Source organism: Gastrolobium bilobum, unplaced genomic scaffold (assembly GCF_033153095.1).
Source record: "Gastrolobium bilobum isolate Gb01-03AN ecotype WA unplaced genomic scaffold, APGP_CSIRO_Gbil_v1 utg7986, whole genome shotgun sequence".
NCBI lineage: Eukaryota > Viridiplantae > Streptophyta > Magnoliopsida > Fabales > Fabaceae > Gastrolobium > Gastrolobium bilobum.
In genome coordinates, this window is record NW_026899159.1 from 609,942 (window position 1) to 666,065 (window position 56,124).

Below are 56,124 nucleotides of genomic sequence, written 5' to 3' on the forward strand. Positions count from 1 at the left end.
ACATAAAATAATTACGTTAAAATTTTTTACGAAAAATATTTCCATCAAAATTTTTCACAAAAATTTTTGACGAAAATATTTTCATCAAATTTGTGACTAAAAATATTTCTGTAAACAAATTTGACGAAATTCTTTTTTTGTCAATATTTTTTACGGAATCTAAATTTCGTCTCAATATTTCACAAAAAAAAATATTAATCAAAAATTTCGACGAAACACATTTTTATAGAAATTATTTGACGGAAAAAAATTTCATCAAAATTCTTTACAGAATTCAAATTTCAGCGAAAGTTTTCGACGAAAACATTTTCGTTAAACATTTTGACAAAAAAAAAAAATTCGTCGAAATTTTTAGCGAAACACATTTCTATCGGAAATTTTCGACTAAATATTTTCGTTAAGTTTTTTGATAAAAAATATTTCAATCAAAATTTTCAACGGAACATATTTCTATCAAAAAATTTCGTAAAAATTTTTGACAAAAATTATTTTGATAAAAAGTTTTGACGGAAAAAATTTTCTGTCAAAAATTCTTTAGAGAATCTAAATTCTGTCGAAAGTTTTGAATAAAACATTTCCCTCAAAACAATTTTCGTCGAAATTTTCGTCAAAACACATTCCCATCAAAATTTTGAACGAAAAACATTTCGTCAAAATTTTTGACTGAATTCTTTTTTGGTTTAAAACATTTGATGGAGGAAATCATTTTCGTCAAAACTTTTGACGAAAACTAAATTTCAATAGAAAATTTATTTTTGTAAAAATTTTCATTAGAGAAAAAATTCTGTCGCTTTTCGTCAAAAAATATTCCGACGAAAAAATAATTTTGTGACGAATTTTTTGTCGTTTGCAACGTAAAAATTTTGACAAAATTTTGTGACAAAACCAAGTTAAAAACGGATCAAGTCAGATTTGACCCACTTCAGAAACCAAGTCAGGTCAGATCCGACCCGGTTCTGAACTAGTTCAAAAAAATCCAAACCAAATCAGACCTGACTTAGATCAAATTAAAGTTGGCCGAATCAAAATACCTGACCTACAAAAACCAAGTTGAGTTAAGTCGAAAACTTGATCCGATCTGGTCCATGCACGGCCTAGCTTTACCTACCAAGTATAAACAGAACGCTATTCCCTCTAATGAAATTTATGGATGGATAATCAAGCAACTAGAATAAAACTCATAAGCACTCAAAGAAAGGAAAAATCAAATTCTCTCTTTAAGCCCCACAGAAGTCAAATTCTCTCTTTAAGCCCCACAGAAGTCAAATTCTCTTTTTAAGTTCCACAGAAGTAATAGAAATATGACCCCACATATGCACAGTAGAAAAAGCAATAAAACATAATTTCTAGTTTCTTATTAAAAATTGTAGCATTTGCTTTTTAGATAGCCATAACAAAAATGGCTCAAGTAGAATGCAAAATTCCATAATCTGCCTTAGACCGAAGTCGCAACATGGATTTAATAGACCATGTGGTTGAAAGCATCAGTATCAGTAGACACCCCATTATTAGAAACGGATCAGTGATATTTTAAAGGGGAAAACACTTCTCCTGTTGCCGCAGAAGTCTTCTTCTTCCATCGGTGTCAGTTCGATTTTCGCAACAAAATTTGTTTCATTTTTTTTTAATGAGAAATATAACTCTCCTCTCACGTAAGATAATTTCTCTCATGTTCTCTCACTTCGATTTTCGTACTTCATTTTTTTTTTTTCTCTTTTAATGGTGGGACTCATCCATTTTATCTCTATAACATAAGATAATTATCTTATGTAAAAAGAGACTAATAAAACCATTTTTTAATTATTGATGGAGCCCACCATTTTTGTGTCATTGGCCGAAGAGGAACCCATGCTGTCACTGCAGAAGTTTAAAGCCCTATTTTAAAACATTTGAAAAGACAGTTGGAATTATAGTTCTTCCACTGTAGTTCATATGTCCTATTGCAAAATGGTATCTACAAAATTTTAACTACCCGAGTAATATAAAATAATATATTCAACATTGATTATAAATAAACTACATTAGCTGAAACACCACAAACCCAAAGAATAAACATCCAACACGAGCAAAGTTAACGGTGGTTTGAAATAATATATTCAACATTGATTATAAATAAACTACATTTGTTGTAACGATGGTTTGAAAGGTTTGCTGCAATGGTAATTTTTTAGTGTTAAGGACCAAATAGGGCCTCGATAAATTTGTCAGGGACCAAATAGGACATTCGGTTGTTCAAAACTCCTACAAGACATGAGGCATGTTCAAAACGGCATCGTATTACTTCCTCGCTAGCATACTTAACGGTGACTCAGCAAAGTAACGGTCCACGTGTACTCCGTTAGTTGGGCCGTCAGATGCCAACTAACGAAAGGACAAACGTGGCCCTTTTTTTCAAATATTTGAGACTAAAATGAGCCTTTTTTATTGTTAGGGACTAAAATGTGCCTCGTAAAAATTGCTAGAGACGAAAAAGAGTATTTACTCAAAAATTAATTCTCATATAAGAGTTTAAAAATAAATAGGAGGGAAGTAAGAGATCAGTTTCTACAATTTCTCCTTAGAGGCAAAATTTTTGCTTCTCCTATAATTAGGTTGAAATGGGAGAAAATCATAGGTTTAGAATACCGTTTTATTTTTTTATTAACCTTAAAATTTATTTCCTTCCCTTTCTAGCTCATCCTTTCTTTACATATCTTATTTTATTAATTAAATAAATCAAAATACAGTAAGGAAAAAAACAAATAAGGAAATGTATTACAAATTAATTAGTATCACATGTATCGTTCTATTGGTTGAATAAGGATAACAACGATAAACAAGTGATCTTATCAAGTATGGTAAGGTACAAATGTGTTAAAATCGAAAAAAATATACCAACTAACGCATTTACAAAAATTGAAAAACTAAATTAAAAAAATTCAAAAAAAATACTAAAAACAAGAATAAAAAGTTTTGAGAGTTGGGAGTTGAATACCTGAATAGATATGACAAAGGTAAAATTGAGGAGGAAAAGACAAATTTGAATACGTAATGAAATAATGAAGATTTGAAAGCATAATGGTTAGTGAAGGCGATCGAATGAGAATGAGAATGAGAATGTGTAAATCTTAAAAGACTCATTTGGGATAAATGTAAATAGAGATTGAAAAAGCGAGATCTGAATTAAAATATTTATAAAACGGAGAACGAATCTTCGTATATTTCGTAAATCATTTTCATTATTATTTGAACAATATCAAATAATAAGAAGAAGAAAACAAAGGAGTAATATTGGTGTAAAAAAATTAAGGGAAATGATTTACAAACTTCATTATGTCTGACCGGTTATACACTAATCAAGAATGTATGATCGGTCATATTTAGTGTAATTTGTAAAAAAAAAATTTGTAAACAGATCCTTCTTCAAAAATTAATATTGCATTTTATAATTTTTATCATGGTTTGATGTGTACATTCTTCTTATGATGACAGATTGACAGTTACGACTCTACACTTGGTTTAGTATTTATTTAATATTAATTGCATTTAATTTTTACTTGGACTATGCAGAGACCCAACACACAATATTTTACCAAGTTTGGTGGGATTTTCTCATTGTGGTTGGGCCTTTGTAAATATATATATATATATAGAGAAATATTTCTCAAACAGTTTGAGATATATTTATCTTCGTACACCAAAAAATTATGTCGTTTTGTTTATTTATTTTCTTATATTAATTGATTCACCTTTGAATGACTATGATTCTTTTTTTTCTCTCTTCCTTTATCACCATTGGTCCATCTTTGCACGGTTATGATTTAGTAGCCAGTTATCTCAAGCAACTTGATAAACGAGATATATATATATATATATATATATATATATATATATATATATATATATATATATAGGGTTTTTGTTTTATCCTTTAACATAACACAGCAAACTTTCCTACACTCACAACATTTTGTGGGGCCCACACTTTTTAAAACAAAAAAATAAATAAAAAATTAAGGCACGCAAAACGAATCTCTATAACATTACACAATCATTTTTCCTACAACATAACTCTTATAAAACCCATATATATATATATATATATATATATATATATATATAGGTTTAATTACTTCTCATGCAGTAGGACAAGTAATTAACTTTCCTGGTGAAACATACATGTGGGGGCCCACACAATAAAAATAAAAGAAAGCATGATTTGCGATATCTCTGCAGGAATATTTTTCCCCATTCCTGCAACATGAGAAGTCCATTTACGAGATATATATATATATATGTGTACGTACATACATATGATAATTTTAGTCATATGTTTACGTACATGTGATAATATTTGTAAGCCTAGTAGGTTATGTTTAATTAGTAAATGAAATAATATCATTCATGGGCATTATATGCATCAATATTAACCTTAAGAGACATTTAAGAGCCATCAAGATGCTCAACCTAAATTATTCTCCAAGTACTGACTATAATTGAAAAAAATTGGAAGACTTGATCTCACTTGATATCATTGGCAACACTCTTAGATAATACTTGACTTATCAAGTAATTGTCCTTCCACATAACTAAAACCATACAATAACTCATAACTTGTTGAACTACTTCAAGCTTTTTGTGTGCGATAGCTCCCAAAAGTTGAGAGTTTTCTTATGTATATAACTTCTTGCTAGTTTCCTCAAAGTTAATCTGCACTTCTAGATATAGTTGAGTTTTTTACTTTATTTTGTGTTCACTATAATGCCAACAAACCAATAAATAGTAATATATTTTTATTTTATATAAAAAAATTACCTAAATTTTAGCATTATATATTAAATAATAATGCACATCATGTTTTGGATTATTTTGTTCAAATCACAAAACCAATCATTGTATAGCACAAAAAACTTCATGTATCAAAATAATTATTATTTAAGATTTTGTAAAAAATATAAAAATTATTAAATATTCATAATTACAAAAAAAAAAATTGTTGACTGCAAACAATCACAATGGGTGTGTTTAGCTGCTCTCCTAATTCTCGTGTTACTTAATAGATGTGTTTATTGAAATTAAGGATTGGGTTTATAGGTTATTTTATTTTTTCACAATCTGTTTGTCCAAATGTTAACCAATTCTTAATGATTCTTTAATTACATATATTAAAAAAAAATTGTTTTGAATTTTAGTACAAATTCAATTATAGAAGATTTTAACAATATGAAATCACGTAGAGCAAGACTTAGGTGAATGACCTTGAATCTTGTAATAAAATTCTTTCAAGCTTTTTATATTAGGTTCATATTTTGTTGTATTTACTTTTGTTTATAATATAAAAAAAATTTACTTTTGCCTCCATCGAAAAAAAATCTGGATGTGCCACTGGGTATTCCATGCATCCATTTTACCGTGGCTTTCCCAATCAAGTTGGTTACATCTGTTAAGAACCTTGAGGTCACCACCCCAAAAGCTAGTTCAAGGGGTGGGAGTGCCCAAGGCCTTATAAAGGTCATATTAGTTGCTCATCCAATCAATGTGGGACTTATATATCTCAACACGCCCCCTCACGCAAGAGTCCTTTAGGCTAGAAGCGTGGAAATTGCACGGGCCCATTTTTGGTTTACCTTTTTGTGCTTTTTTTATTTTTATTTTAATTCCACTTTTTTAAAGCGGGGGACGGTGAGGCTCTGATACCATGTGAATGACCTTGAATCTTGTAATAAAATTCTTTCAAGCTTTTTATATTAGGTTCATATTTTGTTGTATTTACTTTTGTTTATAATATAAAAAAAATTTACTTTTGCCTCCATCGAAAAAAAATCTGGATGTGCCACTGGGTATTCCATGCATCCATTTTACCGTGGCTTTCCCAATCAAGTTGGTTACATCTGTTAAGAACCTTGAGGTCACCACCCCAAAAGCTAGTTCAAGGGGTGGGAGTGCCCAAGGCCTTATAAAGGTCATATTAGTTGATCATCCAATCAATGTGGGACTTATATATCTCAACACGCCCCCTCACGCAAGAGTCCTTTAGGCTAGAAGCGTGGAAATTGCACAGGCCCATTTTTGGTTTACCTTTTTGTGCTTTTTTTATTTTTATTTTAATTCCACTTTTTTAAAGCGGGGGACGGTGAGGCTCTGATACCATGTTAAGAACCTTGAGGTCACCACCTCAAAAGCTAGCTCAAGGGGTGGGAGTGCCCAAGGCCTTATAAAGACCATATTAGTTGCCCATCCAATCAATGTGGGACTTATATATCTCAACAACATCATGCAGGGGTGGATCCAAGAGGGCTAGGGTGCCCCCTCCCCCCAAACAAAATTTGAAAGAAAAAAAATTAGCTGTGTGAGTTTATGAGTTTAACGCAAAATCTGATCCTGTTTCTTTTCCCCTATTTACTCTCTCAATCTTAGTTAGGTATGGCATTTATGAGTTCAACACAAAGTTGTAAACTTCTTAAATTCACCACAATATGTGATTATTTTTAATCTGTATTTGTTTGTGTAAGATCAAATTGTATGAGACAAAATAAATAGTGATTCCAACAATCTTATGGGTTCAACCAGTTTGCACTGTGTCAATTAAGATCTATTAAAATGGCAAGATGGTTTTTCATGAACTTTTTGGAAAACATTTTACCTCAACAATGTGACTATTTGTTTTGCTTCTCAATATCCTTATTAAAATAGTTTATATCTGGATTTAACTGCCATGTTAATCTTGGCATGTGAAATATCAATTTCATAAAGCCATTTTTTGATGTTGTAATCTCTCTAGGTGATTCCTAAACAACCAGGATATGAGAAGAGGAGAGACTTTTACATGCTATATTACTATTTAAATCATTATAATCTCTTTAGTTCTGGATACCGATCATCTGTCATGTCTATATTAATTGATGATTATCTAGTATTTTTAAAAGCATAGAGTTGTATGCATTATTTACAAGCTTATAGGTTCTTTTCCTGTACGTTTCACTAATTACATTTTTCTGCTCAGCTCACTCAGTGAAATGAGATTTGATTTATACCAATGCAAAGCCAATTAGTGTTGTTTTCTAAAGCTAGAGTAAATTTACGTCGTTGCTTCACTCGATTTCCCTTACCTTCATTTTGATGATGAAAGAAACCATGAGAAGGGGGTTGAATCAAGTCACCACTAACAACTTCTTTTGCAAAATTCTGGGTAGATATGAATTATCTTATGTACACTTAAGCTCACTTATAGCAGATTCAAATTTAAACCAAAAAGTAAAAGACTGAACCGAAAAACATTTATACAGCTATTCAAGCAAAAATATATAGAACTGGGCATTTTATAGACAACAAAAAAATACCTTCCTTTGTCTTATTTTAAGACTTTATTTTAATCTAATTCTAGAGTCTATTATTTTTAGAAAGTGATGTGGAAATAGTAATTCATCTTCTAGTAACTAGTTCCATTGCTATGAATTTATTTGTTTACAATCCCTCTAAAAACATTTTAGTGTTTGTTACTTATTGCTTTACTCCTTTCTGTCATGTCAAATATCAGTAAAGTATATCAAATCATGAAAGAGATTATTCAACTTATTTTCAGAGCTCCTATCGTATCTATTGTTGGGTATTTTATATTGCCTGGTGTCATTGACACTATCTTGGTGTGCATCATATATGTTGACTATTGTTCACAATCTTCAAAAGACCACGGCATGCCAAGAGTTTCGTTCCCTGTGTATTGGGAGGCTTATCAACCAGGTTTACTATCCTTACCTTTTAAATTTAAGTGGTTATTTTAAGGGTATTAGTTTTGTCATGTTACGGGACAAAACTAATACTTCCTACATAAACTAATACTACAATAAATCAGGTGAGAGAAAAGAAAAAGAGGTGTGAGAAAAAATTATAATGGGACCCATCAAAAGTTGAAAAACTACTCATAATTCCTTTAAGGGTTATATATCTGTCACTGCAAATGGAAAAAAATGCAACAATATTTATTTTTATCAAGATACGCATCCAGATCCTGATATGTTTTTTTTTTTAGGCCAGGATCCGGACGCGTATCCTAGTGTTAATAATTTGCTGCAACTTTTCTCATCAGCAGCGAACGGAGAAACGACAAACCCTTCCTTTAATATAACAAATGAATTTCCCTTATTTTAATAATGAGAATGAAAGAAATATTAATTTTTCGCCCCAAAGAAAAATACTGGGTCCGTTCTATTCTCTTTTGGATTGTATATGTCGAAAAAATTACCAAGTTAACCAATATATGTTGGCTTGGCCTATATACTTGTATATTTTCGTCAAGTTCATAAATCCATTTGCATTTGACTAAAAGTGGCTGTGTTTAATAGTATGAACTAAACAGTTAGTTAAGTATAAACAAAACCAAAATTGGTGGACACATTTTAATATTTAAAACGGTTGAGATTTGATAGGAAAATAATACATCAGAGGGATATGATAAAGGATGACGTTTGCAACAACTATATTGCAGAAATTAAAAATAAATAAAAGGATAATAGGTTTCATAGTTCATTCTATCTTATTTTTCATTTGACTACGCATGAAATATTTTCAATCAGGTAAGGGTATGTTGGAACACGCATTCAAATGCATACATGAGTACGAGTTGTAAGTCAGTGATTATGGGCCTAATTTAAATTATCCCCAGTTACTGACATACCAAATTAGTGTGTATTAAAGAACCTGATTTATATTTTGTCTAAACAAACTAAATTACCAAATCAATGTTCTTGATGCGGATAACATGCCAATAAAGTGAAAAAGGAGATAAAAAAAAAAGGATAGCAATTATGTTTAGAAGAATCAATGCTCCTTCTTGTAGCCGAATGATTATTCCTTATTAGTTATTCGGGTTAATTTTTCTGATATCGCAAGAGATAAAATTTATCTTCTGCACATACATAAAAGTGTACGGAGTCTATATAGGTCCATATAAGGAGAAAAAAGAAAATAAAATAAAATGAATCCAACGTATTTTTATACGTGTATAGGAGATAAATTTATCTTCGAAAAACAATAAATCCTTATTTTATTTCCATAATTTTACAGTGTCACAATAACTGTCAAATCCTTTAATATTGTATAAACATTAGAGGTAGCAAATATTGATGCTTCAAAATTTAAAAATGAATGTCTAACGGAGATATATAATAGATAGAGAAACACCAAAGATAAGTTTTTCTCGTGTTATTGGAGAAACACTTTCCCCTTATGAAGTGTTAGGTTCAATATTTTATATTGACGGGAAAGTAACGGAAATTACAAAACTATCCTTTTTTAAAATTGCCCTTTATACCAACGATTGTCCAAACGGTAATATCCACACATCTTCGTCATTGTCTCCGTCTTTGGGTGTCGTCTCTGTCTCCTTCCTTGTCTCCTTCCTTCGTCATTGTCTCGTATCACTCTACGGTTCGAGTTCCCAGCAGCCCACATAAGCTAGGGTAAGTCCATGTTGTGTTGCAGACACTTCATCGCTACCTGATCCTGCGCTGCTGCATAACCGGTACCCATCGCTCACTCACATTAGGATAAGAAGAGGGGTAAATAAGTCACACTTTTCATCCCCAAAACGAGTTGTCTGGTATTCTCAACAATTCCACCATCCAAAAGGGCTTCTTCAACCGTGCAAATATCCAATTTTTACACACGGATGTCGATTGCTAGGGAAGCGACTTTGATGGACAAATTTCAGCTTCTCCCTCAACCAAACGTGGACATATGAGATACCCACGTGCACTTTGCTAAGAAAATCTCCAGATGTCCCGAACCAAACACTACCTTAGAGCTTAATTAAAATGAGAAATTCTCGCTTCTTTTCGACGTAAAGAATATCTTTCTAATACCGGGAAAATAACCACCCAGTGAGTCTCAAGCATGAGATACAAAAGGATCTGTAAAATCAAATGGTGGCAGGAAAAAATTTCATCACCCAAAAGTAATAACCTCTCTTATTGAACTCATGAGCTGTGCAAAATATAGGGGGTACATCTTACAACAAGACATGTACATAGAACCACAAAGTAAACATGATCATTCCAAAAGCAGAGAAGGAAGAGCGTTGAGCTTTATTGATGGGAATACCAATTTTCTTTATTAGCGTAAAAAGGATGCCAAGCGTGGATCTGTACGATGTGGAAGACCAGTTCGAGCTCCCAAAGCTCGACACTTGGCAGCTGCCTGAAGCAATCACCATGAAATTAATATCAAAAGGAAAAATACTTCATCATTCAATTTTCTTACTTCAGTTTGAAATCCACTCTGAAATATGAATAACATTCCTTTTTATCTTTGGGAAACTTACCACTTGAGCAGCAAATGGCAACATCTTCTCCGGTACCATGTTTGCACAGATAGCTATAAAGAAAGTCAGAGAGAATAATCAATTATCCTAAAACCTTTAACATCCAATTTACCAAAGAAAAAAACTTAAAACAAATGTAAAAACACAGATGGCAATCGTGTCATTTCTGGTAACTTTTTGAGTTCTGGGTTCTGTATAGCTGCTAATCCAAGCTTACTCAGATTAGATATTAGGAGAGTATATCTTTTAAACCATGTCAAGCGCCCAAATAATTTCCATATGCGTCTCTAACAATTGCTCTTGGTTTCTGGGAGGGCCTGGCCAGTGGCCAGTAGGGTGGGCCCAAGGAAGAGCCCACCGGGAGGCCCTCGGAGGGGAGGGGAGGGAGAGGTGAGGAGTATGAAGGCGGGATGGAACACCCTACACTTTGTATAATATCTACTCAGGTAGTGACTAAACCTACCGTAAATAATGGCTCCAATAAATGCATCCCCAGCACCAGTTGTATCGATCAGCTCTGAATCTGGTATCTTCTCTGCTGTTCCAATAAAGAATCTACCATAAATTGTCCCTATTCCATTTGCTCTGAATTTTGTCACCACCTGGGAAATCATCCGGTAAAAATAAAAAGAAAAATAATATAATCTTATAGTATTTATCACTATTATCTATTTGAAGTAGAATTGACTAATTTATGTCTATCTATAATGCATATAAAATCCAAGACTGAAAGCTACTGTTACTGTCTCCCAACTTATATTTTTAACTTTACTATGTCAAATTAGATTAGTATTAAAATCCTTGAATGTATTTATTGCATTTTCAGTTTTTATTTTTCAATATTCTTCAACTCATCATTTCTTAATTAATACACATTTAACTTCTACACAATCTATATGAAGTTAAATTGCAAAATTGGATCTAAACAAATTCAGTATATATTTGCGATCATAGATATTAATATTTTAAAAAGAATACGTTTTACTCAATTGCTTTAAGTTTTTAACTTACATACTGTTGATATAATTCTTGGTGTCAATTAACCAATAGCCGACTCTACCAAAAGGGAAGCTTGGTGGTGGTTGTTATTCTACTGAAAATGTCAATCTAGAGCAAAACCAAACAGGGCAAGAATACTTTTATTGTACAAAGCATTTGTAACATATCTCACACACCCGTGAAATGATTCCTTCCAATTTATCTCATGCCAAACAACCGAAAGATGTAACTTGTGAGACATTATTATATTTAAGCATATGGTCTTACTTCCATGCTTGCTTTTGCATGGCTCGTATCTGATATGCTTATATGCAAAATCATGATGCTTAAGTAATGAAATTTGAAATGTTGGTAAACTCAACCAATCAAGATCCTCAATTGTCAATACAAGAAGTTGCTTTTATATCAGCCATGACCCTCCAAGATCTAAATTAGCTGAGATCCTCCTTTCTCTTTGTATTTTTTTTCTCTTCGTTTTTTAGTTAAAAAATATATATTTTTGTGCTCAAGGCTGTATTTTCAGAATATATCTTCTCTTCCTATTAAAATAAAAGTTGTAGAAGTTTTAGGTTCAATAATATTTTACCGATGATATACAGGTTGGGACGGCCAAGCTATCGTCTTTCCCTTTATATAAGAATTCTAAGAAACTCTCTGCATCCCTTTCTTCTATGTCAGCGTCCTCTGGCATTAAATTTGTAATTTATATTTGCTCCAAGAAAATAGTGCAATTCAAAGCAATAATTTTACAACATTATGCAATGCTTCAAGAAATTAAAAAGTAAAACTGATAAAGCCAGTGGTGTGCTTACCGTTTGCACTTCTTTCCAACATTAGACAACCATCTTCACCCAAAGTGACAACAACAAATTTGATATTTGGCAATCTTAAAAGCGTGGATACCATTGCACTCGGGATAGATGATGCCTGCGTCCAAGCCTAACACTCATGCAAAACAAATCCCAAATAAGCGACACCACAGAGGACTAGACATAAGCAAGCAGGAGCATATGCATATGGACATATCATATATGTAATTAGAGGAGAATCCCACCTAAACAGAAATTCAAGCTCATCATGACATAAAAAGCATAAGTTTAAAAGTAAATGTAAATTGAATGTGTCAAATGAGGAACATTCTTTTTTGGGTGCTGATAAGAGGACATTTTGAAAACATCACGTAGTGTATTTTCAATCTACAGACTTTGAACAGATGTATCCCTTCCTTAGATGCCGAGAAGAGATACATTTTCTAGTAAATCCCACTATTAACATACTAAAGAATCCAAATTTACATATTCCATATCAATTTAAAATGTATTCAGGCCAAAAGATAATTTGATTATAGACAAGCTTTAAGTTCCTCATATTACCTGTGGAAACCTTGCCGAGCATACAGCAAAGTCAGCAAGCTTCAGGAGCTCATCCATTCCTTCCCTCAGAGATTCTGCCTCAACTAAAATAGGAACATTATTGCGAGCTGCCTGTACATGAAAATTCAATGACTAAGAATATATTCAAAACTAAAATATGCGTAACGACTCCAAGATTTCACCCCTTCCCTGGAACCCAGGACAGACAATGTTCATGCAAGCTAAGTGAATTAAGTATTCTTTCCTTCCCAATGTTATAAACCCCATTCACCAAGTTGGGTAAAAACTAAAAATAAAAAGCTCACCTACAGGACAATTCCCTGTCTTCATGAATAAATTTGAAAGTGACAACTGACAACTTAAAGTAATTTATCATTTACCAGTATTCATGCCTTAAAAACTTATCCTGCAGTAGTGAAAAAACTGCAAGCAAAAGTAAGATAACAATTACCTCTTTTGCAACAAATAGAGCAGTTTCGGTAGACATTCCATCAAAATAAACTAATCTTGCTTCATCAAATGCAGATAATAACGTTGACTGAGACAAGTCATCTGGCATCATGGGAGGATCTCCAGGGGTGTAAATACCAGTGCGAGTTTTTCTGGGAGTATTACTTATAATTAGTTGACTCAATTAAACTACAGAAAGCCTAGGCAGATTGGCCCAGGTATATTTAAGCGTGTATTTCCATTTTAATGGAAAAGCTTGGCCATAAAGGATCATACCTAATTTTTAAAAAAAAAAAAAAAAAAAAATGATGTAGATAAAGAAGTATTGCCAATAGAAATATACTTTCAGGACTCCAGCTGCCTTTCTGAAACCAGTAGAATCACCAGTAAGCGTCATTATGTGATAAAAGAATTGAAATACATTACACATGGGGAGATGGTGAAAGTTTCTCAAAGAAGCACATGAGTATTTTAAAACAGAAAAAGTCTTTGTCTTGAATATTAACAGATCAATACACCTTTATGCATAATGTCAGACTCAGAACATGTTTAATACAAGGGGCACTGGCTAAGCTGAAATACTCTAGAGCTCTGGCATAAGGTCATGAAACTGTGTTTTCTGAAAAACTTTTCGTAAGATTATCATGCCCATTTTGAGTTTTGAATCAGCAGGTTTCTTCATATTGTTAAAGAAAACGACGTTAATATTAATCTTAGTGGGAAGTAAGGGGCAAAACATACAAGCAACTGCCTTACGTTTGACTGTCAACTAGTACATATGAAAATGTTGAACTACCACCCTTGGATACCTGAAAAAAAAAAAAAAAAAAAAAAAAAAAAACTTTCAACTCAGAAAGTGATAACTTGTTAGGAAAGAAGTGCAAACAATCAAGCACCACAATTCTTTATCAATAGACAAATTACAAAATAAAAAAGAAACTAATGAAATATTCATCTCCCCATTTGCTTTAATCTTAAAGGCTCATATTAAGTACATAAAGTATGCTCAAGGAAGAAGGTTCTTCTTGAGCCTACAAAAGAGTGTATTTGGTTTGGGCTGGCATATGAGTGGGATGATGACATTTCAGTTCTAGGCATCTAGCTATTCATACAAACATGAAATAACTCTTACAAGTTCCAAGTGCATGTAGATCAGTTCTAGCCTATCAAATAAACAAATCAAACAGATAAAGATAGTAAAATTCGAGTAATAAAATGAAAAAAAAAAAATGAATCTTTATTGGATGACACGTAAATATGTTGAATGGATGATTTTTTTTATTATTTATTTTGCAAACATTTGCTTATTAAAATCTTGACAAATCCTTAAAAAAAAAAAAACGCAATCTTAATAGGAAGATCTAGCTGCAATCACATAAAAAAATTGCATCTTATCAAATATGGAATAGCATGCTCGATGCTTCCAGAGCAAAGCAATCAATCAAACCGAATAGCAATAAAGCAAGAGAGACAGATCTAAAATCCTAAAACACGAAGGAAAACCATTGTTTTTTTTTTTTTTTAAAAAAAAAGAGATTACAAGCAGCACACAAACTGAACCTTACCACGACAAAGGAAGTATCAACACCATCGGCTTCTAGCTCCTTCAATATGCCCTTGCCTTGGGAATCATCTCCAACCTAGACAATCCACCAAATAGATAAATAAATAAATAAAAACAAATAACAAGCAACTCAATCAAGTTTGGATCATGCCTATGAGAAAATTGAAACATTAAACAAATATAGGAATTTAAAAAAAAAAAAAAAAAAAAACCTTGGAGATGATCTTGGGTTTCAAGCCGAGTCTGGCAGCACAAGTTAAAGCATTACCAGCATTGCCACCTCCTTGAACCTTCAACGAGGTGGTTCTGACCTTGTCATCGGGTTTGGGAAATGCATCCACAGTAGCCAAGAAATCCACCGTCGTCATTCCGCACCCAACCTACGTATATAATAATCATAACTCTTTCACTTCCGATTCCACAAAATCAGGAAAATCGAGCGAACAAGAGAGAGAGAGAGATGGAAGAGTCAACGCACGACGATGCGGTTTTCAGGAAGAGGAGGAAGGTCGTCGGAGGACATTTTCATTTTGGTGATGAAACTTGTGTGACGGAACCTCATTGACTGAAACAAGAAGAAAGGAATTAACAATGAGGATTGAATCGAATCGAATTGAACGAAAAAAAAAAAAAGAGAGAGAGAGTGATGAAAGTAAATCGTACATTAGAATGGAAGCGACGACGAAATTGAAAGATCTGAGGAGAAGATGATACGCCGAAAGGCTTCGACATGCATGCCATCAGAGAAAGGAACGGTTGGTTGGTTGGTTAGTTATGGTGGTTGCGTTCTAGTTGAAGGTGCAGTGGGACCGTTTGACTTCTGCTTCTCTTCAAGTTCAAGGCGAGCACTGAGGACGATGGTGACTTCTGCTTGACTTTATAACGTCAACCATGTCTTTCTATTTTTTGACTGGCACTTACATCAACGGGTCGTTGTAGTATAGTGGTAAGTATTCCCGCCTGTCACGCGGGTGACCCGGGTTCGATCCCCGGCAACGGCGATTTTCTTTTTAACCTCTCGAATACTTTAATTTCAGCTACAAATTACATTATTACAATCAATATATAGTTTTTTATGCTTGAATAATCGAATGGTTTTATTTTATCTATTGTTTTATATTAAATTAACTTATTTCAAAAACCTCAAAGCACAATTATTGCTGCATCCATATATCTAAAAATAATGTTTAATGTTTAACTTACATAAAGTTTATATACTCAATATCAAAGTTATTGAATCATAATATCTATTGTTTATCATTCGACCGGTTCTTTATATTGTTAATCGTATTGAATCGTAATCAAAATATAATAAAAAATATTTAGAAAAATATTTATTTAATTATTATTTTTATCAATATAAATTTTTTATATTGATTTTTGAGTTAAAATCATAAATTAAAGTTTTATTTTTTCCTTATTAATAAAATAAGTTTATATATATTTTTAATTTAAATTATAAATTAAATATTTATTTTTTTATTTTAAAATTTACTAATTTTGATTTAATTTTTTGTATCATATACACAATGTATAGTATTATACGATACAGTATGATATCATCCGATACAAACTTTTCTCTGATACATATCATAATACATATCCCTTTCCTTATAAATCCTATCATGTATCGTATGATACGGATGACTATACGTTTTTACACAAATCCAACAACTGAGCTAATACTCCAAGAACAATGAGCACAGTGGCGTAGCCACATCTAAGCCAGCAGGTGCCTTGGCACTTGTTTTTTTTTTTTTTTTTTACTTATTATTATATATTATATAATTAATTAAGGTTAAAATTATAATTTGACACCATCTAAATAAAAAATCAAATACTCTATACAAAATAACGACGAACCGTCTAAATGCAAATAAATAATAAGGAACATGTATAGTATGGTTATATTTTTATGTTTCACCTTTTTTTATTTTTTATCTTGTATGTTTGTTTTTTTTCTGCTTTATTCTAATCAATTATGTTATTTATTCTTATTCCTATTATTTTTAAAAAGAAAAACTTCTAAACTTAATCACAAAAATGATTAGTTGGCCTGTTTCAAAATTTGGGTCTAACTAAACCAAATAAACTCATTTAAAAGTAGGATAAAGAGTTTGTCCTTTTAAAGGACATAACCTTGTATCTTTTTAGTTTTTTACACTCTATCTTACCAGTAAGACATAGTTATAATATGAAAAATTATTTTTTTATTCTCTTTCCTCAGTCACTCTAGCTAACGTGGAGATAAAAAAAGCAACTTTTCATGTTAACACTGTCTTACCTATAAGACATAGTGTTAAAAACTAAAAGGACTCAATTTGTGTCCTTTAAGAGGACACATACTTAACCCTTGAAAATAATAATCATGAAACCAAATGAATAACAGGTCTATAGTTATGGAATATGAAGGTCCATTAAACTATTGTGTTTAGGGTTATTGTATACACAAGGAATAGTCAAAGACCTAATTTTCAAATGTGAGAACTTTCCATCGTGCTTATGGCTGTTGCAAACAAGGGCGATATTCTCTAATGTAAAATATTGAAAATTTAAGGAATGGAGACAATGAAAGAGGAGACAGAGGACAATGCTTATTATACATATAATTATTATATTTGTGTGTTTTCATATCTTTAGTACAATGTTTGACTAATTATTTATTATGTTATGGGAGGAAAGTGAAATTCTTATGTTTGAAATGTTAACTGGAAAGGTTAATGCATTTTTATATATTTGCTTTAATATATAATTAATGACAATTGTTCATGTGAATTTTCAATGGTATATGACATTATTTAGTACATAATTTAAATAACTATGTTAGAATTTATAGTAAATTTTTTTTCTAATAAATTTGTAATTACGATAAATATTTTGATATATCAAATTTTTTGTCACCACCTAAATTTTTGAATTGGCTCCGCCAACGAGCATAGACCTCTGCATGCAGCTTAATCTGCATAGCAGATAAACGAAGCGAGATGAAACTTTGGCGAACCAAATAGGTTCGAACTTTCCTCTGAGTAATGCTTGCTGAATTTCCCAAGATCTCACTACTATGGGTATCTAGTTCTGCCATTTGACCAGCTCGAATAAATACCTTCGTTTTACCAATCTGTGGCAATAAACAGAATCAGAAAGCCACTTCAATTCATGAACTGATTTTTAAAATACAATTGAGCTTAAGAACTGGTTATTAATTTATTTATTTTTTAGTACAGTTTAATTCAGTTTATAATTCAATTTTTTGGTTCTTTTGGACACTACTACTTATAGTAATTTTCGTCTTAAAAAACTATGGTAATTTATTAATTTTACAAATTATAAATTTTAAAGATGAAAAGGTTGAATAAATAAGACAAGCTATGAGTATGGTAATTTATTAAATTAAATAACATTTGGTTTTTCCTCATACACCTTTTCAATACACTAGCATTGCATATTTGCGTATACCGCTGCTAGTAAATATAGACAGAGCAGGGATTATCATAGTGAATTAATTTTGGCTATATATGGCACGTCCTCGTTAACAGGAATGAAATGGAGCCACGAGATACAATTCAAGGCATTCACAATTGTTCAAGTTACATTTCCTCCTTGTATAATGAATCAATATTTCAAAATTAGTCAATACCCCTATCTCTCCAACCTTAACAAGAAAACTGCAGAAATTTGAGACGTCTAAGCTAAACCAGTCACTCAATCAATAGTTCGGATCACTTCCCTTTAGGAACTGTACATTTCAAAAACACTAGAAAAAACCTCAAACCTTAAACCAAGTAACCATCATTCCAATCACGCTTGGAAGAAGGTCCCCCATGCTCACTCCGGCTTCCTGTAAATCTATAGAACGATAGCTTGCTTCGGACTGTTCTTAAGGGGCCTGATCTATTCCCATGCCTAATTGGTAAAGATATCTCATCTTCAATCATGCTTGAAGTTGAAAACGGTCTGTTTTCCATTTCTTCAAGAGGACCAGAACTATATTCCATTGTGATGAAAGAAGATGCTTGCCCATAAGTTAATCGAGGGGTAATCCCTCCAGCATTCCACCAACTGCTATCAGAAGGGGCAAGGTCACCTCTAAAATCAGAGTCCTGAGCAGAGGAGTCCTTACGACTACTACAATCTCCACCAGTCTCATCTGTGTCATTGTATATCAACTTAAGAGCCTGCACAACTTCACCCATAAAAGGTCTCTGCGTGACCTCCGGGTGAGCACACATTGAAGCAATTGCAGCAACTTTTGCCATGTCATCAATGTTGCAACTTCCAGCCAAACATGGATCCACTAACTGTTCTAAACCTTCTCTACTCCTCAAAAGTGGCCGTGCCCAAGTTACAAGATTCTCCTGTCCCTGAGGTTGAGACATATCCACTGGTTTTTTGCCAGTGAGAAGTTCAAGCAGCACAACACCATAACTATAAACATCACTTTTAACAAGTAAATGGCCTGTCATCGCATATTCTGGGGCAACGTACCTGCAAAATGGAACAATTAGAAAGGGATCAAATTAAGGCCTGGAATTTGCACTGCATCAAAAACAGAACGAAACCATGCATAATTTATTGGACACACGAATTACACCTTACAAGATCCGTGGAGCAAATTGAAGTCATAAAGCTAAAATTATTCAGTTGAGAGAAGAGACAATCTGAAAAAATCTACTATGGTTAGCAAGGTGGCAGGATGTGTGTTTAACTATTAGAATCTTTCATAAATTTACTACCATAATATATAGGTTATAAGTTAATCAAGAGTTCAATATCATCCCAAACTTTAAAGTAGTAAATATTGAAGGTTATCAAAGAACTTTACATCTATAATACTCAAAATGTTTAAGAAAGTGCTTAATAAAAATGCTGCAGATAAAGTCTGTTTTACACTTACCCAAAAGTTCCCATCACCCGTGTAGAAATATGATTACTTCCTTCAGTCGCTTCTCTTGCCAAGCCAAAATCAGAAACTTTAGGGGTAAAGTCATCTTCTAGTAACACATTGCTAGCTTTAAAGTCTCTGTGAATTACACGAGGATTAGAATCCTCATGAAGATAGGCCAATCCCCTTGCAGCTCCAAGGGCAATTTTCATCCGTGCAGCCCAATCTAGAGGTACCTTTTTCTTGTCATCACCTGCAGGATCATTAACAAGCATTTAAATAATTTAATTTATCAGATGGAAAATAAATATAAATTGAACATGAGCTGCACATCTTGAGATGATGAAAATATATTACCATGCAGATGGGACTCAACACTGCCATTGCGAACAAGCTCATACACCAAGCAACGCCTACGCCCTTCAATGCATATACCAATCAGTTTCACTAGATTACGGTGATGCAAACGGCTTAGCATCTCAACTTCTGCAATAAATTCACGATCTCCATTCTGATTATTTCTTGTAAGCAGCTTAACCGCGACTTCAGTCCCATCTTCCAATGTCCCACTATAAACACGTCCAAATCCTCCTTCTCCTAATACTCTCCTTGAACTAAACTTATCTGTAGCTTTCTCAAGCTCAGAGAGAGAAAATGTTTTAGCGGAGAGAATGGAAGTAGCTGTTGCGGACATAAGGGACACTGATGTCGAGCTTGTAATACTGCTTGACAACATAGACCCCAAGCCTGAATTACAAGCATCAATCCATTTACATTACTTCAACTATTATACAAATGAAAGAATAAAGAAGATAACCAAGAAAACATGACAATTACTAAATATTACACAAGGATAAATAAATACCATATTTGCACCTCATAAATACAAGTTCACATACTAGAGAAAGTGGAATTTATAAATGTAAAATGAAAATGTTCACGTTGCCAATATATTTGAGCTGCAGGTACAAATCAATAATCACCAAAGGCAGAGGACATCTCATTAATATTATTCGTGCCCTACATGATAATAATAGTATGTATTCAATAGAATAAGTCTGATTTACAGTTGTAATATAAAAATTTAATATCAATCACAAAAACTACACACGTATAAATCAAAGAAACCTAATTGAATGGGTACAAAAGCAACATCAATGAGTATGAGTAATGACACTAGGAAAACCTTCGAAGTCAAACAAGTCTACACACTGCAAATTCATGAAGTTAGATCGTATAACTTCACTTTCCCAAGAAATAGAGCTTAACTACACAAATATAATCTTCTGCACATAACAAGGAAAGCAAGGTGAACTAAAAGAAAGAAACTAAAATAGGAGCCATAATCAAACTGAAGAATAATATTTTAGGGAATAGCCCAGTTGAGTATACAATAAATGATTAGCAATCATACATAAAATTCAGCTAATTTCATTTAAGCATTATAAAATTGTTTTAAAAACATCAAAAAAAAGTTCAAAATCATACCAGATCTCTTGTTTAGAGATGATGGGAAAGCAGGGCCTACAGCACTTGATGGTCTCCTAATCTTCTTCCATTTCAAAGCGATGGAAAATGCTCCAACCAAAACCAGCAAGAGTACAAAGGAAGATAAAGCAATAATGATTATGGTTCTGAGATTCATTTTCTGGCTCTTGTTGTCAAAGTTGGCACTGACTGGCAGAATACCATCTTCACTTTCACTGGGACCACTCCCACTTATAGCTCCATATGGTGGCGATGATGGCATTCCTGATACCAACAGCTTCAGTCTCAAACAGTAACACAGCACTGGTAAAGTAAAATGTTATTAGGAGAAACATAATTACCTGGATAAGTGATGTACACTACAGCATAATCACCAAAAAGGCTCCTATTTAGAGGAACTTTTTTATGCCAAAACCTCTCATATGTCAGAGCTGCAGTGGTATTGTCAAATTTCTCTCCCAGTGGAACCAAGTTAATATCAACAATAGTTCTTCCCTGATTTTGACTGTCAGCAGTGGCACCCATTATCTTCACCTGACTCTGTTCTAAATATGTGCCTAATGCAACCTCGTTCTCTAACTCAGTCATTACTGGAAAAACAGCATAAGGAGCTACATCTAGTGTAAGCCTGACTTTCATGGGAAATACACAACCACAAGGTGTACCAAAGGGAGTTGATGTGAGCGGATCCGTACAGAATGGCTCACAAGCTGCCAGAGATTTCATTATAAATGAGTATATGGAATGAGACACTAAAAGGGAGGGCCAAAAACAAATGTTAGGTTCAGAAATCCATTCAATCAGTAAAAGGTTTTATTTCATGGAAATGATTAATTTGAGTTTGCATGAAAACAAATATTTAGGTCTATTGCATTAATTAAACCCATTGCAGCCTACCATAACCTTGAGCAGCAGGAAATAATTTTCGGATAGCATAGGCTGCTAAACATCCAAAGGAAAATACAGTTTAAAATGATTTTTCCCACAATATACATTTTATCATAAATTTGAAGCAAGCAATAATTATCACACACCCTAGACAGCAAACTGATTAAACAAATTATAATTTTCCATCACATAAAACATTTGTTATCTAAGGAAGCAAAATGATTAGATTAAGAAATTTCTTCAAAATACCTCTATTTTTGACATTATTTCTATTTACATCATCTTTCCATGATTAACAACAGCACATGATAAAAGGCTAAGAAGGCAGCATAATCACAAAGTTCAGATTACTAGGTTAACAACAAATGAAGAATCAGGTCATGACTCTCTTGATCAACTTATTTGACCAAATAGAGATTCAGAGATACATAAAAAGAAAAACAAATTGTAACTACAAAATGGAAAGACCAAAAGTTGTTGAGATACTATAACTACTCCTGACCCCAGGAAGAGTAGGAGCAAAAGATAGGTGTCTAAACTTTAAAAATTACCTTGGTCTTTAGAAGGGGGTGGAGCCACTACATAAGGTCTCACGGCATGATGGCGACGATGATGACCATGATATTTTGGTCTTGGAGTCACACTAGGACCTAAAATACGAAAAGAATAGCCCTTAGACTCAAATCTAATATTAAGTTTAACAGCAATCTATTGAAAAATATGATAATATACCTTGATAAGATGGAGATGGAACAGGTGCCAGGGATGGACCAGAAGAAGGTTTAACTAACCAAGTTTTAGCTCTTTCCGATGAGGCAAATGACACACTGAGAGAAACCGACTTCACTGCATGCAAAGAACCAACTATGTCACACATAACAGCATAGCATCTTCAGAGAATGCCTTAAAAGTAATCTCTTGAAAATAACGTAAAATATCAAATCATAATCTTTTCATTAATAGCAAAGAGTGTGGTTGTAACTTGTAAGCTTGAAGCATGCTTTCCAAGAAAGCAGTCAGTTCGTGGATTTTCTAGCAAAATGGGGCACTCGACATTATTTGTCTTGTGCAATCTAGCAGACTATTGACCTGGGAATGAATACGTGTTTTGCAGTGGATTTTGTTGGTTCTAGTTTTATTAAGCATTAGTCTTCATTTTCTTATCACTTGTACCACCAAAAATATAAGAGTGTAATCCAATATGGACTGGAGCACAAGTACACATAAATATTGCATTGGATTAATTCAAAAAAGCCTATCAAAGGGAGAAGGATTTCCACTGCCATCTTTCTCAAGACTTCAGTAAATATCCAAGTATACTTTAGCAATATACTTCAAAATAAATTTATCCCAAAATGAACTTTTTGTTAAAATTTGCAATTACGCTATATAATGCTCGATTTTTGCATCTTTTATTTTTAAAAATCCAAACTGGAAAGTAATTTGTCTGTCTGAGTTTCCAATATTTCACCACATAAGTTTGTGGTACATGTAGAAGTAATATGAACTAGCAAAAATTTTATTATAACAAATATGAGGGAGAGCCATGAAGCGGTGTTAAGCTTTCTCCTTTGAGACTGGAAGGTGACCAGTTCGAGTTCTAGAAACAGTCTCTTTACAAAAGTGCAAAGGTAAGACTGCATACAATTGACACTCACCCCTAGCCTCACAAAGTCGAAGAGCCGTGTGCACTGGGGATTTGCCCTTAAATACGCTCGTATCTTAATCAGACTTCATCTCTAAAAATGAAGCAGCTTCTTAAAAATGAAATTTATATGCTTAGGGTAGAACTGCCAATACGAAGTTAAAACATTTAAGTTGCTTCCAGAAATAGAGCATCAGATATAGGAATTATTAAGTGTATCAAAGAGTTCATAGACCAAAAGAAAGGATGAAAAATTAAGTCCGCGTGTCCCCTCTGTTGATCCTGCGACAGAGACTGAACACATAATATCCAGTTTAGTCTCAAGCAGGTTAATTAGTAGAATTTAATGAGGTAGTTGTTAAAAGCAATTAGATTATGCAATATATTCTTCAAGAGGCAAGTAAAATATATTTCTTGACTAGTCAATGTTCCGTCTAGTAGCAGAAACAGATAACATAAATAACTTGATGGATCAAATTGTAATAGTTCTGCTTGAATGGAACGGAGTCATTAGATTAAAATACTAAATAATTTGTATACCTAAGGCAATTAGATTATGCAATATATTCTTCAAGAGGCAAGTAAAATATATTTCTTGACTAGTCAATGTTCCGTCTAGTAGCAGAAACAGATAACATAAATAACTTGATGGATCAAATTGTAATAGTTCTGCTTGAATGGAACGGAGTCATTAGATTAAAATACTAAATAATTTGTATACCTAAGGCAATCCATTGGTAGGACAAATATATTTACTGCCCGAAAATAAGAAAGATTGAATATCCATTATAATAATACTGCATCAAAGAATTAGGTTTGGCATGTGAAGTCTAGGTTTTGAACGTGATAGACAAGTATGAGACATTGAGGGGGTAACATAATGATATGTCATTCATACTGACTAGCAGAGAACTACATAGAGAAAAAACATTAAAAAGACTGTCCTAGACGTAATTAGAATGATAATAAATAAAGCAAAAAGGATTATATTCATAACACTATTGACAAACAACCAACTCCTATTCAAACAACACAGCAGAAAATCCCAGAGAAATTATAACTTTCTAGAATTCAGCTCCTATCAAGGTAACAAACTAGCAAACATGAACGCACCCAGTCTCAGGTTCAGGGACCCTGAACTTGGTAACTGTTAATTACCAGTCAGGGTTCATTCTGCTTTATATGGGCCATACTTGTGAATAGCCCCGCTTTAGCGCGCTATAGCGGAGTTGCATTGTGATGCAGCGGCTGGCCGCCACAGACCGCGCTGCGAAGGTCAGGCAAAGTGTAGCGCATGTAGCGGCCGCTATTGCGGCTGAACAGTAGTTTCTGCAAAAGTGTTCTAGTCGTAGAAGGAAGAGGTTTACAACTTAGATACAAGTGAAAGTGAAGATGAAGATTTGGATGTTCATGATTTCAATTATGATTAGTTCCTAAAGTTCTTTGATTTTGACATTTCACTTAAGTGGTAGTTTGAATTTTGACTAATTGCAACTTTATTTTGTTGTGTTACATTATTTGAGACTTTAATTCCTTCAATTTGCTTATGATTTGAATTTTAATGTTTGAAATCATTTATGTTTGAGTTTGAGATCCTTCAAATTTGTTTTTTATGTCACATTTTCATATTTTAAGTTTTATATTTGTGGAGTACAATTTAGTATATTACTTAAGTACACTTTGCACATTAGCGTTGTAGCGCTACCCGCCTGCTATAGCGCTATAGCAGTTTGGAGGATCAGGCGCTACGCACCGATATTCAAGATTAATAAGTATGATATGGACATGTACCTACGTATGGTGTATGCTTCCCAGAATAATCCATATCGTCTAATGCAAATATTCTTCATGCGACAGAATAAAAAACTAAGTACAGAACTAACGCTAAAGAACCAATTGTGTCAAACTCTCATGTCACGATGTTCTTCCATTATTATACATTTACTTCGATATTCATAATCCGCGATGTTTTATCATAAGTTAATGAAAGAACAAGCACAATCACAGAAGCTATTTATTCTATCCCGGAACAGCACGCAAATGGTGATCTCATCACATTACAGCACATAAATAAGCTTACGCCAGCAGAAAAGCGAGAAAAAGGCGCTAACAGCCAAAGAACATAGGGACAGAAGCGGAAGAAGTGAAAAATACCTGAGCAAGGTAAAAGCAAGTTAAGAAGAGCAATGAGGAAGATAACCGACGCCGGCATTCTCTCTCGCCGAACACAAAACTGGCGAAGAGCATCGTCAGAGGAAGGGAGCAGCTTAAAGCTATGAAACCTCGCCGCAGAGTGACCGGCAGCTCTTAAAATTCCGGCAAAGCAGCCGTCGGCGATCATGGCGTGGACGGCAGCAGACCGAGCTGGGAGGAAGAGAACGCATAGCTCAAAATCGGCGGCGAGAGCGAAGAAGAACGAAGCATTTGAGTTGAAACCCTAGGAGAGAGAATGAGAAGAAGGCAATGCAGGTGGATCGGTTTCTGGATCCATGAAACGCGGTTGAAGATCTACGCAACAAAACCGATATGCATGTATAAGAACCTACAGAGACAGAGAGACAGATAGATAAAGAGAGAGAGAGAAAGAGAGAGAGAGAGATGTCTGTGTTGAAACGTAGAGAGTGAGTGTGTGAGTGTGTGAGAGAGAGGAAGAAAGGATGTGAGAGAGAGAGAGGGAGGGAGTTGAGAGACTTTAATGCTGGTGGAGTGTGGTTGATAGTGATACAGTGATGCATTCAGTTTTTTTTTGTTACGTTGATCATCACAGTGCACGCAACGTGTAGGCGCGTAAGCGAAAAAGGATACAAAACGACAATAGGGGAGTCGTTTCATTACCTTTTGGACTGGAACGCAAAGCAAAAACGCGCCTTCAGGGAAACACAAGTTCGTGGTGGGCCTATCCCTGTCATTATCGTATAAGTTTAATATTTTATTTATTTTAAAAAATAAAAATTAGGTGAGATTTATTGTTTTATTAACTTTGTAATAATGATGTAAAACTTCCCTGCAAATTAAATCAGTCAAACAAAAGTCCTCCTCCTCTTAATCTACTATTTATGAATTAATAAATAAATAAAAATATTGTAGGTCTTCGTTGGCTCTTTCTCATTTTTTATGTTTTCCTTTTTTGGTGGGGAGCGTCTTATTAGCAAATCTGCGTTTCTTCTTTGTCAACACTTAAAAAGAGATTTGTTGGTTTTTTTAAGTGAAAAGGGATAAACAAATCATCTTTATAAAAACATTAATAAATTTAGGGGTTTATTAATCTCATGTTACATGAGATAATACTCTCATATCAGTGATATAAATAGAAAAAAAATTGACACGAAATTCTATGAGTGTATAATATAAGATAACTCTCTTATGCAACATGAAACTATTATTTTCCATAAACTTAAGGGCAAAATAGGTGTCTATCACAATCCTGAATATTTCCACTTTAAAGGATTGTGAAATATTTTTTGTTTTGAAAAAAAAAAAAATCTTATGTTGTTTTACTCACTTCACTTCTTTTACTATGCATAGAAAAAATGTTAATTAGTGCGAAAATTATTTGTAAAATTTTGTATGAGATAGTGACTCCATAGTCCAAATATAACACGACGTGTTCTTTTAATTAATTTTAAGAAATCATGCAAAAAGCTTGCTCATGATACCGCATTACTTCATTCACTATGGTGGCTACCTCTATCATGGAAAATTTTATGGTAATGCAATTCTAGATACAGCTGATTAGTGGGAGTGTATCATATCAAATTATATTTTTTCTGAAGAGAGAAAAAAAATAACTTCAATATTTTACACTATATATTTTCAAAAATACATTGTGTCAAATTTCTTGTTGCATCCAATGGTCTGTACTTCCATCGTATTGAAAGTGCTCTCATCTTTCATAGGTGTCTCCGTATGTTTAATTCCTTTAAAATTTTTTCAAATTCTTTGATAATTTGAGTTTCAAAATGAAAAATATTTTCATCATCCAATTCACTTTAAATAGATAGTAGGGTGACTACACAAGAAGGAAAATGATAGATGTTCCAAACATAGTGGCCATATAAGAAAAAAAAAATTTGGTAACTAACAATAGTAATAATGAAATGTTACAATGATATTTTTGCTTAGCATACAAATGACTAGGGTATAAATTCAGATTATGTTAATTAGCTGTCAGTGGTGTTATATCATGTAAAATATAATTTACATTAGTAAACTATTACCCTAACTCCATTTTTATGTCGGTTGCATGCATATTATTATTAGGGTCACTTATCTGTAATTTTTCTTACTTATTCGTATAATTAGAATTCTAAAAGTACTAATTTTAAATATTTATTTAATTGAATGGTATTACGTTGATTTGTGTTAAAATTTTAAAAATTATTTATTACTGAAAATATATATCTTTTGGATGAGTGAAATTGTCATTGAATGAGTGGTTTAGCATGCTCATCGAAGTGAGACTGGAGAGACGAGCATTGAACAATATATATTCTCCACACACACCAAAAAAAAAAAAAAAAAAAAACATTGAACAATACATGTACGTTACGTTTCGCTCATGTCACCCATTTTCAACCGCAATTTAGATAATTCGTTTTGGTCAACACCGTAGAACTGCTGGGTGGTCGGTGGTACTCAGGGAGTGTCGCATTGGCAGTTTGTTCTCCCTTAATTTTAATTTTCTTTTAGTATTTTAGGTGTAAAATGATACTTTTTTAAATAATAATAAATTATTAGTATTAATAGTTAATCTCTTCCTAAAAAAAATATTTATTATAATTAATATCTTTTATAAATTTTAATAATATTTATACTTTTAAAATTTTATTTTTGTCCCTTATTATATAAAAAATCTTGGATCCACCACCATAGTCATGTAACCATAATAACCCAGGGTGAAAAAACTATAGACGGTACATACATAATCAAATTAAGATGTGCAATTTGTCCACTACAAGGATATCTATTTAATTTTAGAACAGCCAAAATAAGTCCGCCCGCTTAAAAAGTACATACAACCTTACTTGTGGAAATGTTACAGAGAAGTAAATTAGATGAGAATACATCTGCTAGGGTTGTCAAAATTCAGAAACACCAAAAAAGTCATCTACTAAGAAAAATACATCTGCTAGGGTTAGGGATTGCTTATGTCGTCGTCGAACGTCGGCCACTGCCGATCAGCTGAGGAGGAGGACAATTTGAAGCGGAGTATAAAGAAAAGTAAGGGAGGCGATGGGTACTGTTGTGAGGAGAAATGCTAATAAAATTTTTAGATTGAAGAGTTGGGGTGATGCATGAATAACAAATGCTTCTGAGCTTAAGGAGTTAGCCTTTAATTTTTTCAAGGGGCTGTTTACTAAAGATATCCCTGATAGAAGATGGATCTCCTCGGCTAATTGTGGCCTACTCTTTCTGTGAATGACATGGAGTGTCTTGACAGGTATCCTAATGAGCTTGAAATTAAGCAGGCTCTGTTCAATATTGGTGCGTTTAAAGCACCAGGGTCAGATGGCTATCCAGCTATGTTTTTTCAGAGAAACTGGAACTATTTAAAAGATCAAATGTGTTCCATGGTTCTTTAGATGTGGGATTATCCTGATGTCTTGGCCTCGATTAATTCTACATTGCTGGTGCTCATACCCAAGGTTCAGAATTTGACCCACATCAGTCAGTTCAGGCCGATCTCATTATGCTCTGTGGTGTACAAAATTGTTAGTAAGCTGATTGTTAATAGGCTTAAAATAATAATGGATAAAGTGGTCTATCCTGCTCAGTCCAGTTTTGTCCCTCATCGTCACGTACAGGATAATATTATTGTGGTTCAACAGCTGGTTCATTCAATGAAGAAAATGAGAGGCAAGAAATGCTTCATGGCGATCAAGGTGGATTTGGAAAAAGCTTATGACCGTATCAATTGGAATTTTATTAAAAAGGTCTTAATGGAAATTCAAATCCCTGCTCATCTTACAGAATTAATTATGATTGTGGTTACCTCTCCTAAGACTAGTATCTTATGGAATGGAAATGTGTCTGATGAATTTCAGCCTAGCAGAGGGGTAAGACAGGGTGATCCTATATCCCCTTACTTGTTTGTGTTAGCTATGGAGAAGCTCTCCTATATTATTCAAACTGCTGTAGAGGGTAAGTTGTGGAAGCCAATTAAAGCAGGTAAGGATGGGCCTGAAATTTCTCATTTATTATTTGTTGATGACTTGATGCTGTTCTTGGAAGCGAGTGAAGATCAAATCCATATCCTTCTTCGCTGTTTGAATCTTTTATGTGAAATTTCTGGTCAAAAAATTAGTCAACAGAAAACGAGTATATTCTTCTCTAAAAATACCCTTGACCAGATTGCTGATAAAATTGTTGAAGTGAGTGGTTTTAAAAAAGTAGCTAACATTGGCAGGTATCTGGGGCCTTTGATTCAGCAAGAAAGGGTTTCTAAAAATTCTTTTGCAGGAGTTATAGATAGAGCTAAGGAGAGATTGAATAGTTGGCAATCTAAAACTCTTTCTCAAGCAGGTAGAATTGTGCTATCTCAATCTGTGCTATCTGCTTTGCCTTACTATCACATGCAGTATACTATGATTCCGAGAAGTATTTTTAATGAGTTGGAGAAGCTGCAGAGATCCTTCATCTGGGGAGACTCAGTTGATAGGAAACGTATGCACCTTATTAGCTGGGATGTTATATCCAGGCCGAAAAACCAAGGTGGTCTAGGGATTAGGAATCTTAATGTAATGAATGAAGCTTTTCTTGGGAAGATTGTTTGGAATTTTCTCAATGACCATGATAAGCTTTGGGTTAAAGTGTTGAAAGCTAAATATAGTAAAGCACAGAATCCTCCTGAAGCTTTATGTTGGAGATCTGGTCATTCTCATTTATGGAAAGCTATGTGTGAAGTGTGGCTTAAATTGAAACCGAGACTGATTTGGGAAGTGGGTGATGGTCGATCAATTGATTTTTGGAACGATAAGTGGCTAGATCACGAGTATAACCTAGCAGGGAAGGCTTTGATGACTATTCCACAAACTGAGATGGGTAGAAAGGTTAGGTGGTTTGTGACAGAGGAGGGAATGTGGAATTGAGGGCCTCTTTCCAATCTTCTTCCTAATAATATAATTCAGGATATTAGGAGTGTGTTACCTCCTCAAGATGAAGGTGGGACTGATACACTCAGGTGGAATATTAAAGGATCACATGGGATTACTGTAAAGAATATGTATAGTGCCCTTAACAACCAGAATGACGAGGATGATAATGATAATGGCATCTGGTCTGCTATTTGGAGTCTAAAAATTCCTAATAGAATTTGTGTTCTTCTGTGGAAGCTTGCTCATAATCGGTTGCCAACTAGGAGTATGCTAGCTCGGTTGGGTTTGTCAAACTCAATCTACCTTCTTTGTCAACAGGAGGATGAATCCATTTTGCATATGGCTAGGGATTGCAACAAAATTAAAGGAGTTTGGCTGGAATTACTTGACCCTGTTTTTTACAACTTGTTTTTTGGTGCAGATTTGATTAGCTGGCTACATATGAATTTGAAACCTAATGTTTTGCTGCGGACGAATGGGCATTGGTCCATTACTTTTGCTGTTATGGTTGATTGTGCTTGGAGATGGAGAAATGCAACGATCCATGGTGAAGTTGTTAATTGGTTAGCTTATAAAAGCAATATTGTCTGACAGGTTGTCAATGATATTTCCTATGCCTGGAGGCAGAACCATGATGGCATGATCTTGAGAAGGCTGAGTTGCATTCAGGTGAGATGGAATCCTCCGGTAGCTGGTTGGATTAAAATCAACACAGACGGGGCAGCCAAGTCTAATGGTGGAGGAGCTGCTTGTGGTGGGATCATAAGGGGTGAGGCTGGTAGGTGGCTCAAAGGTTTTTCTTATCATATTGGTCAGTGCTCAGCATTTGTTGCTGAACTTTGGGGTGTCCTTAAGGGGCTTGAACTGGCCTGGAATGGGGGTTGGAGACGTTATTTGTTAGAAAGTGATGCTAGCTCAGTAATCACTTTGCTCACCAAAAGAGGGGGAGCAGCTCGAGAGTCTCATTTAGTGACTCACATTCGAGCATGGTTACAAAAGAATTGGGAGAGTAATGGTTGTGTGGATTGGCTATCCAAATATTCCCTGAATCAACCTTTGGTGAATAGTGTAACTGTTTTTGACTCCCCTCCCCCGGGAATTTTGCCGTTGTATTTGGCTGATTTTTCTTTGGTTTGTAATTCTTGTAGGGTTTTGTTTTTAAACTGAGTTGTGCTTGGGGCTTTTAGCTCCTCTTTATTTACCAAAAAAAAAAAAATAATTAGATGAAAATTTTAATGCAAAATGCAAAAAGGAGGACAAAAGAACTGAGAGGAAAGCATATAAATCTTCCATGAAGCTTGTGAAAGAAAAGATAAAAAAGAAAGAAAGGAGAATCTAATTTTACGCTAATAAGTGGCTTTGGATAAGGAGAACATTTAAATTCAGTAGTTTGGTGACCCTACTTTTTTATTTACTCTAATTTATCCTTATAAAATAAATATATTACACATTAGTATATTTTTTAGTGTGAGAGTACCAATTATCAATGTGTTATATTAAAATTTTATTTTGGGTTAAAGGAACCACCATTCTTCGAATTGACTGTATAGCTTTGCATTTTAAAGTTTTCGTGTAGCTAGAACTTAGAAGGTTTCTATAAGGATGGGAATGACATAAACAAACATTTTATCTGAATTTAAATATACAATACAATCATTAGCAATACAATAAATGGCAACCGGCCAACGTTGGGGAGAATAAAAATTTAGCTCAATGATAGAAAAGTAAACTAGGAAAATAGTGATATATATGTACCTATAATCTCGCTCATGAATTTCATCCAACAAGATAAAATCTTAAAAATGATAATGAGAATTAGGGCTATGTAAATAAGAGAATCGAATTATATTCTTTTAAATCAATTGAGAATCAAACTAACTTTATACATCAATTTAAAAATTGAATTTAACCCAAATAATCAGCATAGACCTAATTATATATTTAAATTGGTTCTGAACTGATTTAGAACTGTTATAAATTATAGATCAATTTTTTAAATTTAATCGGTTTAAATCAATTTGATTCTGTTAAAAGAAAAATCAATTTAAATCCAATCATATCTACGAACGTTAGTATCTTGAATAATTTATTAAATTTAGAGAAATTATTGCAATTGTTATCATGCTTTTCCCCCATATCATTTAGCATATCTCCAATATAACTAAACGGTAAAGTACATATCTAATTGTATTAGTATCTTCTTATATTCTAAAGGAATTCTATTCTTTGGCAAGTTTACTGACGTGTCACTTTCTCCTTCACTTTTAACTTTGTGTTCACACTACAAGATTTTAAAAACCTTTCCTTCTTTGGTAAATCAGTGAATAAAATAAATATAAAACAAAATCAATTTTTCAAGAGCAAATCGATGGACAAGATTTCTTAATTTAAATCAATGGTCAAGATTTGTTATAAATGTTGGTGGCAGACAGCTCATTTAATGTACCTCTATTTTCTGCAAATTATTAATATCTCATTGCTTTCTGAATTTCCAAATTTGAATTTGAATTTGAATTTTAACTTTAAATTTTAAATTTGATTTTTGAATTCTGAATGGTGGCAGGAAACTCATAACTCATTTAATGTTGAGCTTCCTTCTACATTGGATTTGTTAAAGAATTTAAAAAATACATCTGCTTCTGTTTATTAGATACGAACAGCTCGGGGGATGATTTGGTTGCTTCTGTTTATTGTTCTTTTTTTGCTGCTGCCAAATATCAGTTGTTTGCGCATTGCTTCCTCAACGACTTCTTGCTTCTCTCTCTTTTTTCGTCTTTCAAAAATTATTTTCAAAATATGATTTTATGAAGGATGTCAATCTTACCAAGGAAAACTTGAGGATGAAGGTGAAAGTGGCTCGGGCTTGAGAAAGAAACATCCGACTCTTCTTATTTAGTGGGTTGGGTAGAGGTGTTGTTGGAGCCCTTTGTTGCCATTTTCGTAGTGTCTTTTCTGTTACCATTTTCATAGTGTCTCTGAGGCTGCTTTCAGCCATTACCATCGTTATTTTGGATATTGGTGTCTGTAAAGCTGATTTTCTATAGTAAATTTCTGTGTTTCCACTCTGTGTGAATTCCTTGAGGTTTCATCAATTTATAATCTAATTTTTTCAATTTTAGTAAACTCATTAAAGTAACATGCACTGCATTGTCTGCGACTCTGCGTGCCACCTCCTATGTCTGCTACAGTGCTTAACATATGGACCTATGATATTCATCTTGTACTTTCCTTTTTCCTTCACGTAATTCTAATTAAAATTTAAAATCCTCACAATTTTTGCATAATTATATTAAATAAATTTTTGAAATTTTATCCGCTAACCATATTAATTGTTTATACTGTATCATGCAGGTTGCTACTGATGTCGCATCTAGGGGATTGGATGTCACAGGAGTGTCACATGTCATCAATCTAGATCTTCCAAAGGTATTTCTGCTTCAAGCGGAAACTACTTGATGAATGAGTTTTGTCTTTAATCACTAAGAAAAAGAATATCTGAAAACGGACAGGGATTTTCCGCAGTTAGTGAATTGCCATTCTGCTACTGCTATGTTGGCATCTCATTAGACTGATATTTTTCAATCAAATTTAATTTCATTGAGAAATACATACCTGAAGCTTCAGTTATAGCTGCCTCAATTATAGACCATGGAAGATTATGTACATGGGATCAACCGGCCTATCTACTTCCTTTTACACTAATCGTGACATGGTACTTGCTATTCTTCTTTTCTTTAAAAAAAAATAATGAAAAATTTGAACTTGGCTTTTTTCTCTTGACTTTGATATTAATATGATTCTGCTCTTTAGTTCCTTGTGGCAAATATAAGGAAAGCAATAGCTGATGCTGAATCTGAGAACAGTCCGGCATTTGCAACTGGCAAGGTACTATATTTATCCTGCTAGAATGAGTTAGGACTCTTGTGGTCCAGTTGGAATTTGATTTTGTTGATTAAGATATCATTGAGAAAGAAATATCTGACTCTTCTTATTTAGTGGGCAATATATTTTTTCCTTATTGTTGTTCATTTTTTAATTGTTGCATTTTTGTTTACGAGCTCTTTGCTGCCCTCTTTGTTTTGTAGACGTCATTGGTTTAATCTCAAGAATTGGGAAAGTTTGTGATCGTGTGATTTCTGGTAGGAAGACGAAAATGATTGTGTTGAGGCTTGACAACCTGAGGTATTTTAAATGTCTGAGTTAAAGAAAATAATTTTGTTGCCACTCTGTTATCTTATATGTTTCGTGCATGGCATTGTTCCTCCTGTAACTCATATGTAGGGGTCACAAGCTGGAGTGCACTTTGTGGGAGCATTACGTGTGTGGATGAGGTGCAGTCTTTTTTGGCAAACAGTGACACTCCTCGTAACGTCATAATAGTTCAACTGGGAAGGATCAAATGTTTTAGGGGTATGCTTTTCCCAAACGAAACGTTATTTTAATTTTGGCTTCTGTATTCTGTTTTTATTCAATATTTTCTCTGACTATGTTGACACCGGTTATCAATTCTCATGATTCCATTGCTGGAGAATTTAATTTTTTAGTTGTTCATACTGCAAAAAAAATAAAGCTTGAGAAAGAGTTACATAATTTCTAAATTATATTTGCATTTTCATTTCAGTGGCATATTTTTTTTTCTTAATTAGATGTGAAACCATTTCATTTGCTTACGCAGATTAAAAATGCTGATAATTGAATTTTTTTTCTTTCTTTTTTAAATAGATTTGATGCAGAAGCATAAGAGAATATCCCGTAGATTGACCTACTGTGACTGAAGAGTGTTATTTAGTGTCTTGGAGAGAAGATGTTTAAAGAAATTTTGTTGTTATTTAAACAAAATGTTGAAGTCACCTTTTTTTGTTGGAGTTACATTTTTAAATTTGAAAAAAGTTTAAATTTGATTCAAACTTTTGGTTCTTGTGGATATATATTTAAAGTTTGGGTTTTTATTGACCTTGATTTAGTGGAATTCAAATATTTACTTTAAAAAAAAAACAAATCTCTAACTACTAGATTTAAATCTAAAAAAGTTTAAATTTGATTCAAACTTTTGGTTCTTATGGATGGATATTTAAAGTTGGAAATTTTATTGACCTTGATTCAGTGGAATTCAAATATTTACTTTTTTTCAAAAACAAAAAAAACAAATCTCTAACTACTAAAAACATCCCAACCTACGATTCAAATCTAAAAAAAGTTTAAATTTGATTCAAACTTTTGGTTCTTATGGATGGATATTTAAAGTTGGAAATTTTATTGACCTTGATTAAGTGTAATTCAAGAAATTACTTTTTTTTAAAAAAATCAAATTTCTAACTACTAAAAACATCCCAACTACGATTTAAATCTAAAAAAAGTTTAAATTTGATTCAATCTTTTGGTTCTTATGGATAGATATTTAAAGTTGAAAATTTTATTGACCTTGATACAGTGTAATTCAAAAAGTTACTTTTTTCAAACAAAAAAAAACAAATCTTATATTATAAAGGAATGTCATTCTTTGGCAAGTTTGCTCATGTGTTGCTTTCTCCTTTATTTTCAGCTTTGTGTTCACACTACAAAATATTTAAAACCTTTTCTTCTTTGGTAAAAAATAATAAAAAGAAAAATATTAAATAAAATCGAATTTGTAATTAAATTCAATTGACAAAATATTTTAACAATTGTTGGTGGCAGACAACTCATTTAATGTCCTTCTACTTTTTCCATTGGAATTTCCAAATTAATAATATCTCACTGCTGTCTGAAATCTTGATTTTCAATTTCAAATTTTTAATTTTTAATTTTTAATTTGAATTTTTAATTTTTAATTTTTAATTTGAATTTTAAAGGGTGGAAAAATATTTGAACAATTGTTGGTGGCAGACAGCTCATTTACTATCTCATTACTTTTTTTTTGTAGACATTATCCCAATACTTTCTACATGGTAATTGATAACCATATTAATGCTACATAAAAAATATTATTTTCTTAAAAAAAACAATTAACATAAATATTTTAAATATATATATGTAAATTTATAAAAGATAAAAAAATTATTTTTTCGAATAATATGTAAAATTAATAAAAAAAATTACATCTGTATAAAATAAAATATAAAAATTTAATAACTATATAAGTGAATGACCATTCAGTGACCACTTACCATTCAACTCTTACATCGTAAAAAGATATTTGTCATTAAATATTTTACAGACTATTTTAATGTTTCTTATTACTTTTTGCATAGAAAATTGTTAAGCATATTAATAATATTATTTATTATATCTATTGGGGGAAATATTTAATGTATATAATTCAAACTTTTTAAATTTGAATTTTGAACTTGATAGGTGGGAAAAAAGTATAAAGCAAAAACTGAAATTATCAAAAATTAGAATATGATTAAACAGAGTATTCTAATTACGATTTTTCTAATGACCGTGTTTCTAATACACACACGCACACACACACACACATATATATACTTTTTAATTATGTTTTTGTTTAAATAATAAAATATTCGATTGTATTAAATGCAGTTCAATTCAATTTACTAAATATACACAAAGAAAATTAATGAATTTAAATTTTAAATTTTAATAAAAAATAAAAATGACATTTATCGTTCTGTAAAAAATAAATAATAAAATTTAATCACTGCAAAAAAGCTTTTAATTTAATATATAAAAAAAAAATTAAACGTTCATTTTTTTGATATAAGAGTATAAATAGCACAATTTCATATGTCGTAAATGAAAACTAGAAACTATTATTTGGAGAATGTGCACTTCCTTTTATCCATGTTTCCCACTACTTTCTACTTGGAAAAATATCTTAAAATTATTAATAATATTAATTATTATGTCTATTGGGTGAAAAAATATTTAATATTAAAATTTTAAATTTTTTAATTTTGAATTTTGAACTTGAAAAGTGAAAAAAGAGTTCAACATTTAATATTTCTGTAATGGAAAAAAGATATCTATATAAGAAATTTGAATTTAATATAAAATCATAGATTAAATAAAAAATATTTAAAATTATAAAATGTATGTATAGTTGATAAAAAAATAATTTAAATTTTAAATTTAAATAAAAAATAAGAAATGACGAATTTATATTTTAAAAGAATATTTATTAAAATTTTAACTAAAAAAAGTAATACAAAAAGAGAAGAAATTTCCGTACAAATTTTTTTAAAAAAAAATATTTCACATAAACATTTTGAATATACATGCATAACCAATTTCAAAAAAACATATAAAAATCATAAATTAATACGTAAGAATTTAAATTTTAAATTTAAATAAAAAATAAAATGTCTTCTATCATTCTGTAAAAAAAATTTATAAAAATTTAATAACTATAAAAATAAAAATTTAATTTATTATATAAGAAATAAATTAAACTTTCATTTTTTTATTGCAAGAGTATAATTAACACAATTTTCTTTGTCGTAAATGAATAACTAAAAGCTATTACATGAAAAAAGTGCACAACCTTCTATGGATGTTTTTTCCGTTGCATCGGCACGGGTAATACACTAGTTATTATAAAACAGAAACACATCAAACGAGAAAAAAAAGACTATGGGATGTTAGATTAGGTATGCTGACATCCTTGAGAATTTCATTTATATTTTGGGTAATGATAACATTTGCCATCATGCTCTCTCCTGCATCTTTTGGGAACATTTTCAATTTACTAACCTCATACGTATTTTTCTCATGTAAAAGAGAAAACAAAAAATATAGAGATAAAATAGAGTCAATCTATCAACATTACACTTGTAAATTCTGAAAACTATGAAACTAAAGTAAATTTAAACTATGACAGAAAGAATAAAACATAATCCTAAACTTGTAAATTCAGCCCCTATTACATCCACCATCTATCAATCTCTACCTTCACAGCTTTCGTTCTGGCCTTTGCCTTCAGAATGATTCATCATCTTAGTCCCACACTGCGCATAACTGCATCAGTATAAACAACAGTGAAAAATCGTAATCTTAATCCACCAAATTAAAACAAAACTACAGTAAAGAAAGCAATAGTAAAGTACACGAACTATATATATATATCGGCATAGCTTTCTTTGTCAAGAAAACTCAAACTGTATGTGAAGTCAGAAGCACATAAACCCATGAATGTACCTTTGACCTCAAGATCTCTCATCTCTTGACTCTTGAGATCAAAGGAATGCAATGACAATGTGATACGATGGAAGATCAGGAAGGAGAATCACAAGCAAGAATATAAGAGGTGGATGCTGCTACCTGTCCAATGCTTGAAGAAGAATCCAATTTAGTTGTTAAGAGAGCTCCACGTAATAGGAGGAAGCCTCTCAGATTTAGAGAGTCAATGTAATAAGTGAACACGTGGGTATCACGTGTCTATAGTTACGGTAGTTAGATAAATTGGGGGGGAAATGTAACAAAGCATTCATTCATGACTTTTGACAAATAATACAAATTCCAATTTCTCTAATCTTTTCTTTGAAATTCTCTCTCTGTCTCTCCCATTTTCTGCTAATATCATAAGCAACCTATCAATTTGGTGCTTTCATCTCTGAACCATGGCACCGAAAACACGAGCCCGCACATTCGAAGATCGATTGGAGCATACACAGACTGAAGTGGAAGGATTACGCGATCAGATGCACAACCGTTTCCAGGAATTAACTTGCAAGTTAGATGTCATCCTCGACAACTATCAAGAATCACACTCATCAACCAGTGCATCCAACAGTTTTCCAAACCCAGGCTCCAAGGATCATGCTGCAACACGCAATTTACGCCTTATAGCTTCATGCTTTAATGGATCATCTGACCCACAAGTGTGGATTTTTCATATTAACCAATTCTTCGATTTCTACAAAATGGAAGAAGCTCAGCGACTTAAAATTGCCCCTTTCTATCTGGAAGGTAAAGCATTGGCATGGTATCAATGGTTTAAGAAGAATACGAGTATCGATTCTTGGAGTGGGTTCCTGCATGCCATCCAAGTTCGGTTCGGTCCTTCTGATATGGAAGATTTTCAGGGCCAGTTGACAAAGCTCCTTCAAACTGGATCTGTATTGGAATATCAAGAAGCTTTTGAACTTCTTTCGAACAAGGTAGATGGCCTTTCCGAGTCCTTCCTCATTAGTTGCTTTGTATCTAGATTGAAACCTGAGCTTAAACATGATGTATCTATCTTTTATCCATCATCCTTAACCCGTGCAATGTCCTTAGCCAAAATTCACGAAGCCAAACAGCAATTTAAACACATTCCTCCAAAAATCCATTCACAGTACCCACCACTATTACCCACACCCAAACCGGGTTCAGTTGTTGTCAAAACCACTTCACTAAACACCAACACTAGTTACACTAAACCCGTAACCCACCGTTTATCCCAAAGTCAGATCCAAGAACGTAAAGATAAGAATTTGTGTTTTACTTGTGGTGACAAGTATTTTTTTGGCCATAAGTGTAAAGCCTCTGTCCATCTTTTGATTGTTCCCGATGATGAAATGTTAGAGGAGAATACACAAACATAAACAGATGATTCAAGTCAACCAGACACCATAACAGACCACATTGATAGTGATACACCTCAAATCAGTTTCCATGCATTGTCAGGTGTGTTGGTTCCTCGGACTCTTAGATTCACTTGTCACATTGGTAAATCCAAATTTTCCTTATTGGTTGATGGGGGAAGTACACATAACTTTCTTCAACCTAAAGTGGTGTCTCACCTAGCCCTTCCCATTACCATGGATAGACAATTTGAAGTTATGGTGGGTAATGGCCAAAAGCTGCAGTGTGAAGGGATGTGCCTAGCTGTACCAGTTAGAATTCAACAACATGTTTTTTTGGTGGATTTCTATACTCTTCCCATACAAAGAGCTGACATGGTGCTTGGTGTTCAATGGCTACAAGCACTTGGTCCCATTACTGTGGACTATACAAAACTCACAATGGAATTCATGTGGCAAGGGACAACCATCAAACTTAAAGGAGACAACCACACAGGCCCTATTTCTCTCCATCAATTTCGCAGAATCAATCATACAGGACAGGTTGCTTCATTGTTCCAGTTACAAATGCTTGATTCTAGCATAAGTGATGCTTCAATTGTTACTTGCCCTCAGGTACAACAACTTCTAACTGCTTTTGATGCTTTATTCCAAGAACCAACTACCTTACCTCCTCATAGACAAATAGACCACATAATCCATTTGGAACCCAACTCTCTCCCTATCAATGTTAGACCATATAGATATCCCCATTTTCAGAAGGAAGAAATTGAAAAACAAATTGCTCAAATGCTGGACTCGGGTCTCATTAAACACAACACCAGTCCCTTTTCCTCACCTGTTTTGTTAGTTAAAAAAAAGATGGCACATGGAGGTTTTGTATTGATTATAGGGCATTAAATACTATTGCAATTAGGGACAGATTTCCTATTCCTACAGCAGATGAATTAATGGATGAGTTGGGTCATTCTCAAGTCTTTTTTAAGCTGGACCTAAGAGCTGGGTACCACCAAATTAGACTCAAACCTGATGATGTTCATAAAACTGCCTTTAGGACACATCAAGGCCACTATGAGTTCTTGGTCATGCCTTTTGGCTTGACTAATGCCCCTTCTACTTTTCAGTCTACTATGAATCTCATTCTTCAACCATTTTTGCGCAAATTTGTTGCTATATTATTTGATGATATACTTGTCTATAGTGCTTCCTTGGATTTGCATATCCAACACTTGTGACAGGTCCTCCTAGCATTGCAGCAGCATCATTTTTTTATAAAAAAAGTAAATGCTCCTTCGCACAAAAAGAGGTGAAATATTTGGGACATATAGTGTCCAATCTTGGTGTCAGCATGGATCCAAACAAAGTAACAGCAATGTTGGACTGGCCGCATCCTAAGAATGTGAGGCAATTGCGTGGATTTTTGGGCCTTACAGGCTATTATAGAAAATTTGTACAAAGTTATGCCTCTATTGCAGGTCCATTGACAGAATTACTTAAAAAAGATGCATTTAGTTGGTCTAATGAGGCTCAAGTAGCCTTTACATCCCTCAAACAGGCTATGACTACTGCCCCTGTATTATCCTTGCCTAATTTTGACCAAGACTTCATCATTGAAACTGATGCTTCTAATGTAGGAATTGGTGCAGTTTTGTTACAAGGGGATCATCCTCTAGCTTATTTTAGCAAGAAGTTGAATCTCAAAATGCAACATGCTGCAGCATATGTCAGAGAACTATATGCCATTACTGAGGCAGTTAAAAAATGGAGGCAATATTTGTTGGGAAGAAGATTCTTAATCAGGACAGATCACAAAAGCTTAAAGTCTTTACTGGACCAAGTCATCCAAACACCAGAGCAGCAGTACTTTCTTACTAAATTGCTGAGATTTCAATATACCATTGTCTATAAACCAGGCAAGGACAACCGAGCAGCTGATGCCCTCTCTAGACAGCCTGAAATTCTAAGTTTTATGGCCCTCTCCATCAATCAATTCCATATACTGGATGATCTTAGGCAAGAGAACAGAATATCAGAATTTTTTTTACAAAAGCACAAAGCACTTGCAACTGATTCTGCTGCACATCATGAGTTAGTCATCAGAGATGGTTTATTAATGAAGAATGGTAAACTGTTTCTGGATCCAGTTTCTCCATTAGTCACTCAGATTCTACAAGAATGCCATGCATCATTTGTAGGAGGCCACCTGGGCATTCAAAAGACAACTACCTGAATTGCTGCAAATTTTTTTTGGCCTGGAATGCATAAAGATATCAAGAAATTTGTCCATTCTTGTTTAGTTTGTCAACAAGTGAAAGTGCCAACACAAAAAACAGCAGGATTACTACAACCAATACTGATTCCAGAACGGATATGGGAAGATCTTTCCATGGATTTTATTGTTGGTCTTCCAAATTCCTTTAGATATACAACAATCCTAGTGGTGGTGGACAGACTGTCCAAAATGGCTCACTTTGGGTTATTGGCTTGCAAGTATAATGCTAATAAGGTTGCTAACCTTTTTGTTCAGATGATATGTCGATTGCATGGAGTACCTCGTTCCATTATTTCAGACAGGGACCCTATTTTCCTTAGCAATTTATGGATGCAGCTGTGGGAGTTGAGTGGCACTAAGTTAAAACGGTCCACTGTTTATCATTCCCAATCAGATGGCCAATCTGAAGTGGTCAACCGAGTGTTGGAGCAATACTTGAGATGTATCACAGCTGACTCTCCCAAGCAATGGTCTAAGTTCCTTCCCTGGGCTGAATTGTGCTATAATACTGCCACCCATTCAGCAACTGGTTTGACACCTTTTAAGGTGGTTTATGGACGTGACCCTCCCTCTTTATTGGGTTACATTCCTCAATCAGCAACAATTCCTGAAGTGGACACCATGCTATTGGACAAACAACTGCTTCTGTTGCAACTAAAACAAAACTTAGAGAAAGCTCAGCATCACATGAAGCTTACTGCAGATGCAAAGCGCAGAGATGTTCAGTTTAAACCAGGTTATTTGGTTTGGGTCAGACTCCATCCATTTCGCCAGCAATCAGCAGGCCAGAGGGTTTTTCATAAACTCTTCTACCATTACTTTGGTCTTTTTTCGATAGCTAAAAAGATAGGAAAAGTTGCTTATAAGCTTAACCTGCCTACCATAGCTAAAATTCACCATACCTTCCATGTTTCACTTTTGAAACCGTTTCATGGGGATGATACCATTACTGCCTTGCCTTTACCGAATGCATTCACTGGGGGACTACATGTGCTTCAGCCTCAACAGATTTTGGCCTTACGAGTGACTGCTGGAGGAGTTCAAGAGATTCAAGTCCTATGGGATGGTTTGCCTATTGAGAATGCCACTTGGGAAATACTGGAGGAGTTCCAAGTTCAATTTCCTCATTTTAACCTTGAGGACAAGGTTGTTTTTAATGATGAGGGTATTGATACGATGGAAGATCAGGAAGGAGAATCACAAGCAAGAATAGAAGAGGTGGATGTTGCTACCTGTCCAATGCTTGAAGAAGAATCCAATTTAGTTGTTAAGAGAGCTCCACGTAATAGGAGGAAGCCTCTCAGATTTAGAGAGTCAATGTAATAAGTGAACACATGGGTATCACGTGTCTATAGTTACGGTAGTTAGATAAATTAGGGGGGAAATGTAACAAAGCATTCATTCATGACTTTTGACAAATAATAAAAATTCCAATTTCTCTCATCTTTTCTTCGAAATTCTCTCTTTGTCTCTACCCTTTTCTACTAATATCAGAAGCAACCTATCACATTGTTCTTCCATGTGAAATCACTAAAACTGCTTCGGAACTTGTGTTTAGCCGTCCCAATGGATATGCATTAATCATTCCCCTTGGTAAATAAACAGTCTGAATATTACTCCATGACTCTCTCTTCATCCATATATTCCAGCCATTATTATATTTAAGGTCCTCCATAATCGAGAGGCAACCATCGATCACAATAATACTCATCTGTCCCAGGGATCTAGCCAACACTTCTGAAAGCTCCATCTTGCTGAACTTCTCCTTCACCATATTGAAGATGAGTATATAGTTATTAATAGATGAAAAAGCACCTGAATAGGGCATTATTGCCTCGAGAGAAAGCCAATATACATTATCCTGAAAAAATAATGGTTGAGCCTGTGGCGCATTATTGTAAAATCGTAATACTGTGTCTGAAATATTGAAACTTGGTTCCACGAATGAAGCACTAATGTCCCTCCAAACACCTTCGTGAGGGAATACAATTCCACCGCAGGAGGAACGTACACCTTGGATTTGGTGTCAATGTAAAAAGAAGTCACCACCTTGAAATCATTATTCTTGGAATCAAACCCAAATCCAAGCCCAGACCCATACTTCTCATTAGAGTAAGAGAAACCAGAGATTGAGAGTTGGAGGTGTCTCCGTGTCAGAGGATTCAAGAGGACGAAAGTGAAAATATTGTCACGGTATATTTTTTGCGTGAAACATAAGCAAATGAGGCCGTTGAGAGCGCTCACAAAGCGGTAATCAGTATCTTTAGGAAGCGAAAACGTGCATTCGATATCTCGGGAGCATAGAGAATACTGACGACGAGTTGGGTGGTGGACAAGGAAGAGAGGATTGGAGAGTGAGCTTTGTTGAAACAAGTTGTGGCTTTTTATCAATAAGTTCCATGATTTGCACACTACTATACATTTTCCAATGCTTTTGAGCGGTAGGCGATGCAATATTTCCTCCACTATGTCTTCCGGAAGACAATCAGACATTGTTACACCACCTGGATTTGGTATAGCGACCAGCTAACTACAATGAGAGTATAATTAACTTTGCACGATTTCTCCTCCGAGACAAAACCCTAATATTTGACGAAAAGCTGAGATCAGTGAATCCTATTTATATTTATAAATTGATATTTCAAAATCCTTAAAATTTTAAAAGGGTAGGATATTGTAAAATCATTTAGTGTTAGTATCGATACCAATCAATTTCACCATTAGATCGATTATGTTGATCTAACGGTTATATTTATTTCCTTCTGTGTATGATTATAATTTCCCATATTTAATGTGAAAGCATTAAATATGGAAAATCATAATCATACAAAAGTGAAAATAAATATAAAGTATTAAATATGGAAAATCATAACCATACAAAGATGAAAATAAATATAATCGTTGAATCAATATAATCGATCTAACGGTGAAATTGATTGGTAGTAACATTGATAGTAACACTAATTGCATGGTTGTTACGATATCCTTCCTCAATTTAAAAATGTCAAATTTATGATTAGCAATGATGATTTGATTATTGATGTTTTCCTTTTCTGTTCAAAATATTCAATCCACTCAATTTCTTTAGTGAATAAGGAAATAGATAATAATTATAATATGATTATAGATAAAAAAAATTTGGAATAGTTTTTTTTGGACCGGGCCGAATCACCGATTTTCACAAAAACCGATCGGGACACAATAGTTCTGATGCATGGTTGGTCCATTGCTTCACCCAGACCGATTATATGACCAGTTTATCGGTTCCTGGATCGACCCGGCCGAATCGGTCCGGTTTTATTAACATTGTTCTGTACTCCCTTAATTTTCATATTTTTTTTAGTATTTTATGTATAAAATAATATTTTTTTACATAATATATTATTATTAGTATTAATGGGAAAGATTATACATACTTTCTTTTTTTCTTACTACCTCTTACTACCAAATCTTAATCATTTATTTTCGTCAATCTAACGGTTATAATTTATTGGAATTTAATAATTAATTAATAAATGTGACCCAATAAATTATAACCGTTAGATTGACGAAATCAACGGTTAAGATTTGATAGTAAGAGATAGTAAGAAAAAAAGATAATCCGTATAACCTCCCCCTAGTATTAATAGTTAGTCTCTTCCTAAACAATATTTATTATAATTAGTATATTTTATAAATTTTAATAATACTTATAATTTTAGAATTTTATTTTTGTCCCTCATTATAAAAAATCTTGGGTCCGCGACCGGATAGAAATAGTCACGTTAGCATAATAACACAAAGTGAAAAACTAATAGACGGTACAGAATCAAGTTGGAATGTGCAATTTGTCCACTACAAGGACATCTATTTGGAATAGCCCAAACAACTACACGGGCAGAAAAAGAACACACAACCTTACTACTAAAAAATGATTTTTTTTCGACGGAAAAATTCCGTAGAAAATGGTTAAAATTCCGTCGAAAATGAAGTTTTCGATGGAAATGAAGCCGTCGAATATCTCTTGGTGGCTAACAAATTTTTTGACGGAATTCGAGATTCTGTCGAAAATTTTCAACGAAAATTTCGACGGAATAATTTCTGTGGAAAGTTTCAATGGAAAAATAATTCCGTTGAAAATTTTCGACGGAAAATGAATGAAATTCCGTTGAAAACTATTGCCTCAATTTTCGATGAAATTATTTTTTTCGTTGAAATATTTTTTTTATTTAATTTCTCTCTACAAAATTAATACCAATTTATATTTTGCACCTGATAAACAAATATAATGAAAGTAAATAATATATCAAAATCATATTATATTTTTTTTTTGTAAACACGAAATCATATTATCTTAATATAATTATGTGTACAAAGGTCTCTAATATACACTAATGAAAAGTGTCTTATATATACAAAAATCTATACCATATACTAATCAAAAGAGTCCTACATCTATAATTATCCAAGACATAAATTAATCAAAAGGGAAATACATATACAAAAGTCTCTAACGTATACTAATAAAAAAAAGTCCTATATCTATAAATGTCCAAAACATATACTAATCAAAAGGGAGTCTTCGCATAAGCTTCTCCATTTTTTTCATTCGCCTCTGCATCATAGCCATGAGACTTTCCTGGTGCTCAATCCTTTTCTCTTGTTATGTAGCCTTCTCCTCTTGTTGTGCAACACTACCCTGTATGGCCAAGCAAAGTCAAATACATTGTAAGAATGCCCAAGCAAATTCAATGCTTACATGTTACTAAGCATAAAAAAGGATGACCCAGTGCAGTGACTCCCAACCCTGTGTGGTTTGGAAATGTCAAACTGTCATGCACAATAATCAACAAAAGCATGCAATGCACTTGATATTTAAGAAAAATTAAAGCAATAAATGTAGTGGACAAAACGAGATAGAGCCCACATGGGAATTACCCAGCTTCATACTAAGTAGTAGTTTAATATGAATATAAATAAAGTGATAACAAAAAGTGTGCAAGTAAACAAAAAGCAGCTACTTTGACGAAAAAGTCCAACAAATATAATTGCATTTCCTTTTTTTTCAAAAGTTTTCGACGAAATTTCTTTTCCGTCAGAAATCTTCGACGGAATCAAAATCTCGTCGAAAAGTCCAAATAATATAATTTCATTTCCTTTTATTTTTTTTAAAAGTTTTCGACGGAATTCTTTTTCCGTCGAAAAGTCCAACAAATATAATTTTGTTTCCTTTTATTTTTTTCAAAAGTTTTCGACGGAATTCCTTTTTCGTAAAAAATCTTCGACGAAATCAAAATTCCGTCGAAAAGTCCAACAAATATAATTGCATTTTCTTTTATTTTTTTTCAAAAGTTTTCGACGAAATTCCTTTTCCGTCCAAAATCTTCGACGGAATCAAAATTCCGTCGAAAAGTCCAAATAATATAATATAATTTCATTTCCTTTTATTTTTTTCAAAAAATTTCGACGGAATTCCTTTTCCGTCGAAAAGTCCAACAAATATAATTTCTTTTCCTTTTATTTTTTTTCAAAAGTTTTCGACGGAATTTCTTTTCCGTCGAAAAGTCCAAATAATAAAATTTCATTTCCTTTTATTTTTTCATCAAAATTTCGTCGAAAAGTCCAAATAATATAATTTCATTTCCTTTTATTTTTTCAAAAGTTTTCCTCATAATTTCTTTTCCGTCGAAAATCTTCGACGAAATTTATTTTCCGTCGAATTTTTTGACGGAAAACAGGTTCGGTGGAAAATTCTGTCAATAATTTCAACGAAATTTTTTCCGTCGAAAAATTTCGTCGATAATAACGACTTTTCTAGTAGTGACATATTAAGTAGATGATTTCTGTTCTGCCTTTTGGATCCATTTTACTTGAACTTTTGCTATTGCAATTGACTCTTTATAATTAGAGAATGAATTATCAAGACATTGGATATACTATCTACGGATCCTGTTATCAACTTCTTCAGCTGCTTTTACCCACTTGTAGCTCCATATTTACTTTCCACCACCGACTACACAAATAATGTGACTAAGATACAGCAATGGTCAGGGACTAAACATTACCAAAACGCCATTTCTCACATCTCCATTTGAGTAAAAAAATATTCCTCATAAAGCTGTTTCTTTTTTACAAAATATTTCTCAATTTAATATGTTTGGATGTCAACTTAAAAATATTTTTTTCATCTATAATATTGTGTTATAAAACAACCAAAATACAGTATTCGGATAATGTTTTTCGAATACTGCATTTAGACTGAAAATAATTTTAACTTTTCTATAAAAAATATTTACTAAAAAAACAATAAATAAAAAGTCAAATTTTCAAAAGTCTGTTCAAACGGGCAATTTTTTTGAACTTTGATAAATTAATTCTGGGATAAGGCATTAGCTAGTATGTTGATTTAGTTTGAGTAACAGGAATTGTATATTTCTCAAGTTCTATCAATCTTATCTCTCTGCCAGCAATATTATTGATTTCGTTAGGGTCAAAATATTTATTATATAATAAATTGTTTTCTTATATTACTTATTTATTATATAATAAATTATTTTCTTATATTACTTATTTATTATGTAATACATTATTTTCTTATATTACTTATTTATTATATAATAAAATATATATTAAAAAAATTATCTTTAGCGTAATATTTTTTGGCTAATCTCTCCTTCTCTTTTCTTTTCCTTTTTATTTGAACATAAATATTATAGTTATGTGTCATTTCCTTTCTTTTTTCCTAATTAATTTTTCCCTTTATTTTCTTTTAGAAAACTACTCTCTTTAAACTTTGTTCCCCATTATTTTCTTTAGCGGTGTTTATTAACCGATCCAACTCAATTTAAACCACGTGATCAAATCAAAAATTCGATAATCAAATTAACCGAAAATCAAAAAACTAAAAATCAAAAAAAAACCCGCATATTTTAATTGGATTGGATCGATTTTCGATTTGGTTGGTGAAAATCGATCTAATCCAAATCGATCTAACGTATTATGTATTTATTATTTTTGAAAGATAGTAACTTGAAATCTTGTTATTTTGTAGACGGATCTTGGATGTTATTGATAGCAAACTATCTTGTTTTAATTTTTTGATTGTCTATTAATTTATTTTAATTCTTCATGAGTTTTAACACTTGTAAGGCTGAAATTTTATATTTTTCAAAAAATCAAAAACCGATCCAATCCAAACCGAATAAATTGAATTAGATTGGATCAGATTTAAAAAAAAAATCCAAATTGAATGGATGATTAAATGTTCAAACATAAAGGATTCGATCAGATTATTTTTGCTTCAAAATCGATCCAATCCAGATCGCGAATACACCTAATTTCCTTTATACTTTTGTTTCATATTGGAATAGAAAAACTTATTAAGTCCAAAATATTTTATTTTATGAAAGTATAATAGCTATTTTTTCATTGTGGATTTCAAACAGAAGATATGATAACTTCAACACGATGCAATCGTTGAATGAATTGAGACTTGCACAGTCAGGGCAGAACTGAATTGAGCGACATGAAATATAAATGTAATTACAGCTAAAATATTGGCAGACTTTCTATTGCCACGTTTTTTTTAAAAAATAATACATGAATGTCATTTTACTATAAAATTGTACCAAAATGTCACGGTGGCATATTCATTATCAGTGGCAGTGAATTTCAAAAGTCATGTGATAGAAAAGTTTAGAAATTTTATTATAAACTTCGAAATAACATACATAACTTTTGGTTCGAATATCTAAATTAGGTATATTTTTGTGCATAACTTTTTGAGATTTACATGTTGACAAATGGCCAAAGGGAATTTGGTCAAAAACAATTCCAAAAAATACTTTCTTGTGGCCTGTTTGAATATTTTATCTGTGTGAATCATGCTATTTAATTCCTATTTTTATTTTCACTTTCTAACACTACAAAATAATATCTCAGGGAATTTTTCAGGGGTAAAATCTCAAAAACTTGTGCGGAATAAAAAAAAAATACCTGATTTAGACACCCGAACCAGAAGTTATGGCATTCTGAAAATGAGTTGACTTTTTGAGTATACGAGCCAATTGAAACTCGTTGCCACTGAAAGTGAGTTTATCACCGTGGCATTTTGACAAAATTTTGTAGTGGTGTAGCATTCAGATAGTTTTTTTGGAGAAACGTGGCACACTAGTCAATATTCCCAAAATCTTGCATATGAATATTGTTGGAAAAATAATGCAAAAAATCATGAGAAGATAAAATATGTGTTTATCTTATCTTTTGTTGCGCAAATCTATGCAGTATCTCCTCGTATTTGATTTCTCTTCATGATCTGCTCTCCTCTGCACGAACAAACTCCTTGAGTCTGGCAAGTGGTAAATCTTCTTGACTATCTCTTAAGGGGGAATAGGGCTGGTGTGGGCACTCTCACTATTACGGAGATGACCTTACTTCGGCCTCTGCAACCACCAAGTGAAGATCTCGGAGACTGATAACTATAAGTGTAGAATATATATGGGTTCCAAGAAACCCTAGCTCTAAGCTAAATGGGCTCTAGGATTCTTGGACTCTTCTTACACATTAGGCCCAATTGGGCTTTAGTGAAATAGCAAAACCTAACAATCTCCCACTTGTTATTTAGTACAAACTCGAGCCCAAAACCCAAGACAATGTAACTCACTAGTCGTTATCAACTGAAAATGCCAATCCCTAATCTCGTGCTAGCAAGGGGATCTTCCAGCTGTTATTAATCAAGGCTAATGATAATCAACGAATGATTATCTAATTCGGTGCTACTCCACTAAAAGATTGAACTTGAACTCCAAGATTAATAACACATATATCATGAATACGTATCGCCCCTTTGTAGAATGTCCATAATTGATTGACGGGTATTCTGAAACTCAATCAATTATTTATTCCCTTGACTATGATAGTTTCTCTAATGAATTTCATGCATTGGCCAGTGTCTTCAATATCCAAGTACCTAAACATATAAGTGGGCATATCCTATAAATTCCATATTGTTTGCCTCATAAATATCAATAATCAAATAATCTCACTCCCAAAATACCAAGTTATTGGCCATCAAAAGATCAAACCTCACCTGATGGTAAATCAAAGAATGAAAAATATTCAATTATCTATTTATAATAAACTCAAGATTAAGAGCAATTTTATAACTATAGTTAACTGGAGATTTAATACCTTATGATAGGAAGAAAAAATCTTAATCAAATCTCTCCTTGATCTTTTCAATGTGAATGTTAATTCACAACAATATCTTATAATGATTCGAACAAAACCATTTCATAAAATATTGCAACATAAATAAAAGTGCTCAACTTTATTTAACAGTTATGAACCAATTCATCAATTGTGAGAACCTACGATCATGTCCTCTATAAACATATCCAAATGATCATATACTTCACAATTGATCTCGACCTTAATATTTGTAAACTTGTGTTCACTATAACAATGAATAATATCTCATTTGTGAAATTCAAAAAAAAGATTACATTATTTCATTGTTTTACTCCAAGAGCACAATGAACACAATATCTCCCACTCACTTAATGCAAGTCTGGGATCCTCCTAAGACTCGAAGAAGTAACATGTCTTTTTTCAAGCAAACTCTTAGTAACTAGGTCTACAAGATCCATCTCTAATGCTATCTTAGTTTAGTGAAAAACTCATAGCTCGATATCGATTTTCTTGAGTCAATATCCATGAAAAACTAAATCTGTGAAAATTCATCTTTTCAAGACTCCCACTAGAATATACCAGCATATAACCTCTCATTCTCCGAAGATACTTGAATAACAATAATCTAGTGTTCCTCTAGGTCCAGAATGGTACCGTCTTAGTACTCTCATTGTGTGCAAATCTCTGGCTTAATGCCCAACATAGTATGCGTGAGATTACCTGTTGCCAAAGCATAAAGTATCCTACTCATGCATTCTTCCTTCTCATGAGTATTTAGAGGTTACTCCTTAGAAAGTTTGTTAACTTTCCCAAATGAGAGTTAATTTAGTATTTTTATGATGAATTTGTTGCATAAATTCCATATGAAGTGTCTTAATTGCATGATAGTTGAGCTAATTATTGCATATTCATGATTAAGTTCTTTGAGATGACTAAGTATGGAAAATGAGTCAATATTTCTTCATTTTTGTGTAAGAATAGATGACTTGTTGAGTGTTTTGTCTTTGTAGGAAAAGTTGATTCTCGAGTGCTGTAGCAGAAAAGCTGACGAGTGAAGTAAGGATATAGAAATCGGGACGACATGACAGCGAGGACAAGGGAACAACTGAAATTCAAATTTCAAAAGTTAGTTATTATCTCAACAAACAAACCATGCACCAGCAAGCAAGAGATGAGGACATTTTGGAAGATCAAATCATATCTAAAATCCTAACAATCAAGGATGATAAGGTCTTATCTTCTAAGCACAATATTTTCAGATCAAATCAAGAAGATAAAGATCTTATCCAATCAAGTGTCAACAGCCTTAGAAAATAGGGATAAGATAAAGCTGCAGAAGCATAATTCATAGGCTTTTACTCCCAAACTTGAGGATTAAGTAACCCATTATTTTTTCCTATTTAAAGAGGACTACCTTACGAATTCAAGAGGGCTGAGAAGAATGTAGTACCTCATCACGTTTAGAGAGGGGGAGAGTTCCCCTGAAGTTAAAGTTAGAGAGAAGCGTCTTACTATAGCATTGCTAAGGAGGAACCTGGTCGCGACAGAATTTTAATGCAACATTGTTTATTTTTCGAATCTGTCTCAATGTTTTCTCTTCCCTTTCTTTTCATTTTCTTTTATTCTCTCACGAGCTAAATTGCTCCTTAGGTTGGGTGATAAAGTACTTGTGTTGTAACACTGTAATGGATGCATAAGTTTGTTTTTATGAATGTTTAATTAGTTTTTCAACAAGTTTGCTTATTTATATTCATGCATGCATGTCTAGAGATACATATATGATATTGAGGAGGTTGGGGCTGAGAGGTTTCAGAATCCAGACCCTTGTTTAATTGTGTAGATTAATTAGGTGAAGAAAAGTAACTTGATTAAGTTGTGGGTAGAGAGATCATTCACACCACATAACCTTTGAACTTGAACTTAGTGAATTTGGTAATTAATTTGGCCATAGAGATGTGAAAATTAGTTATTGGGTATATATGTTAGGTTGGCCAAAAGTCCAGCATACCTTAGTGTTCGGTCACTAATTAAGCATTGATAGAACATTGTTATAGCATCGTTTCAGTATTGCCGTATCAAGAAAATTGAACCAGACCTATATCTCATCCATCACTTTAATACCATAGAGTTAGCTTACTATTTTCTTAGTTTAATTATTTTTTATTTTACAAACTCAACCATAAAAATCAATCTTTTTCTAGTTTCTTTACTTAAATAATCATTGCTTTATAAATCATCTCAGTGGGAACGATGTTGGACTCACACATCCCTTTATTAGTTGTGACATGTGCACTTACGTATTTGTGTGATTGATTTAATTGATTACAAATTGCACAACAAAGATGAATTGCACGCCTGAGAGATATAATTAAATTTAAAATTCCCATGTAAAATTTTGGCAAGAGTTTTGTCAATGTAAGTAGCCTAGAGTGATGGAACAGCTTATTCTTCCGGTTTCATAAGAGTTTTATACCAAGAAAATAATTGGCTTCTCCAGTACTTTCATATCGAAACGCTAACTTAGCCAACTCTTTATGCTTGATATTACCTCCATGTTATTTTCAATAAAGAGCATATCATCTACATAAAGTACCAGAACAACTAATGTCTCCCCTTGGATCCTTTACATACAAATACACACCATTCATCAAGGTTTTCTCAAAAATAAAATTTTGATAACCTAATCAAACCTGATGTTCCATGACCAGGATGCTTTCTTAAGTCCATTGAGTGGACTTTCATAACTTGCATATCGAGTGTTACCGCCTATCAGCCATAAATTCTTTTTGATTGTATTGCATGTAGATATCTTGACATCTAACTCCCAAAATAAAATCTCATAATTGAGACTTGTAGCAGCAACTAAGAGAATCAGTATAGACTTAAGCATGGTGTCTCGCAAAAATTGCCTCCAAGCTAGCTTTGAAGGTTTTCACCTTCTTGTCCATCCTCTCTTTGCCTTGTAGGTCCACATACACTTAGTGGGTCTTATTCCTCTTGGTGTTTTTACTAGGGACCAAGCAGAGTTAAATTACAAGTATTCTACTCACGATTCATAGCTTTGAGGAACGCTTATTCAACAACATCTTCTAGTGCTTTATCGTAACTAGTGGGATCATTGTCACTCAACAAAAGGTAACTTGAGAGTTAAAAAGGTTCTCTCCTACTGCGAATGTGCCGCACTAGACCTTGTGAATTTATATGTAGATCCAAGCTTGGGTCATATGGTGAATCTTCAACAACTCCTTGATATTGTTCTTCTACATGTGATACTAATATTTCTACTAGTTCCACTTATATATTATCATGTTGAATTTTCAGTTATAGTTCTTATGTTTGGTCACTTGGAGGTATTTCTACTAAGCAGTAGCTACTCATGGGATCAAGCTCAAAATACTACGAAAAGGAAAAATACAATAAGCCAGGGCCGCTCCTCTGGACCCCTGTCCGCTCACCAAGGAGTGGGACCTCATTGGCTTTCTCTATATCCTGCTAATAAGAGTCGTCATCTAGATGCAAAGCATGAGTCATATTCAACATTTTGTTTATTTGCTTACCATCAGCAACCTTACAAATGAAGCAATTGAGGTAAACTAATGGTATGAACAAGGATAAAATTCGCCACTATCTAAAATTTTCTTTTTTAGGTTTTGATGGATTGATTGTGGACATTGGCTTGGAAAGTTGATTTTTTTTTTGTTGAATGTTGGAAAGTTGATTTAGTTTGAATTAAAGGCATTAATATAGATTTTTCTAAAAAAAATTATAATTGAACAGGTTAAAAAAATAAGGTTTTTTTTTTCTTTAATGACACTTCAAGAATTTGTCCTTTTATATTAAAATATATTTTTTTGGAGGTATTTAATGTGTTTAGCGAATGTATAATTTAAGATGTTACTTGTGTTGTGTTGATCTTAAAAGTTTTCATCTATCCAAACTAGTTCTTGAAAAGGAAGAATTTATTGGCAAGTTGACAACTTTGGTAGGATAAACTTACTGCTAAGTTGACAATTTTGGCAGAGTGAAAATGTTTGCAAGTTAACAACTTCGTCTATCAATGCATATGGATGGAGTCATAACTACAACAACACAATGATCAAATATATTGCAGGTTTTATCTTTTTTTTCTTTAGGGATTTGATCTTAATTCTAAAGTTATTTAATTTTGAATATCCTTATCTTTTCTTTAGTTAATGAAGATGGTCAATAAGCACTTAATTAGCATTACAACTTTTGGGGTATATAACAAATCTAATTTATTGAAAATAGAGTTTATCTAAACGATTAAATGCAAGCTGAATAATGAGTATATAGATTTTTTTTTTGGTTTCCCAATGTATCCTTCAGCCAACAGCCGAAGACTAATTCTTTTGAGACCGGAGATCATATTAAGTGGGTAAATCTCTCTCAACAAAGCATTTTCCATACACATGGTCAGGGATCAAACCCCTGTCAACATGCTTAAGGAATCCTACTATCTACCAACTGTGCTGAGTTTTGT

General features: G+C 33.0%; 3 protein-coding genes and 1 non-coding gene across 4 annotated transcripts; 1 reads left to right on the forward strand and 3 right to left on the reverse strand.

The window, feature by feature from the left end:
• Positions 1-9,980: 9,980 nt before the first annotated feature.
• Positions 9,981-15,229, reverse strand: LOC133287839 (uncharacterized). Its single transcript, XM_061485523.1, has 11 exons — positions 15,162-15,229; positions 14,896-15,063; positions 14,685-14,759; positions 13,876-13,928; positions 13,121-13,271; positions 12,670-12,780; positions 12,109-12,235; positions 11,883-11,980; positions 10,761-10,899; positions 10,298-10,350; positions 9,981-10,173 (listed from the first exon to the last, which is right to left on the reverse strand). The coding sequence occupies exons 1-11, from the start codon at positions 15,210-15,212 to the stop codon at positions 10,090-10,092; spliced, it is 1,110 nt and encodes a 369-aa protein (XP_061341507.1). The 5' UTR covers positions 15,213-15,229; the 3' UTR covers positions 9,981-10,089.
• Positions 15,230-15,612: 383 nt separating this feature from the next.
• Positions 15,613-15,684, forward strand: TRNAD-GUC (transfer RNA aspartic acid (anticodon GUC)). The gene has a single exon. It is a non-coding gene; the product is annotated as a tRNA-Asp (tRNA).
• Positions 15,685-18,250: 2,566 nt separating this feature from the next.
• On the reverse strand, positions 18,251-26,126 carry LOC133287838 (receptor-like serine/threonine-protein kinase ALE2). The gene is made up of 8 exons (XM_061485522.1): positions 25,741-26,126; positions 22,674-22,787; positions 22,493-22,591; positions 21,395-21,763; positions 21,054-21,317; positions 19,923-20,312; positions 19,578-19,818; positions 18,251-19,168 (listed from the first exon to the last, which is right to left on the reverse strand). Exons 1-8 carry the CDS (start codon positions 25,925-25,927, stop codon positions 18,457-18,459), a joined length of 2,376 nt encoding a protein of 791 aa, XP_061341506.1. The 5' UTR covers positions 25,928-26,126; the 3' UTR covers positions 18,251-18,456.
• Positions 26,127-43,959: 17,833 nt separating this feature from the next.
• LOC133287799 (F-box protein At3g07870-like) lies at positions 43,960-44,948 on the reverse strand. The gene is made up of 2 exons (XM_061485477.1): positions 44,427-44,948; positions 43,960-44,337 (listed from the first exon to the last, which is right to left on the reverse strand). Exons 1-2 carry the CDS (start codon positions 44,946-44,948, stop codon positions 43,960-43,962), a joined length of 900 nt encoding a protein of 299 aa, XP_061341461.1.
• Positions 44,949-56,124: the final 11,176 nt, after the last annotated feature.

Excerpts from the sequence above, each read along its gene's own strand:
- LOC133287839 (XM_061485523.1), bottom strand. The coding sequence starts at position 15,212 with ATGAAAATGTCCTCCGACGACCTTCCTCCTCTTCCTGAAAACCGCATC. Across the intron at positions 15,064-15,161 it reads TTCCTGAAAACCGCATCGTC|GTTGGGTGCGGAATGACGAC; the intron begins GTGCGTTGACTC and ends TTATATACGTAG. Across the intron at positions 14,760-14,895 it reads AACCCAAGATCATCTCCAAG|GTTGGAGATGATTCCCAAGG; the intron begins GTTTTTTTTTTT and ends TGGATTGTCTAG.
- LOC133287838 (XM_061485522.1), bottom strand. The coding sequence starts at position 25,927 with ATGATCGCCGACGGCTGCTTTGCCGGAATTTTAAGAGCTGCCGGTCAC. Across the intron at positions 21,764-22,492 it reads ACCCCCTTCTAAAGACCAAG|CTTGTGAGCCATTCTGTACG; the intron begins GTAATTTTTAAA and ends AATCTCTGGCAG. Across the intron at positions 19,169-19,577 it reads CGGGTGATGGGAACTTTTGG|GTACGTTGCCCCAGAATATG; the intron begins GTAAGTGTAAAA and ends TCCATTTTGCAG.
- LOC133287799 (XM_061485477.1), bottom strand. The coding sequence starts at position 44,948 with ATGTCTGATTGTCTTCCGGAAGACATAGTGGAGGAAATATTGCATCGC. Across the intron at positions 44,338-44,426 it reads AATTGTATTCCCTCACGAAG|GCTCAACCATTATTTTTTCA; the intron begins GTGTTTGGAGGG and ends AATGCGCCACAG.